Source organism: Spermophilus citellus (assembly GCF_964194105.1).
Source record: "Spermophilus citellus genome assembly, chromosome: X".
NCBI lineage: Eukaryota > Metazoa > Chordata > Mammalia > Rodentia > Sciuridae > Spermophilus > Spermophilus citellus.
The window spans coordinates 146,207,482-146,279,570 of NC_138190.1; the positions used below are offsets into that span (position 1 = coordinate 146,207,482).

The 72,089-nt window shown below is 41.0% G+C and overlaps 1 protein-coding gene and 1 pseudogene across 2 annotated transcripts; one reads left to right on the forward strand and one right to left on the reverse strand.

The window, feature by feature from the left end:
• Window positions 1–6,770: 6,770 nt before the first annotated feature.
• Window positions 6,771–9,848, reverse strand: LOC308639566 (oxidoreductase HTATIP2-like; annotated as a pseudogene). Its single transcript has 2 exons — window positions 9,770–9,848; window positions 6,771–7,514 (listed from the first exon to the last, which is right to left on the reverse strand). The product of its transcript is annotated as an oxidoreductase HTATIP2-like (transcript).
• Window positions 9,849–18,894: 9,046 nt separating this feature from the next.
• On the forward strand, window positions 18,895–20,967 carry LOC308639246 (paraneoplastic antigen Ma6E-like; the record flags this gene model as incomplete). Its single annotated transcript, XM_081277456.1, has 1 exon — window positions 18,895–20,967. The coding sequence occupies one exon, from the start codon at window positions 18,895–18,897 to the stop codon at window positions 20,965–20,967; it is 2,073 nt and encodes a 690-aa protein (XP_081133582.1).
• Window positions 20,968–72,089: the final 51,122 nt, after the last annotated feature.

The window sequence follows — 72,089 nt, forward strand, 5'->3', positions numbered from 1 at the left end:
CGTCACCGCAATTGGAGTGGGGGCAGAGTAGAGCAGCCACCCGTGCCCGCAGGGCGGGCAGACCTACGACCAACCAGTGTAGTGGATAGATCACCCTGATTAGAGGAGGATCACAGCCACTACCCGCCCTACAAGAGAGATATCCCAAATATACAAGAGCAACATAAATAAACAGGGGGAAAAATTTCAAAAACACAACAGTTTCACGAAGCAGAAAGAAACGCAAGCAACATGAAAAGACAAGGAAAGAAAGGACCACAAGCAATGCAGGTCAATCAACTCTAGAAGAGGTAATAGCTGCAACAGATGGAATGTCAGATAAAGAGTTCAGGATATACATGCTTCAGATGATCTGGACTCTCAAGGAAGACATGAGACAGCAAAATCAGACAATGAAAGATCACATTGACAAGGAACTACAGAAACAAATCCAGGAAGTAAAAGATCAATTTCACAGGGAGTTAGAAGTAATAAAAAACAAACAAATAGAAATCCTAGAAATGCAGGAAGCAATAAACCAACTTAAAACCTCAATTGACAATACTACCAGCAGAGTAGATCACTTAGAAGATAGAACATCAGACAATGAAGACAAAGTATTTCAACTTGAGAAGAACATAGACAGTTCAGCAAGACTGCTAAGAAACCATGAGCAGAACATCCAAGAGATATGGGATAACATTAAAAGACCAAACTTAAGAGTCATTGGGATACAGGAGGGCACAGAGCTCCAAACCAGAGGAATGAACAATCTATTCAATGAAATAATACGAGAAAACTTCCCAGACTTGAAGAATGAAACAGAATCCCATATCCTAGAAGCCTACAGGACGCCAAAAGTGCAAAATCATAAGAGATCCACACCTAGACACATTATAATGAAGATGCCCAACATACAGAACAAGGAGAGAATTTTGAAAGCTACAAGAGAAAGAAAGCAGATTACATTTAGGGGCAAACCAATCAGGATAACAGCTGATCTCTCAACACAGACTCTGAAAGCTAGAAGATCCTGGAATAACATTTTTCAAACACTGAAAGAAAATGGGTTCCAACCAAGAATCATGTATCCGGCAAAATTAAGCTTCAGGATGGAAGATGAAATTAAAACCTTTCACGATAAACAAAAGTTAAAAGAATTCGCAGCTAGAAAACCATCTCTTCAAAAAATCCTTGGCAAAACATTACAGGAAGAGGAAACTGAAAATAACATTGAAAACCATCAGTGGGAGGTAGGACAGTAAAGGGGGGAAAGTAATCAAAGAGGAAAACTAATCAGGTTTAATAACATAAATAAACAAATATGACTGGAGGAACAAACCAAATCTCAATAATAACCCTAAATGTTAATGGCTTAAACTCACCAATTAAGAGACACAGGCTAGTCGAATGGATCACAAAACAAGACCCAACAATATGCTGCCTACAGGAGACGCATTTGATAGGAAAAGATATACATAGACTGAAGGTGAAAGGCTGGGAAAAATCATTCCACTCATATGGACTGCGGAAACAAGCAGGAGTGTCCATACTCATATCAAACAAAATAGATTTCAAGCCAAAGTTAATCAAAAGGGATAAAGAGGGACACTACATACTGCTCAAGGGAACCATACACCAACAAGACATAACAATCATAAATATATATGCCCCAAACAATGTTGCAGCTACGTTCATCAAGCAAACTCTTCTCAAGTACAAGAGTCTAATAGACCACCATACAATAATCATGGGAGACTTCAACACACCTCTCTCACCACTGGACAGATCTTCCAAACAAAAGTTAAATAAGGAAACTATAGAACTCAACAACACAATTAACAACCTAGACTTAATTGACATATATAGAATATACCACCCAACATCAAGTAGTTACACATTTTTCTCAGCAGCACATGGATCCTTCACCAAAATAGATCATATATTATGTCACAGGACAACTCTTAGACAATATAAAGGAGTAGAAATAATACCATGCATCCTATCTGATCATAATGGAATGAAACTGAAAATCAACGATAAAAGAAGGAAGGAAAAATCATGCATCACGTGGAGAATGAACAATAGGTTACTGAATGATCAATGGGTCATAGAAGACATCAAGGAGGAAATTAAAAAATTCTTAGAGATAAATGAAAACACTGACACAACATATCGGAATCTATGGGACACATTGAAAGCAGTTTTAAGAGGAAAATTCATTGCTTGGAGCGCATTCCTTAAAAAAAGAAAAAACCAACAAATAAACGATCTCATATATCATCTCAAAATCCTAGAAAAAGAAGAGCAAAATAACAGCAAAAGAAGTAGAAGGCAAGAAATAATTAAAATCAGAGCTGACATTAATGAAATTGAAACAAAAGAAACAATTGAAAAAATTGACAAAACCAAAAGTTGGTTCTTTGAAAAAATAAATAAAATTGACAGACCCTTAGCCATGCTAACGAAGAGAAGAAGAGAGAGAACCCAAATTACTAGCATACGGGATGAAAAAGGCAATATCACAACAGACACTTCAGAAATACAGAAGATAATCAGAAATTACTTTGAATCCTTATACTCCAATAAAATAGAAGATAGTGAAGGCATCGATAAATTTCTTAAGTCATATGATCTACCCAGATTGAGTCAGGAAGATATAGACAACCTAAACAGACCAATAACAATAGAGGAAATAGAAGAAACCATCAAAAGACTACCAACTAAGAAAAGCCCAGGACCGGATGGGTATACAGCAGAGTTTTACAAAACCTTTAAAGAGGAACTAATACCAATACTTTTCAAGTTATTTCAGGAAATAGAAAAAGAGGGAGAACTTCCAAATACATTCTACGAGGCCAACATCACCCTGATTCCTAAACCAGACAAAGACACTTCAAAGAAAGAAAACTACAGACCAATATCTCTAATGAACCTAGATGCAAAAATCCTCAATAAAATTCTGGCGAATCGGATTCAAAAACATATCAAAAAAATTATACACCATGATCAAGTAGGATTCATCCCTGGGATGCAAGGCTGGTTCAATATACGGAAATCAATAAATGTTATTCACCACATCAATAGACTTAAAAATAAGAACCATATGATCATCTCGATAGATGCAGAAAAGGCATTCGACAAAGTACAGCATCCCTTTATGTTCAAAACTCTAGAAAAATTAGGGATAACAGGATCATAACTCAACATTGTTAAAGCAATCTATGATAAGCCACAGGCCAGCATCATTCTGAATGGAGAAAAATTGAAGGCATTCCCTCTAAGATCTGGTACAAGACAGGGATGCCCTCTCTTACCACTTCTGTTCAACATAGTCCTCGAAACACTGGCCAGAGCAATTAGACAGACGAAAGAAATTAAAGGCATAAAAATAGGAAAAGAAGAACTTAAATTATCACTATTTGCAGACGATATGATTCTATACCTAACAGACCCAAAAGGGTCTACAAAGAAACTATTAGAGTTAATAAATGAATTCAGCAAAGTGGCGGGATATAAAATCAACACGCATAAATCAAATGCATTCCTGTATATCAGCGACAAATCCTCTGAAACGGAAATGAGGACAACTACTCCATTCACAATATCCCCCCAAAAAATAAAATACCTGGGAATCAACCTAACAAAAGAGGTGAAAGACCTATACAATGAAAACTACAGAACCCTAAAAAGAGACATAGAAGAAGACCTCAGAAGATGGAAAAATATACCCTGCTCATGGATAGGCAGAACTAACATCATCAAAATGGCGATATTACCAAAAGTTCTCTATAAGTTCAATGCTATCCCAATCAAAATCCCAACAGCATTTCTTGTAGAAATAGATAAAACAATCAGGAAATTCATATGGAATAATAAAAGACCCAGAATAGCAAAAACAATGCTAAGCAGGAAGTGTGAATCAGGCGGTATAGTGATACCAGACTTCAAACTATACTACAGAGCAATAGTAACAAAAACAGCATGGTACTGGTACCAAAACAGGCGAGTGGACCAATGGTACAGAATAGAAGACACAGTAACCAATCCGCAAAACTACAACTATCTTATATTTGATAAAGGGGCTAAAAGCATGCAATGGAGGAAGGATAGCATCTTCAACAAATGGTGCTGGGAAAACTGGAAATCCATTTGCATCAAAATGAAACTGAATCCCTTTCTCTCGCCATGCACAAAAGTTAACTCAAAATGGATCAAGGAGCTCGATATTAAATCAGAGACACGGCGTCTGATAGAAGAAAAAGTCGGCTATGATCTACATACTGTGGGGTCAGGCCCCAAATTCCTCAATAGGACACCCATAGCGCAAGAGTTAACAACCAGAATCAACAAATGGGACTTACTCAAACTAAAAAGTTTTCTCTCAACAAAAGAAACAATAAGAGAGATAAACAGGGAGCCTACATCCTGGGAACAAATCTTTACCCCACACACTTCAGATAGAGCCCTAATATCCAGAGTATACAAAGAACTCAAAAAATTAGATAATAAGATAACAAATAACCCAATCAACAAATGGGCCAAGGACCTGAACAGACACTTCTCAGAGGAGGACATACAATCAATCAACAAGTACATGAAAAAATGCTCAACATCGCTAGCAGTCAGAGAAATGCAAATCAAAACCACCCTAAGATACCATCTCACTCCAGTAAGATTGGCAGCCATTAAGAAGTCCAACAACAACAAGTGCTGGCGAGGATGCGGGGAAATGGGTACACTTGTTCATTGTTGGTGGGACTGCAAAATGGTGCAGCCAATTTGGAAAGCAGTATGGAGATTTCTTGGAAAGCTGGGAATGGAACCACCATTTGACCCAGCTATTCCCCTTCTCGGTCTATTCCCTAAAGACCTAACAAGAGCATGCTACAGGGACACTGCTATATCGATGTTCATAGCAGCACAATTCACGATAGCAAGATTGTGGAACCAACCTAGAAGCCCTTCAATAGATGAATGGATTAAAAAATGTGGCATTTATACACAATGGAGTATTACTCTGCAATAAGAAATGACAAAATCATAGAATTTGGAGGGAAATGGATGGCATTAGAGCAGATTATGCTAAGTGAAGCTAGCCAATCCTTAAAAAACAAATGTCAAATGTCTTCTTTGATATAAGGGGAGTAACCAAGGACAGGGTAGAGACGAAGAGCTGGAGAAGAAGAATAACATTAAACAGGGATGATAGGCGGGAGGGAAAGTGAGAGTTAAGGGAAATTGCATGGAATTGGAAGGTGAGCCTCAGGGTTATACACAATTACATATAAGAGGAAAGGAGGAGTAGGAGAAAAATTATATAAGTGGAAGAAACGATTTATAGTAGAGGGGATGGAGAGAGAGTAGGGGAGGGGAGGGGAGGGGAGGGGTGAGGGGACAGTGGAGAATGGGATAGACCGCAGAATACATCAGTCACTAGAAAGGCAATTTGTAAATCAATGGAAGTGTAACTGATGTGATACAGCAATCTGTATACGGGGTAAAAATGGGAGTTCATAACCCACTTGAATCAATCTGTGAAATATGGTATATTAAGAACTATGTAATGTTTTGAACAACCAACAATAAAATAAAATAAAAATAAAAGACTCCCAACATTCTAGGGCTTCTCTAGCCTGCATCTCAAAACCTTTTTAAACTTCTCCCACAAACCATTTCCAAAGGCTTCTGAAGCTATGGTCAGAATCATTACAGCAATGATGCCACCTCTCTGTACCAATTTTCTTTTTGATTTTTAGCACTGTGACAAAATACCTAAGAAAATTAACTTAAAGGAGGAAAAATCTACTTTGGTTCAGAGTTTCAGAGGTTTTAGTCCATGGTTACTTGGTACCATTGCTTTGGGCCTTTGGCAAGGCAGAATATTATAGTGGGTAGGATATGGTGGAACACATATATAGTTTACCTCATGGTAACTAGAAGTGAGGATGGGAGCCAAGGACAAAGAAAACTTCTCAAGGGCACACCTTTGGGACCTATTTTGTCCAACTAGGCCTACTTTCTAATGTTTCCACCATTTCCTAACAGCTCGAATAGCTGGGGTCCAAACCTTCAGCACATGGCCTTCAGGGAAAATTTAACGTGTAAAACATAATAGAGGGGATGTAGAAAAAAGGGAACACTTACACAACATTTGTGGAAATGTAAATTATTGCAACCATCATGAAAAATACTATGGAGATTCCTAAAAAAGTAAAAATAGAATGACAAGATTAACAAATCACATTTGTGTGTGTGTATGTGTGTGTGTATGTGTGTGTGTGTGTGTGTGTGTGTGTGTGTGTATGTATATATATATGTAATAGTAAGGGCACAATGTTCATTTACATAGTTACATGCTGTTAATTAGAACAAGGATGTCAACAATTTTAGCACAGCACTTGTGTACATGGCACATAGGATTTATACTACTGTTGTGACTGCAGAGGAATGTTTCAAAGCTGTCTCCCAATCAGTGGCATCATAACCATCAGAGGAATTTTAAGCAAAACCAAACTGCAGATTCCTATGCCCACTCCCTCAAGTTCTGATACAGAAGGTTTGAAATAGGCTCTATAAATCTCTATTTCTCAAAAGTTCCCTGAGTTATGTATATGTACAACCAGGCCCTGAGCCACCAGTGCAAAGGACAGTCATACGCTGATTGGATCTATGTGGCTGAGAATAATCAAACAACCAAGGTAAAGCACACAAATTCTTTTGAAGCCCTGAAATTACAGATTTAGTGATAGATGCTGAAGTCTGTGGTCAAAAGCATTTATGCAGTGTGGTTATGGCTTGAGAACACCATGAGATTTTCCCAGGTTGTGGGTGGCCTTGTTGTCCAGAAATTCCATCTGCTTGTCACTTGATCTCACCATGTTGTTCATCTTTGCCCTGCCACAGTCACCACAGGCACAGAGTGCGCACTGGCCCAAGAGTCTGGTAAGGAGTCAAAGAATTTCCTAACCAACCATTCACCTGGGTGAGATTCTTGCCTATAACAGAACTCCAGGCCTAAGTACTGAGTAGCAATCAAATTTTAATTCTCCAACCCTGGCTTCTACTTTTCCCTTCTAATTATAAAAATTTACTTGACCTGTCAGCTCCTTTAGAGGACAACAAGTTGAAATATTTGTACCCTCCAGCTTTTGCCAGCTCTGCAGACTTCAGCACATAATCTCAGTCAACATGAACAAATTCCTCTGGCCCAGCTTTGTTTCTGGTGGTACCCTGGTAACTGAATTCAACATCATGACCTTGAAAGGCAGAAGCATAGTCTTCCAATTTTTTAAAGTCCACCAGTTCTTGATTCACATTTTTATAAGCTTCTTTCTCAAAGGGGAGCTTCCTCCAGCCAGTCAGAGTGACTCTGGAAAACAGGTTCTGTTCCAGGATTTCTTTTAAGATTGTTTTGCTGGTTTCCCTGCTGGTGCCTAGTATAAAGACGGATTTATTCTGCATCTTTAAGTCTTCTGGAAGCTTTGGCAGTGCCTCTATCTCTGCCTTGTCAGCTTGGTCTTCTGGGTGACTTTCTAAGGTAAATCTTTAGTAAAGAATAATAGTTAAATTTTTTTTCATTTAATAAAAGCAGCTATTTTTCTGAGTCAACATTTTTTTAAAGAGAGAGAGAGAGAGAGAGACTTTTTTTTAAAGAGAGAGTGAGAGAGGAGAGAGAGAGAGAGAGAGAGAGAGAGAGAGAGAATTTTTAATATTTATTTTTTAGTTCTCGGCGGACACAACATCTTTGTTGGTATGTGGTGCTGAGGATCGAACCCGGGCGGCACGCATGCCAGGCGAGCGCGCTACCGCTTGAGCCACATCCCCAGCCCAGAGAGAGAATTTTTTAATATTTATTTTTTAGTTTTTGGTGGACACAACATCTTTATTTTATTTGTATGTGGTGCTGAGGATGGAACCCAGTGCCCCACGCATGCCAGGTGAGTGCTCTACCGCTTGAGCCACATCCCCAGCCCAAGTCATCATTATTAATTATGACACAAGTGCACATATTAATTTTTCCTCTCATGTTCATCCAGACTCACTATTCAAATAACCTAACATTATATCTATTAGATATTTATGTTTACAAAAAAATAATAAACTTGAGTTTAATCAAATTGACTTATTCCAACAATCTTCATTTCCATAATAATTATGTTTCATAATATGCTTACAACATTTTTCCAATTTTTATGGTCAACTAAACTGTAGGCTATACTAGGTTAAGTAATGAATATTAATTAAATATATCAGTTATTTGTAAGTGAATTTAAATTTCTAAGTGAAAAACACCAAGCAAAAATTTAGGTTATATACTTTCTTCTTCTTCTTTTTGTATAATACAGGGAAAGTCTCTTACAGATTTGAGTCTTGTTATAGTTTGGGTCTAGAACATCCCCCCAAATGCTCATGCTTTAAAGGGCCTGTTCCCAATGCAGCAATGTTCAGAGGAGGGGCCCTTGAGACTTGGTTGGATCATGAAGGCTGTGACCTCATGAGTAAATCAATGTACTCATGAGTTGACAGTTTCATGGTATTATTGGGAGGTGGTTGGAGTGGTAGTAGGTGAGGACTAGTTGGGGGAAGTTAGTCACAGGGGACATTTCCTGTAAGGATGTATCTTGTCCCTAGCCTCTTTGTCCCTCTTTTTTTCTTTCAGGCTATCATGTGGTAAACAGCTTTGCTCTGCCACCATGATGTTTCTATGTTGGTGTTAGTGGACTTTGGACTGAAATTTATGAAAATGTGAGCCAAAATAAATCTTTCCTCCTTTAAGTTGTTTATGTTATGTATTTAGGTGATAGTGATGAAAATTGACTAACACAGGTATTATGGTTTGGAAGTGAGGTGTCTCCCAAAAGCTCAGGTGTGAGACAGTGCAAGAAGGTTCAGAGGAGAAATGGTTGGGTTGTGAGAACCTTAACCCAACCAGTGAATTAATCCCCTGATCGGGATTAACTGAGTGGTAACTGAAGTGGTAGGGTGAGGCTGGAGGAGGCGAGAATTGAGGCATAGCTGTGGGGTATATATTTGTATTTGGCTATTGGAGTCAGTCTGTGGTGCTATTTCTCTGTCTCTCTCCCTATCCCACCCCCTCTAGGTTTTCTGGTAGCCATGTTCTGAGCCTTCTTCCTTCAGCACACTCTTCCACTGTGATATTCTGTTTCACCTTGAGTCCCCAGCAATTGAGCCAGCTTCTATAGATTGACGTCTCTGAAACTATGAGCCCCCAATAAACTTTTCCTCCTCTAATTGTTCTTATCAGGAGTTTTGATCACAGTAGCAAAGAAGCTGACTAAAACAAAAAGTTTGTTAAAATAAAGTTGTTCTTTTTTGGGTGCACTTAGAAATCATATTGTCAATAAATCTTTGTCTATAAACAATTGTGAGGTGTATTCCATAATCCTTGCTAGTCTGCCATAAAATATAACTAATACTTTGAAATTATTTATTCCACAATTTTCTCTGTAAAACAAAAGTTACTAATGGTTAAAAATCTTAATCAGTGTATGTAAATAAAACTGCTATGAGCAATAAGGGCAAAAAGAAAGAACTTTGTTAAGGAATTGAGTAATGATTGTTCAAAATGAGATGAGGGGCATTGGGAGCTGTGACAGTGGCTGTGGCGGAGCCAACAGCAGCGCGTGCTCATGGGTCAAATGGAAGCAGAGGCGGTGAGACCATGGCTGGAGGTAAAGCTGGAAAGGATAGTGGGAAGCCAAGGCCAAGGCAGTCTGTCATTCACGAAGAGCTAAACTACAGTTTCCTGTAGGCCGCATCCACAGACGCTTGAATACTCGCACCACAAACCACAGGATCTCAAAGTAAAGTGTATTGCTCCATGTCACTTGCAGCCTGCAATCCATGGTGATGAAGGATCGGGTTCTCTTACCAAGACTACGGGGCTGTGATTCTCTTACTGTAGCTGGGGGCAGTTGTGAACCCTCATATTCACAAATCTCTGACTGGAAAGAAGGGACAGCAAAAAACTGCTTAGAAGGTTGTTTGAACCAACCCTCTTCCTCCCCAGCATTGTACTGTACCTGGGACAGAAGATAACAATGAGGATATCTGAAAATTTTAAAAACAGTTATAAGGAAAGGCATAGACAGTTAACTTTGAATGTGCTAACAGAAACATTTGTTAGCACATTCTTAGACTCCAAGTTTGATAAAGTACCTTTTCATGTGGTGATAGTTGTATATTGATTGGCTAGGTTTCTCCAATATGTTTTACACAAAAAATGGAATTGATTTTTTACAAAATTGATCATCTCAAACTGTTCTATTCATGATGTATTGGAAATACTTTGCTCAGCTTTAGAAATTGTTTTAAATAAAAGTAATTATTCAAAATGATCTTTCTTTAATATTTATTTTTTAGTACTAATTGGATACAATGCCTTGATTTTTTTTATTTTTATGTGGTGCTGAAGATTGAACCCAGGCCCTTGCATGTGCTACGCAAGTGCTCTACTGCTGAGCCATAACCCCAGCCCTAAAAATAATCTTAAAATAGAAATTGGGAATATAACTTTATCATGATTGATATGCTATGTTATATTGAATATTAGATGCTATGAATTTGTAGTACTACTCCATTATTTTATTGTATACCACTAAGGAAGGAAAACTCCTTGAATTAATGGCATCAATTACAGGATACATCTCAATTTCACAGATGATTGAATATGGAAAAATGTGAATTTAAGACTAAAATGGGGTAGTAGATTTACTGCAATCCTTTACTGAGCACTTATCATATGCCAGGCCTTGTTTTCTAATCAGGAAATTTTTGGGGATGGGGATGTGGCTCAGTGGTAGAACACTTGCCTAGCATATGTGAGGCCCTGGGCTTGAGGCTGAGCTCCACATAAATAAATAAAACAAAGATGTTGTGCCCATCTACAACTAAAAATATGTATTTTTTAAAAAAGAAATCTTATTATCCTTGCTTTATAAATATTGAGCCTAAGGTTCACAGAAATTAAATGATCTTCCAAAAAACATTGGGAACTAACAGAAAAGAGCACATCTAGGATGCACACTTACATCTTACTGGCTACAGAGCCCACAGCCTTATCTAAAATTAATGTTAGATTTATTAAACCTTTCTGATTTGGGCTTAAAATTCCAACTTGTGGTGGTCTTTTGTTAATATAGTAACATAGTAATTCTTTTTCACTGTCAGTGTCTATGTAACTGTTAGAAGATTTAAGTTAATGTACTAATTAATGGTCCATCAGAAAATTCTATTTTTCTGCCTGAAAATCTTCATTAAAGAAGGAAATTTTGACAGGCTGTAGTTGTGGCTCAATAGTAGAGTGCTTGCCTCACATGTGTGAGGCACTAGGTTCAATTCTCAACACCATATATAAATAAATGATTAAAATAAAGGTCCATCAACAACTAAAAATTCTTTTAAAAAGAAGGAAATTTTCTGATGTTTTATAGTATAACACTATCAAAATAAAACTCAATTTAAAACATATATTATGATGGAAATTCTCACAAATACACAAAAATAAACAGAGTAGTATGATTAAAAAATGAGATGATGAAAATGAAGTGAAAAAACCTGACTGGAAACAGAAAGTCATACAAATTTTATAAAAAATAAATTTTGTTATTCATGTTCAAAGCTGGGTAAAATCTTAACAGTTTGTATTCATTTTATTTTTTTTAAAGAAAAACAGTTTAATATCAAATGAAAACTAGAATTTGGGGGTTTTCTCTGTTAAAATAATCATGGGTTATTGGTATGCCCTTAATAGTAGGTTGTAAAAGTTTTTTTTTTAATTGAGTAATCTACTTTGGAAAACAGATTTTTATTGGGATAATTTTCTGTTTATGGTGACTTTATTATTGTTTCAGTCAGTTCAGGCTTGTATAAAAAATACCATGCACTGGGTATCCTAAACAAAAATTTATTTGTAACAGTTCTAAAATCTGGTAGATTTAAGATCAAGGAACTGGCCCACCTACGTAGTGTTTTCTGAGGGCTGTCTTCATGATCTGAAGATGGCAACTTTCTTGTATCCTCACATTGCTGGGAGAGCAACTACTAGTGTCTCTCTTTTTATAACAATACTAACTCCATCATGCCGGCCACATTCTTATGATTTCATCTAAATCTAATTGCTTCCCCCAAACCCTACCTCTTAATACTAGCCCATTGAGGGTCAGACTTTCAAAATATGAATTTTATGGGAACATAAATATGCAGTACAGAACAATTATGTCCTTAATTACTTAAGGGAAGCAAGTTTCTTGCTATTAAAGACCTAAGTGGGGGCTGGGGGTGTACCTCAGTGGTAAAATGCTTGCCTCTTACATGTGAGACACTGCATTCAATCCTCAGCACCACATAAAAATAAATTAAGATACTGTGTGTTCATCTACAACTAAAAAAAATTTTTAAAAAGAACTGTTTTTTTCTATGATCATGTTATCTCCTATATTCTTTTAGAATATCTTTTTATTGTCACCTCAGTTGAATAGGTGGTCAAGGGGTGTTTTTCAATGTGCATGATACTATATAACCAAGTATTCAAACCTCTGACAACTTTTGACATTTTTCCTCTAAAATTAAATTTTAAATGATGTCTTCTTTGATAAAAAATCATCTTTGAGACTTTTCAGAGAGTCCCTGGAAAATCACAAAGAGTTTGTTCTTTTCTCTTGGAAAAAGGGATGATAGAATAATTAGGGTTTGCATTATATGAGTTGTGTGGAAGTGCTAGATTTTAAATAATGCTTAGCTTTCTTTAGATGAGTTTTTATTAAGGAAGTGTTATTAATATTAATATTTCACATGGTCAATATGTTTCCTCTGTAACATTACAAAGGTTCTTTCATGGCCAAAGTATTGACAATCATATATACTTTCCACCATGCAAATACATACCATGGGAGGCAAGAGTACATATTACTTGTCTTGTTATTTGCATATACTAGACCTAGATGGTCATAGGTATGATTTTACCTGATACACCAGGAACTATAAACAATAACCTAATATTTCCTCTTCCTAACTAGATAAGACAACATCTTCATCAAAAGGGATCATATGAACTCCAAGATGAACATTCCCAAGACAATGATGTCCATGAGTCCTGGATAGCACCTAATGACTTCTATTCTATTTGTGATAACTGTACCTAATGGTGTATGTCTGCTAATCAGATGGGATCCTGTTATCTTTCCTTACTAGCCCCTATTGAATATTTAAAAAAAATTGTAGTTGTAGATGGACAGAATGCCTTTATTTTATTTGTTAATTTTTTATGTAGTGCCGAGGATCCAACGCAGTGCCTCACACATGCTAGGCAAGCACTTTGCCACTGAGCTACAGCCCCAGTCCTCCCTATTGAATCCTTAGACTGCCTACTTTTCTCACCCTTGCTACTCTATTATATTTGATTTAATTTCTTCAAGCAGTAGAATATTCAAAAGAAATATGTCACAGTTATAAGGTTTGGTGTACATCCCATCCCTAGAAGTCCGTGATCTCCTTTTCTCACCCGATTTTCAAGACATCATTGAACAAAAGTCTAAGAGATTGGGAATAAATTTTAAAGACTTGACTACTGTGGTAAATCATGCGTGGAGCTCCTGCTACAGGCCACTCAGGAAGTTCACCACGACTATATTTTACAGACTTTGCTTTTGGAAATATCTGTGACTCTGAACCTTCTTACTGAACCCACTTCAGTAAGAAGTCCAGGACATAGTCATGTAAAATCATCTGGCATTGGACACAATTCTTGCTTCTCCAAGGAGCTGCTGTGATTTGGATGTAGTTTGTCCCTGCCAAAATTCATGTGGAAATTTGGTTGCAAAGGTGGCAGTGTTGGGAAGTGGATATTTTAAGAGGGATTAGTATCTTTCTCATGAAACTGGATTTGTATTCATGGGAATAAATTAATTTGTGTGAGAGTAGGTTGTTATAAACTGGATTAACTCTTTGTCCCCCTCTTCTGCTCTTGATTGCTTTCTCTTCCAATTTTCCACAATATATAAAGCAGCATGTGGTCCTCACCAGAAGCTGAGCAGGTGCTAGCACCATGCTTTGGGACTTCCAGGACCATGAGCCAAAATAAGCCTCTTTATAAATTTATAAATTACAGAAATCTCCAGTGCTCTGTTATAGCAATAAAAAAAGGACTATGACAGAGATATGTGCAGTCATCAAAACTGACTACTGTCTATGGGTTATCCAAAACCTCTTATGTCTATACTATCACCAAAATATTCAGACTGCAGATGGGGAAACTTGTCAGTTGCCAGTGTCATTCTCACTCCACCATCTGAAGATGCTTCAGATCCAACAACTAGAAATCTTGACTGGCTTGCCCTAGAACTTAACATCTTCCTCTACCCCCAAGAAAACCATGGTGCATTTCTTAATAGAGGCTGGTGTGCTAAAAGTCTAGTTCTCAGGGGTTTATGTTTTATGCACCCTGTGTAGTGAGCATACATATCACTGTACTGAGTTCCAACCATCTACTCACTTCTGTTATCATATCACTATTCACTGAGTCTCCTATTTCTGTCAGATGCTTCTGCTACTTTTCCCTACATGCCACCACACAAGCTGTGATATATGCTTCCCTAAATGATCCTAGGATAGGAGAAAATTGTAACCATAAATATGTTCAGTGCTGCCAGTCTGTATCATTATCATATAGTATATTTAGGAAACACTAAATTTATATATACAGATGTGTGAGTGTGTGTGTGTGTGTGTGTGTGTGTAACAATTTGGACAATAAAAATGAATATAAACTTTGTTCATATCTTAGGAGGAAAGAGTTATTTGTTATTCAGCACTTAATTGCACCTCAACCAGGGAGCCAACATCAGTTCCCAAGTCTGGCTGTGCAATGTTCCATTATTTCAGCACTCTACATAAAAACTCAAGAAGATTGTTAATAAAGTAGATGGGATAGGGTGAAGGAAGGGGAACTTCTAACAATCAGATGATAATCCAACATGAATCTCAGAAAAATATTCAGTGAACCAGGTCTATACATGTTCCCATTGACGAATCTGGTGCATAATTGTGTCTACTGACAATTTTCCTACCCAGGGAGCAAAAGCAAGCTAGCATTATCAATTTCCCTAGTTCTTTAGAAATATACATTAAGGAAATTATAAATCCATTGGATAACTTTCCCTCTGCTGCCAAAATATCACATACACAGGATACTCTGTGTGTGTGTGTGTGTGTGTGTTTTGTTTGTTTTGGTACTGGGGATTGAACTCAGGAGCACTCAATCACTAAGCCACATCCCCAGCCCTATTTTGTATTTTATTCAGAGACAGAGTCTCACTGAATTGCTTAGCACCTCGCTTTTTGCTGAGGCTGACTTTGAACTCATGATTCTCCTGCCTCAGCCTCTCAAGCTCCTGAGATTACAGGCGTGTGCCACTACATCCAGCTCCTGCTATGTTATATTGTTCTAGTGTTTAAAGAGATACCATTGGGATGAAGTTTTATCTCAGTATCTCAGTGATACAGCATGTGCTTAGTATGTGTGACACCTTGGGTTCAACCCCCAAAACCGAGAAGAAAAGGGAGTGTGATCATTTAAAATGTCTCAAGAGCAAGAAGTTCCTTTGTGGATCTGGAGAAGGCTTTTTTTGACTTCTGGTTAGAAGGTAGGTCCTGAAAATCCACTGATTGCACTGTAACAAACTGCAAAAATATCAGATGATAAAAATGTCATTTTTATACATTTTTTAGTTGTAAGTGGATACAATACCTTTATTTTATTTTTATGTGGTGCTGAGGATTGAACCCAGTACCTCATGCATGCTAGGTGAGTACTCTACTTCTGAGTGACAACCCCAGCCCCAATGTCATATATTTTTGAAGGACATCTGAGAGTTGTATATTTAATGAATTCTAAAGTAACTACATTCCAGAGAGAGAGAAAGAAAGAGACAAGCACATACCAATGGTCATTTTCCTCCCTGGCAACATGGGCTTGGAAAACAGAAGCTTGGCCCAGCCATTGGTGGAAAAATTGCTGGGATAAGGACTGTTAATGATTGTGTGGCCTGAGTAGACAGATTAGAATCTGTAGGAATTCCAAATGCATAGTTAATTCTCCCCATCTATGTATCCTCCTAATGGGTTTATTTTATGAGTGCAAAAGGACAGAGAATATGGCTGAGACTGAGGGAAGTGAGAGGAAAGGGAGGGAGGTGAGACAGAAATTGATTCACTGTGGTGTTTAGATCCCAAAGTCCTGCTTGACTTTAGCACCTAAAGGCAGCAACTTATGATATACATAGGACAGATTCCAACTTCAAGGCACTTGGAGCCTGATGCTAAATGATCTAAATTCAAGTCATGCTGCAGCTCAAATCCTGATTGTATTGAATTTATATATCTCAGGTAAATGAGTGCTTGACCATGGAAAGGATGTACCCTCATGGGGTGTGTGTGTGTGTGTGTGTGTGTGTGTGTGTGTGTGTGTGTATATATTATATATATATATATATTATATATATATATATTTTTTTTTTCCTCAGTGTAGTTCTTTTAAACACAATGCCTGGCATACAGTACAAATCCAAAAACATGTGACGTAATGGAACAATGTTACCCATGATGATAGTAATAAGAATTCATTGCACCTGAAATTATATTTTCCAAAGCATTCCCTAAAGCATTCTAGATTCCTGAGATGGGGAAATAGACTCCATCCTGTAATGGAAATAGTTTTGAAGTCATAATATAAAGGGTGTTGATACGGGGAAAGTGGAGAATCAGAGACATTAAAAAATCAATCTAACACAGGAATTCATGTGCAAGTTCTTCACCTCCACTGTGCCTGGAACATCAGATATATTTTGCCTCTGCCACAGCTACTCCACTGTTCATGTTTGTGGTCATGAAAGGTCGGTACTCATGGTTGTAGTGGGGCCCAGTCTTGGGGAACTTTCAAGGCTGCTACCAGATGGACAGCCAGTCCCAGACATGACAGAGATTGGCTGAATTTTCCCAAAGGCCATTCTTGACGGACATCTGCAGAAAAAGACCCACAATGTCTCACCTCAGCCAATCCTTTGTTTTTTTGGGGGGAAAGCAGTTCCAGTGTTTCCCGTCACATCACTTTTTTCTTCAGAGCTCAGACTTAGAACCACTGGTTTCCTGCTCACTTTGATTCTGCAGTTGTTGTGATTGCCCCAGGGAAAAGCTGCCTTCAAAAGTGGCTGCAACAACCAACTTTCAATATCCTCACCATTGTTGGCCTCATCACCCCTTTCTTTTTCTGGGCCCTTATGGTCATTTACTATGCCCACTGGAAGGTAAAGTTCCATGACAACCATGCAGGAAGGGTGTTCTTATTGCATATTTATAGAGGAGGGGCAGAGATCTTCAGTGATTTGTGTAAAACCACTATTTAGCTACAAAGTGAACACAGCTTTCAGGGCTGGGGGTGCAGTTCAGTGATAAAGTGCTTAGACCCTAGGTTTGATCCCTAGCACTGTCAAAAAGAAAAAGAAAAAAGTAAAGTGAAGCCATGACATGAAACTCATCATTTCTTCAGTGCAATGGCTTCCTAGGTGATGAAGGCTGGCTTTGTAGCATAAGGAGCTGCGATGAGGCTCTTGAGTCAGGGAGAATTAGCCTCTGCCTGTTGTAGAGGGCCTTAGAATAATGTGGTGGACTTGTAAATACAGAGTGACACTGGGGACCCAGTCTGGAGTCCCAACACTTAGCTGTCCACTACCTCTAAGCTTCCAGCCCCAGCCCCCCACCATGAGCTTTCTGTTTTCCAGCTACCCCTCCCCCCTTCTCCCTGCACTTCCACTAGGCCATCTTGTTGGTGGAGGGCCAATGGATGTGCCTGTTGATCCTGGAGGCTCCAGGCCTTGCCACGTCAAGCTCTTACCACTGCAGATCCTGTCACCACTGGCAATACTGACATCTCAGTCTGTCCAGCCATTTGCCCTACACAGGGGCACTGAGATCTTTCTCTCTCATCTACCTGGAGCTTCTGGGAGAAGTGAGAATCTCACTAGGGTCTGGGAGACCACCTCATCCCTCTCCTCCTGCCAGCGGACTGCGCAGCCCCAGGAGGTCGACTGAGGTGTTCTTGGACCTCCTGCTGCAGGACTTTGAGGCGACCGCCAGAAACAGCTCTGCAACCTGAAGGCGGCATTTCCCTGGGGGCATCCACAACATCAGCAGAATTGAAGTGAGCAGGCAGCCAGGGGCTTTGCTCGGAAGGGACCCCACAGTGACTGCGAATACCCTGGGAAGAGGCTAGATTGCCCCGGTAGGGAGACGCAGGAAGGGGACATAATAGGACGAATGCAGAGACCGGAGGTGGTGCAGCCTCCCGGCTGCAGGAGTCTGATAAGGGAGAGCTCCTGGCTGAAGCTTTGGGGCCAGCTCTGGCTGCAGAGATGGAGGTGACAGTGGGAGAGGAAGAGGCTCCGGCTGTGTGTGGGGAGGGGTCTCTTGGCTCGGGATAAGGGAGTCGCGAGAGGATGTTGCCAGGTAGCAGGGATCAAGGATCCAAGATCGGAAACTCTAGATCCCGCGCTGGGAAAGAGGAGCGGAGACCTCCTAGCTGCAGGGTTGCAGATGGTAATGGGAGGGGCTTCTGCTGTTAAGGTCGGATCAGCGGATGTCAGCCAAGGTGAAAGGGGTTCTCACTACAGACATGAGACGTATAGTCAGGGACTCAGTCGCTGCATTGCAGGACCAGAATGGGGAATTCTGGCTGCGACACGGGGAAGGAAAGATGCTTTAGGCTATTGCTGGGGAGGGCGGTGGCAGGTCTCCAGTTGTCCCTGGGGTAGGGCTGTCTGGCACCCACATCCCTTTCTCCCCTTTGTCCTCACAGGCTGCAGCAGAGACTGCCACCCTCAGCTCACACCCTGTCGGATCATGCTCCCTCCCACCAGGTCCCCTGCTATGGCGCTGGCGATGCTGCAGGACTGGTGTCAGTGGATGGGTGTGAATGCACAATGCTCACTGCTCATCCTGGGCATCCCTGATGACTGCGAGGAAGATGAATTCCAGGAGGCCGTGCAGGCTGCCCTCTGGCCCCTGGGCAGGTACCGAGTGCTGGGCAAGGTCTTGAGGAAGGAGCTTGGGTCCAGGGTAGCCTTGATTGAATTCCGTGACACTTTAAACAGAAGTTTGATCCCCCGACAAATGCCAGGCAAGGGAGGACCCTGGACTGTGGTCTTCCTGCCCCCAGATTCTGATGCTGAATTACAAGAGAGACCCAATTTCACTGCACAGTCTCAGGGGCAAGAAGTGGCAGCAGCTGCAGGTGAGGTAGGAGCTTCAGGTGACAGAGTTGCTGCAAGTGAGGGAGGAGCTGTAGTTGAGGCAGAAGTACGTGAAATAGGAGTTGCAGATGAGGCAAGAGCATCAGATGAGGAGGGAGCTGCCGGTGACATGGGAGTTGCAGGCGTTCTAGGAGCTTTGGGTCTGGTAGGAGCTGCAGGTGAGGCAGGAGCTGCAGGTGACGGAGGAGTTGCAGGTGAGGCAGGAGATGCAGGTGAGGCAGCAGCTGCACGTAGGGCAGCAGCTGAGGCAGAAGCAGCAGGTGAAGTAAGAGCTGCGCATGAGGCAAGAGTGTCAGATGAAGAGGGAGCTGCAGGGGACATGGGAGTTGCAGGAATTATAGGAGCTGTGGGTATGGCAGGAGCTGTAGGTGAGGGAGGAGCTGCAGGTGATGGAGGAGCTGCAGGTGAGGCAGGAGCTGCAGGTGAGGGAGGAGCCGAAGGTGAGAGAAGAGCTGCAGGTGAAGCAGAGGAAGCAGGTGAAATAGGAGCTGCAGATGAAGCAAGAGAGTCAGATGAGGAGGGAGCTGCAGGTGATATGGGAGTTGCAGGTGTGATAGGAGCTGTAGGTATAGCAGGAGCTGCAGGTGAGGCAGGAGCTGCAGGCGAGGCAGGAGCTGCAGGTGAGGAACGAGTCTTGGATATGGCAGGAGGGACAGATGACGCGGGAGCCCGGACCCAGCAGTGGAGCCAGGCCCTGCAGCCTGTCCTGGAAAACATGGCCTATGAGGAGCTGAGAAGCTTTTCTGGGATTGAAGAGCCAGCCTGTGGGGAAGACTCCTTCGAGAGCTGGCTGGATCATGCCAACGACATGCTGTACCTGTGGCGCCACATATCCGAGAGGGAGAGGAGGAGGAGGCTGGTGGAGAGCTTGGGTGGGCCTGCCCTGGATCTCATGTGCGGGCTCCTGGAAGAACACCCAGACACTCCTGCACAGGACTGCCTGGCCGCGCTGGTGCAGGTGTTTGGGAACAAGGACACCCAGATGACTGCACGCCTGAAGTTCCTGACTTGCTCTCAGCGGCCTCAGGAGACTCTCTTTGCCTACATGATGCGCCTGGAAGGCCTGCTGCAGGTAGCCTTGGAGAAGGGGGCCATCCATCCGGCTATTGCTGACCAGCTGCGAGCCCGGCAGGTGCTGATGAGGGCCCGACCAAACCAGATGCTCCAGAACAACCTGAGGAGGATGCGTCTGGAGAGGAGGCCACCCAGCTTCCTGGGGCTTCTCCGGCTCATTAGGGAGACTGAGGCATGGGAGGCTGCCCTAGCTAGGAATGAGCAGGTGGAAGGTGAAGAGGGAGCTGAAGTACAAAGTGGAGACCCAGCTGCCTCCCAGGATGTGCAGGCCCATGGAGAGGCTGCTGAGTCTGGCCCTGCCACCCATGACCCCTCCCACCCCTACCCAGGTAATGAAGATGCCAGTGCAGTTGCTCCTGAGCCTGAGAACCCTGCAGAAGATAATTCGGATTCTGATGATGCTATAGCATCCCCTGCCATTCACAGAAGAGAAAATGCTCAGGTCCCTGCATTCCTAGACCAGGCAGAACCCAATGAGGCACCGGGGGCCCCCACCCCAGGCCGGATGGGCAGGGTTTCTGATGCCAGTCCAGGAGGGCCTGGCTGGATGCCAGAGAGTCTGGCCCAGGAGGAAGAGCGAGAGGCCTAGGAGCCCTTGCTGGAGGCATCAGGAAACGAGGATGGGGCTGGACAGATTGGCAACCCTGAGTTTTCCCAGGCAAATAGGTTCAGAAGACCTCTCCTTTCAGGCAACAGAGCCTTGGAGGGAGGGGCAGGCCAGGCCAGGGCCTACCCTCACCCCACATCAGGAGCAGGGCCCAGGGAAGGGCTCACCCAGCCCAAACCAAGCCCCTGGATCCCCCCAGCTCCCCAAAGGGGCCCTGGCCACCACCGCCACCAGGCTTTTCCATTGACCCCAAAGACCATATTTTCCACCAGATGGAGCGAGGAGAGGTGCCCCTCCTCATGGAAGCCCCAAACCCAAACCCTGCCAGTCTAGGGCTGCAGGCCTGGAAATGGGGAGAGGGGCTGAGGTCACCTGCCACCTGCACTGGACTGGGAGACGTCGGGGAAAGAGAGTCCATCTCAAGGGTGCCAGCTGCCTGGCTCTCCCAACAGGCAAAACCCCAACCCGATTCACCATCCCCGGGGCAGGGTGCTCCTGTCCCTGTCCCTGGAGGTCCACCTTATCTGTAAGCCCCATAGTGACCCACCTCAAGCAAACGCCCACCCCCACGCTAGCCATCGTTCCTGTGCAAAGCCGTGAGGTGTGTGTCAACCCCGGGCAGAGGACCGTGCCCTCGCGGCCGGCCACCTCCAGGCCCGGGCACGTGCCGTGAGCTTGCGGGCGAGCCAAGGCTCTGCTCGCTCCTGTCCAGTGTCGTGAACTCAACCTCTGCTTTCTCGGTGTAGATCTAGGCCAGCTGCCTGCCGCTTGTTCTCGTGGAGATGTGTGTGTGTTCTTATCTGAGCAGCTCCCCCCAGGAGGCCCTGAGCCCAGTCCCCAGGAGTCGGAGACGGGAGCCGGCGGGAAGGATGGACGGCTAGGGCGTGGTGGACGCTCACCCCCTCGGTGATCAAGACCGCGGCCTCACCTCGGGCAGGAAGCACTGGACCTTAGATGGAGGGGGAGGGCCAGGGTCTGTGCTTTGACGTTCCACCCCCGTTGTTCCTTGTGACTCAGTTTCCTTGGTTTGGGGGGGGGGCTTCCCTGTTATGCTTTCCACTGTCCTGTGACCGTTCTGTGCCAGCCATAGGGCAAGGGCCACCCCACAGCAAGTCAGCCCTTCAGGGGGCTCCCGGAATGGAAGTGAGTGTTCATTGCCAGAGGCCATTGTCCTGGCAAGAGGCAGATCTGGGGTCCTCAGAAAGGGAGACTGTGGTGGGAGGGCCCCAGCGTGGAGACAGAGGAGGCTCCTCGTCTGCAGCCCCAGGAGGGGGAGGCCCGGGACCTGTGGCCTCGAGTGGTCGTGAAGAGTCCCTTTAGGTGTTGTCATCCCTTCTCTTCGATGGTTTCTGTAAATGTTTCTCTTCAATAAATCTCATGGATGTTCCAGAGGACTCTCATGCTAAGGGCAACTGGGGTCAGGGAGTGTCCCTTTTCATTATGGTGGTAAAGACACTGGACTGGTGCTCTAACTGGAGAGTGGTTTGGGGGTATGGTTCTGATATGATCTGCTAGGGCTGTGGGGTACCCTAACTATCAAAATGTGGTGACCAAGGGTGAGTGGCTTATAAGTCCACACAAAGATACCTAGATGATCTGGCTAGATTGTTAGTATTCAGCATGTTGGTGGGTGAGTGTAGTGGTTGCCGGGATCACCTGCCTTATCCCATGGCTTTACAACAGTTTTAATAGTTTTTTAAGAACTATTTTTAGTTGTTGATGGAACTTTATCATTTATTTTCTTATATATGGCGCTGAGAATTGGATCCAGTGTTTCACACATGCTTGGTAATTTGTTTACCACACATCCACAACCCGAGCCCCCTCATGCCTTTATAAAATAAGTCAGTAAGACAGTGAATCTAGCATAGGGGACACATGGCAGGACTGCAGGTATATATTACAGATTGAATATATATATGTATGTGTGTGTGACTTGGTGAAGAAGCATTCTTCTGGCAGGGCCGGGGGCCTAGTGGTTCAGAAGGAGGGGCATCCCCAGACCTTCCGACTGACTCCTGTTTGGCTGCCATGACTGAGGCTGGGTGGTACTAGGTACTGGGTTCTAAAGGGCACAGACCAGGTGCGTTGCTAAACATCCTACAGGGCACACTACAGCGCCCAAGCCCGCAACGCACAGAGCAGAATTATCCGGCCCAAACGTTAATACCGCTGAGCTTGACGACGCTGCTCGCGTGCGTGATGGCGTCTTTGGGAACAGAACTTTAGGAGGAGTACAGAGCCCCGCTCAGGCTACCGACTCCCACACCAGATCAGCGGACGCTGAAGCGGGGCCCGTGGAGCGTGAAGCCGCAATAAGAGTGTGCCCGCGCATGCGCGCGCCGGGGCACTTCGGCGCTCGCGGTCGGGCAGCATTGGACCATGGCGAGTGCGCCTGCGCACGCCGCCATTTCCTGCAGCCGCCGGCCGGGAGCCGAGGTGGCCGCCGGGAAGCGCGCCCCTCGGCCGGGCGAAATGGCCGCCAGGGCGAGGCGGGCCTCAGCGGGACTGGTCCCGAGGCCGCGCCCTTGCTGGCCGCGAGGTGGCGCTCGAGGATCGCGGATGGGCCTGGTCGTCCGGCTGGGGCTGTGTCCGCCCTTCCCCCACCCCAAGGCACCGCGGGTAGAGGTGGCCTCAGCAGGCTGGTCTTGGGGTGGCCGCGTGTGCACGGCTGCGGGGCGCGGGGGACCGTCGCCTCCGGACATTGGACTGTGAGCTGCGGAGGGCAGGGGGCGGCAGGGCGGGGCGTCCGTCCAGCCACCAGAGCCCTGGGGCTGGGGCACCAGCTTGGGTGCGCTGTGCCTTTCAGTGGTTAGCGTTGCCTGCGGGAGATTCAAACCAAGCAAGCCCCTGCCCCTCTGAGAACTCTCACCCTAGTCTTTCTATTAACCTAGTAAGTTCCACAAAGCAATTTTGTAACCGCCTGAGAGGTTTGTTCTACTCCCCTAAACACCTCAATTACGTAAACAATGAAATATTTCTTGCCTTATTGGTGTGTGTATGTGTGTTGTTATCAGTGTCACCATCCAAATCAGCTTTTGCATTGGGGTCTATTTGTCCTTGCAGGTGACTCCAACATTTAGGAACCTGCACCATCCCACACACATATATCCAGGAGAATAAGTTGAACCTTATAACAGGAGGCATAGCAGAGATTAGAACCACTCCTAAAGATATGGAAGATATAGGTATGGTGGTAATCATCTTCATTCAATTTACTACTCTCTGAGTTGCAGTAATCGGATGGATTTGGAAGAATGTACACTACCCACACTTCCCTAGGTACTAATCCCAGGTGGAGATGCTGTTAGACATGGTACAATTTTTCTAGCACATTAATAAGGTCTTATGTACATTGCATATGGCCATTGTATTGATGAAAATGTTCCTTTCCATTTCAACCAATCAAGCAAAGAAGATAGACATTTCAAAATCATGTGGACAAAAATATTTATTTGCACTTTGTCCCAGGTACATGTCAACTCTGCTGTCTTCTGTCATAGTTCAAAAAGATATTGATTATATAGATAACCCATACATCATCACCCAGATCCATTACACTGTTGCTGTGGTTGCCAGGATAGATAAGAGGCAGCCAGCTCACTGGAGATCCTCATAAGGTATACTGGCTCCAGAAGGTGTGAGAAAAAAACTTAAGAATATCCGGGGACCTGCCACTTCAGTGAGGTTCTTAAGGGATCAGTAGTCAGAGGCATGACACCATCTGCATAAAAAAAAAGTATATGACTTTCTAGATATAGCTTATGGTATGCTTCTGGGTCCTGGTAGAAATAACCATGACCATGGAATACCAAGTGACTGTGTGTATAGAACTTCTCATTATGAGCTAAGTCCTCTCAGCCCTATCAAATCACAGTCAGGAACCATTAGCAATCTATTACAGGAATGAGCTGGTGCATCTGAAATACAAACTGGGTGGGGACAAAGATATGAGTAAGCTGTGTAGGCACTAGCTCAGACCCCCATGTTACTCATCACAGTTCCTTCAGTGCTCCTTCCTCAGGTCACAGCTTTGGCCATGTGATCTTATATAGCTACTTGAAGGAAGAGGAAAAGTCCTGAGTTTGGCTTATGGTTGAATTGTCTTGGTATCTGAGTATGATTTAAAATGGATAGCGGCTTCATTTCATTCATACCCACCCTAGGATGCCCCCAAAAGACAGAAAAGGAAGATCTTTCCAGTGGAGCTTTGAGTGGTATGCCTTTTATTACTTCACGTGAAAAGAGAAGTGGTACAAGATAGGCATATACACAGATTCCTGCACATTGTCCAATGGCTCAGTGAAAGGCCTAGAAAGAAAAGGATAGGATAATTGGAGATAAGGAGGTGTGAGGTAGAGGCAATATGGATGAACATATGAGAGTATATTAATGACCAGCAGAAAGCATAAAAAATTGAAGATGAACTGAACAGTGAAGCAGAAAATAATGACTCAACAAAGTTGACATTAGCTACTTTTCATTCATCATCCAGTGGAAATGGACACATGAACAGGGTGGCTATACTATGAGAAATGGAGACTGATGGTGGGCTCAACAACATGGAATCCTCCTCAGAGAGGCTTTTGATGCTGCCACTGGCTCTGAATGTCCAATGTGCAACACAGATCAATGCTGAGACCCCCAATATGACATCATTTCTCCAGCTTGAGTCTCTTTTCTCTTTCAGGAGGGCCATTCTTCTTTCTTACAAGAATGGAAATATATTCTGAGTATGAGTTTTCCTTTCCTTCTGGCAGAGCTTCAGTTAGCTTCACTATTCAGGGGCTGCTAGAGTATATAGTCTGTAAACATGAAATCTCACAAAAGTTAGTATCCTATTAGTGGACACACTTTGCAGTGAAGGAGGTATGTAAGTGGGTCCATGAGCATAACATTATCTGGTGTCACACACCACATCATCCAGAAGCTGCTAGTTTACTAGAGTATGTGAGTGCACTGCTGAAGGTGCAGTGGAAGCATAACCTTAGAGGCAATATTCTGAAGGATGGGGTGTCATTATCCAGAATGCAACATATGCACTGAATCAGAGACCTCCAGGTGGCACTGGGTTCCTAGTGGGAAGAATATGTCTGGAAACCAAAGGATTGAGGTCACAGTGGCCTCACTTTCCATTATTCCCAGTGACTTACTCGGGGGGCAACTTTATGCTTACCAATTCATCAGCTTTGGGCTTTGCAGAGGTTCTGGTCTCTAAAGAGAATTCCCTTTCACCAGGAGATACAGCTAGGGTTCCATTGTACCTATAGCTGTGACTGCTGAATAGGCATTTCTGAAGTTCCTTGTGTATAGAGATCAGTAAGCAGAAAGTATCACTATTTTGGTAGGAGTAATAGACTCTTATCAAGGAAAAGAAAGAACTACTGTTGCAGTACAAATGGGAAAGAATATGTGGGAGGCCCAGATGATCTCCTTGGGTGACTCTTGATATTCTCTTGCCTGACTGTGGCTATGCATGTGTTATGTAGTAGTTAGTAAGGAGTTGTGAATACAAACCAGTAACAGAGCAGGGTCACATCACAGGGTTTCTTTAAATTGCTTGTAATGAATAATTGAGTAATTTACAGGAAACCAACAGGTATGCTAACCCTGAGAATAAACAGGTAGAAACAAAGGGAGCCAATTAAGAAATACCTCAAAAAGGAAACATCAATGAGGATAACTTTTTAGGATCTACTGGGATAACTGTAAAGTGAGGATTTATGGCCATAGGTTTCTCAATGTATATCAGAAGGGAAATTTCTTTACAAGGGGACTGTAGAACTACACATAGAGATTCAGACCTTGGGACTCTTCCTATAACAGAGGAATCCAAAGAGAACATGAAGGGAAAGCTTTTTATTTCCACTGTGAGTGGATTGAGAGCTAGGCAAAAGGAGGGTAATGGTGGGTAGAGGTGATGGGATCCTTGACATTTTAGGGAGCACTCTAGAGAGACTGCTCAATCACAGGTCAATGGTTCCGGGAACCATATGAACAATCACTCATTTAATGGCATTCTAGTTGTTGAAATGCATCAGTTATCATAGTGGTACACAGGAAATCCAGGATGATGGGATGATTATGCATGGAAGGATGTTGGCTACACAGGGGCAGAGACTGGCTGAAGATCAAGATGCTCTAAATGGCTTTGGAGGCTATCTGTGTCTATGTGCATAACCCAGCAAAATGGAGCAAGGTAGGCATAAATTACAGACACTCCTTAATGTGGTTATGTCCTAAAAACTTACAATGAATAGAAAATATCCAAAGTAACACTTAACCTATAGAATCCTAGCTTAGCAACATAATACACTATAAAGTATTTCCTCCCCCTGCACATATTGTAGGGCTGACTGGTAGCTGTACCTTGCTGCTGCTGCTGTGCAGCTTTAAGAGGGAGGTATGTACTACACATTGCTAGCCCAAGAAAAGAGCCAAATTCAAAGTTCAAACTATGGGTTCTACTAAATGCCTATAACTATTCCACCATGGTAAATTTGAAAAATCACAAGTTGAACCATCCTTAACGTGGGAACAAGTTTTATTCAATGTTATTTATAGATTGTTTAATACCCTCTTTATCCATTTTATGAATTTGAAAGCAGCTAATTACTTATTATTATTATTAGTAGTAGTAATAATAATAATGATGATAATGATGATGCTCAAGATTCCCTTCCTACTTATGGATTTGGCAAAGTAACTTTCCCCAAACCTTTACATGACCATAACAGTAGCCAAACACTTACAAACATTTTTATTAGTGCATTATACTTATACATGATATTGTGGTTCATTTTGACATAATTCTACAAGCTTTAGATATAATTGGCTATGATTCAGTTCCAAGTACTTCCCATTTTCCTCCCACCTCTCTTGCCTTATTCCCTTTCCTTTATTCTACTGATCTTCTATTTATTTGCAGCTTTTAATTAGTGCTTTCTAGAGATACATAAAGGTAAAATTCATTGTAGAATATTTATATATACACAGAGAGAGTTTCATCAGATTCATTTCACCATTCTTGTTTCCTGTCCCTCCTCTCCCCGACTCAATCTACTTCCTATACTCCAATAATTTCTCTTCTATTTTTTATTTTACTTTTAAAAAAATGATTAATTTGTTCTAATCAGTTATACATGACAGCAGAGTACTCTTTGATTCATTGTACACAAATAGAGCACAATTTTTCACTTCTCTGGTTGTACACAAAGTAGGTTCACACCATTCATGCAATCATACATGTACCTAGGGTAATGATGTCCATCTCATTCCACCATATTTCATATCCCATGCCCTCTCCCCTTCCCTCCCTCCCCTTTGCCCAATCAAAAGTTTCTCCACTCATCCCATGCACCCCTTCCATTATAGATTAGCATCCACTTACCAGAGAAAATTCAGCCTTCGGTTTTTTAGGATTGGCTAACTTCACTTAGCATGATATTCTCCAACTTCAACCATTTACCTGAAATGCCATAATTTTATTCTGTTTTATTTCTGAGTAATATCCCATTGTGTATATACACCAGTTTCTTTTTCCATTCATCTATTGAAGGACATCTAGGTTGGTTCCACAGTTTAGCTATTGTGACTTGTGCTGCTATAAACATTGATGTGGCTGTGTCCCTGTAGTATGCTGATTTTAAGTCCTTTGGGTATAGACCAAGGAGCAGGATAACTGGGTCAAATGGTGGTTCCATTCCCAGTTTTCCAAGGAATCTCCATACTGCTTTCCATGTTGGTTACACCAATTTGCAGTCCCACCAGCAATGTATGAGTGTGCCTTTTTCCCCACATCCTCGCCAACACTTACTGTTGTTTGTATTCTTGATAACTGTCATGTTAACTGAAGTGAGATAAAATCTTAGAGTAGTTTTGATATGCATTTCTCTAATTACTAGAGATGTTGAACATTTTTTTCATATATTTATTGATCAATTGTATATCATCTTCTGAGAAGTGTCTGTTCAGTTCGTTAGTCCATTTATTGATTGGGTTGTTTGTTTTTCTGGTGTTAAGGTTTTTTTGTTTTGTTTTGTTTTGTTTTGTTTTTTTAGTTCTTTATATATCCTGGAGATTAGTGCTCTATCTGACATGTGTGTGGCAAAAATTCACTCCCAAAATGTAGGCTCTCCCTTGACCTCATGGATTGTTTCTTTTGCTGAGAAGACGCTTTTTAGTTTGAGTCCATCCCACTTATTAATTCTCGATTTTATTTCTTATGCTTTAGGAGTCTTGTTAAGGAAGTCAGGGCCTAATCTGACGTGATGAAGATTTTGGCCTGCTTTTTCCTCTATTAGGTGCAGGGTCTCTGGTCTAATTCCTAGGTCCTTGATCCACTTTGAGTTGAGTTTTTTTTTAAATATTTTTTAGTTATAGATGGATGCAATATCTTTATTTTGTTTATTTTTATGTGGTTTTCAGGATCGAACCCAGTGCCTCACATGTGCAAGGCAAGTGCTCTGCCACTGAGCCGCAACCCCAGGCCTTCAGTTGAGTTTTGTCCATGGTGTGAGATAGGGGTTTAGTTTCATTTTGCTGCGTATGGATTTCCAGTTCTCCTAGCACCATTTGTTGAAGAGGTTATCTTTTCTCCAATGTATGTTTTTGGCTCCTTTGTCTAGTATGAGATAACTGTATTTACATGGGTTTTTCTCTGTACCATTAGTCTACATATCTATTTTGGTGCCAATACCATGCCATTTTTGTTACTATATTTTGTAGTATATTTTGAGTTCTGGTACTATGATGCCTCCTGCATCACTTTTCTTGCTAGGGATTGCTTTGGCTATTCTTGGTCTCTTATTTTTCCAAATGAATTTCATGATTGCTTTTTCCATTTCTCTAAGGAATGACATTAGGACTTTAATTGGAATCGCATTGAATCTTCTATTTTTATGGGATTCTCCGAACCCCACCCCCTTTCTCCTTATTTTGCTCTAGATTCCACTTATGAGAGAAAACATTTGAATCTTGACTTTCTGCATCTGACTTAATTCATTTAGCAGGATGTGCTCCATTTTCATGTATTTACGAGCAAATGTCATAATTTTATTCTTCTTTAAGGCCAAGTAAATCTCCAATGAGTATATATACACCACATTTTCTTTATCCATTCATGACTTGACAGGCACCTGTGCTGATTCCAAAACTTGGCTATTATGAATTGTGCTGCTATAAACATTGATGTGGCTGTATCACTATAGTATGCTGAGTTTAGTTCTTTTGGATAAATACCAGGGAGTGGGATGGTTTTTTGGGCACCCTCCACAGTGCTTTCCAAAGCAGCTGTATTAATTTTCAGTCCCACTGACAATATATGAGTGAGCCTTTCCCCCCACATTCTCATCAGTATTTATTATTATTTGTATTCTTGTATTCTTGATAATTGCCATTCCGATTGTAGTGAATGAAGTCTCAATGTAGATTTGATTTGCATTTCCCTGATTGCTAGAGATGTTGACCATTTTTTTCACATTTACTGGCCATTTGTATTCCCTTTAAGAAGTGTCTATTCAGTTCTTTTGCCCATTTATTAATTCAGTTTTTTTGTTAAGTTTTATGAGTTTTTATATATTCTGAATATTAATACCCTGTCTGAGTAGTGGCTGATAAAGATCTTCTCCCATTCTGTAGGCTCTTTCTTCATGTTCTTGTTAACTTTTCTGTGCAGAAGTTTTTGATTTGATGGTCTCCAACTATTGATTCTTGGTTTTATTTCTTGAACTTTAGAAGTATTGTTGAGGAAGTCAATATATGTGCCAATATGTTGGAGTGTTTAGCTTACATTTTCCTCTAGCAGTTGCAGAGTGTCTGGCCTAATTTCTAGGACTTTGGTCCACTTGAGTTAACTTATTTGCATGGTGACAAAGCAAGATTTAGTTTCTTTCACACACACACACACACACACACACACACACATATATTTATATATATATTTACACACACACACACTCATGTGTGTGTGTGTGTGTGTGTGTATATATATATATATATATATATATATATATATATATATACATACAAAGTTTTTCCAGCACCAAATGGTTATACACCACAACATGTGGTGTTTAAAAGGTTATCTTTTCTCCAACATATGGTTTTGGAAGTATCAGATACTTTGTCAAGTAGCAGATGACTCTATCTTTGTGCATTTGTCTCTATGTTTTCAAGTCTATTCCTTTGGTCTTCATGTCTGTTTTGATGCCAATACCGTACTGTTTTTGTTACTATAGCTCTGTAGTATAATTTGAAATCTGAAATTGTGTTGCCTCCAGTATTACTCTTCTTGTTCAGCATTGCTTTGGCTATTCTGTGTGGGTGTATTTTTCTTCCAAATGAATTTTAGGACTGTTTTTTAAATAACACTTTTAGTTTGTTTTTAAAATATTTTAAAATGCAGTACTGAGAATCAAACCCAGTGCCTCACACATGCTAGGCAATGGCTTTACCACTGAACCACAACTCCAGCCCTAGAACTGATTTTTACCTAGTTCTGTGAAGAATAACATTGATATTTTTTATGGGGAGTGCATTGAAGCTGTATAATGCTTTTGGTAGTATGGCCATTTTGACAGTATCAAGTCTGCCTATCCAAGAACATGGGAGGTCTTCCCAACTTCTCAGGTATTTTTCAATGTCTTTCTCTAGTGTCATGGTAGAGGTCTTTGCCTCCTTAGTTAGATTTATTCCCAAGTATTTATTTTATATTTATTTTATTTTATTGTGAATAGGGAATTTTTTCTGTTTTCTTCTTCAGCAAAATCACTGTTGGAGTATAGAAAAGATATTGATTTGTGTGAATGTTGATCTTTTATCATACTACTTTGCTGAACTTATTTGACGGCACTAGACTTTTTATTTTAGAGTTTTTGGGTATTCTAGCTATAGAATCATGTCATCAGAGATTTGTGACTTCTCCTTTTCCTATTTGTATTCCTTTACCTTCCTTCCCTTGCCTGATTGCACTGGTTAGAGTTTCACGACTGTATTGAGTAGGATGGTGAAAGTCTACATCCATATCTTGTTACCAATTTTAGAGAGAATGCTTTTAGTTTTTCTCCACCTCAATGAGATGTTGACTTTGAGTTTTTCATATATGGTTTTTATAATGATGATATAAATTCTTCAATCCCTAATTTCTCAAATGTTTTTTAAACATGAATGAGTACTGGATTTTATTAAAGCCCTTTCTGCATCTATTTAAAGGATATGATTCTTGTCCTTAATTCTGTTTGATGAATTACATTTATTGATTTGCATATGTTTAACCAATCTTGCATCCCTGGAATGAAACCCACTTGATCATGGTGTATTATCTTCTTGATGTTTTTATGAATGTGGTTTGTTAATATTTTATTAAGGATTTTTGCATCCATGTTCATCAGTGATATAAACTTTCCTCTTAGAACTGCCTTCATACTGTCCCAAAGATTTTGGTATGTTGTATCTCTATTCTCATTTGTTTCTAAGAAATTTTTTCTCCCCTGATTTATTCTATGTTCCATTTCTCATTCAAAAGTGCATTATTTAATCTGCATGTATCAAAATGTTTTCTGTTTTTTATCTTGCTGTTGATTTCTGATTTCATTCCATTATGATAGGACAAGATGTAAGGAATTATCTCTATCTTTTTGTATTTGATAAACATTTGCTTTGTGGCCTAAAATATTATCTATTTTAGATAATGTTCAATGTGCTGCTAGAAGAAAGTGAATTTAGTTGTCAATGGATGAAATATTCTATAGATGTCTGTTAGGTTGATTTGACTAATAGTATCTTTTTTTTTTGTTCTGAATAGTCTAATGGTGAGAAAGGTATATTATAATCACCCAATATTATTTTATTGTGATTTATTTAATTCTTAATATTGATAATCATTTGAGTTATGTACAAAGATGCAACATTGTTTGGGGCATAAATATTTACAATCATTTTATCTTGTTGTTGTATGATTCCCTCAACCAGTATGAAGTGAACTTCTTTGTCTCTTCTGATTAATTTTGGTTTGAAGTCTACTTTATCTGATATAAGAGTAGTTACCATCTTTAATTTTTGTTTCCATTGGCATGTTATTTTTTTTCACATCCTTTCACCTACAGTCTGTGGATGTCATTGCCTATACCATGAGTCTCTTGTAAAAAACATATGGTTGGATTTGGTTTTTAAATCCAATCTTCAAATCTATGTCTTTAGATTTAAGAGTTTAGACAATTTACATTCCATGCTATTATTTAGAGAGGTGATTTTAATTTCATGTCATTTTGATTTACTTCTAATTCTTATTTCACACCTGATTTTCCTTTCATTGACTATTTTACTGCAGCTCATCCCTATGCTGTTTTTCATGAAATATTTGTTGAAATATTTTATAGTGTAGGTTTCATGGTTATGAATTGTTTCTTATTATTGTGGAATGTTTTTATTATATGCTTAGTTCTGAAGGATAGTTTTGATGGATATAGTAATTTTGGTTGGCATCTATAATCTGTTGAGAGCCACAGCGAGTTGGGATGGCACCTGGCATTTTGCCAGAAGGAGTGGTTGAGAGGTGCTAGGGAACCATTAAGATGATGATAATTAAGTTAAGCTGTGTATAATTGCTGTGGCTGGATGATGCTAGATTGAAACAGGCTGTGTATTCAGTTGTATATAGACCCCTGCTGTCCGGCAATAGGGCGGCTCCTGCTGCCTCGGGTGCCCGCTACTTTTGAGTTCTCTCGGAGTTCCCGGAGTTCCCGTGGAGTTCCCATTGAGTTCTTCCGGAGTTCCCCGGAGTTCCCGTGGAGTTCCTGTTGAGTTCTTGTGGAGTTCCCTAGTTGAGTTCTCACGGAGCCCGGTAGAGGGCGGGGAGAGTTCCCGGGGAGTGCGCATGGAGTGCCGGTGGAGTTCAGGCAATAAAGTAGTTCCTGTTTGAACCTACAAGTGCCTCGTGGCAGCTCGGTTATTTTGTGCCCAGCCAGACTGCGGCATTTGATGGCCTGTGCGGGGACGACTGAAGCTTGGGGGTAAGTGAAATTGCTCACCCCTGAGGCACGGCGAGAGAATGGGTGACCATTTCAAAAAACAATGTGTTCTTGTTTTGATTTGTTACATTTCTGTTTCAAGCTGCCTGCCCCTAGATATAAATAGGATGCTAGAAAAGTTGTTCGGCCCTGAGGAAGAGATAAAGATAGACCACAAATATACATTTCAAAAAAATAGGAAAATTGATACAATGCATTTTTGTTCCGTTTTTGTTTCATTCTGTTTCAGTTTTGTTTTGTGTTATCTTGTTGGGTTGCATTATCTTTATAGTAGAAATATGGGATCAGAAATTAGTAAAAAACAAACTGAAAGAGTGTTAAGTAAATCGCTAGAGGAAGGAGGCACCCCCGTAAAACCAAGAACAGTTAGAGCATATGTTGATACAATACAAAAATGTAGCCCATGGCTTTTTAAGGAGGTGTTGTTGAATATATCACAATGGGACCATCATGGTGAAGATTTAAGGGAGAGGGAAAAGAAAAACGCAGGAACTCTGCCAGTTGGCACATTGCCATTGTGGATGATGATACGATTTTGTTTGCCTAGTCCAAAGCCTTCAGTTCAGACTATGGTAGAAGACATATTAGATCAAGTAAAAGAGAAGGTCTCTCGAGCTAGTTAGACAGAGGAAGAAATATTAAAGGAGGAAGGGCTATCAGGGGAGAAGTTACAACAGGAGGCTGCTACTAACACCTTTCTATCACCAGAGGGTGTAAGTGTCCAACCAACAGCTCCACCTATGGAGACAACATATGCTGGGTGGCCCCCAACCCCCGTAGTTGATAGATGGGATCCTGAGACAGGACCTCAAAGATTAGCATTCCCTGTATTTGAGATGACAGGAGGGCAGCAAATTCACCATGCTCTAGATTTCAAAACAGTGAAGAAGCTGAAAGAGGCTGTAACAACCTATGGTCCTCAAGCACCCTTCACTGTAAATATGGTCGAATCCATTACCAACTTGGACATGATGCCAGCAGATTGGGCTAGTATGTGCAAAGCTGTGCTAAATGGAGGACAATACCTGCTATGGAAGGTTGCCAATCAGGAATTTTGCACGGAGGCGGCTAGGCGAAATGCAGCAGCCTGTTTTCCTCAGAGAAATCTAGATATGTTGTTGGGAAAGGGACCATATGAGGGTCAGCAGCAACAAATTGGATATGATCCTGCCATATACTCACAAATTGCTGCAGATGCGGTTAGGGCATGGAAGACTTTACAAGGACATGGAGATTTACAAGGTCAATTATCTAAGGTAATACAAGGAGCTAATGAACCTTATGCTGAATTTGTAGATAGGCTTATTCAAACAGCTACCAGAGTTTTGGGGAATACAGAACAAGCAATGCCATTAATTAAACAGCTAGTCTATGAACAAGCAAATAGATGGTGCAAGGAGGCTATTAGACCATGGAAACATGAAGATTTAAACACATATATTAAATTATGTAGAGACATTTATGAACAAGGGCAAGTCTTGGCAGCTGCAGTACAACAGGCTTTAGGTGCCAGGCCAAAAACATGCTACAATTGTGGACAAACAGGACATTTTAGAAGGAGTTGCTCCATAGGAGGAGGGTTTAACAAAGCTGGATATGATCAAAGGGTTAGAATATAGGGTATTTGCCCACGATGCCATAGAGGGAGACATTGTGCTAATGAATGCCATTCTCAAACCACCATAGAGAGTACTCCATTATCAAAAAACGGACAAGGACCAGGTGTTTACTCATGATATCATGGAGAAAAGCATCGGGCTCCATTGCCAAAAAACGGACAGGGGGACCCCATGCTCCAGGGCCCACGACCACAAATATACAGGGCACTGGAGGAACCCAGCAACACCATCAGGGTAGTGCCCAGGACACATTATCCATTAGATCCCTCACTAGACAAACCAGAGGGAGCACAGGATTGGCCATCTGCGCCTCCGCCAGAGCAGTACTAACTCCAGAGATGGGAGTTCAATTCATTCCCACAGGGGTAAAAGGGCCTCTTCCCCAAGGAACAGTAGGCTTATTATTGGGATGCAGTTCTTCTACTCTAAAAGGACTTATGATAAGTCCTGGGGTAATTGATCTTGATTTTGAAGGTGAAATAAAAATTATAGCCAGTTCTCCAAGGGGTGTATCAGAATTTCACCAGGAGATAGAATAGCACAGTTATTAATAATACCCAGCCTACATGATAAATTTTCCAGTGGTACTGTAGAAAGAGGTTCCAGGGGATTAGGCTCCACAGGTGTAGATTGGGCTATGCTTTCTTTAAATTTAGATTCTCGCCCCATGCTAAAACTAAATATTCAAGGACATGAATTTAATAGGCTACTGGATACAGGTGAAGACCTTAGCATCATCTCTCGTCAAGAATGGCCAAAACATTGGCCATTACAACAAGCCACTCAAATGCTTTGAGGCCTAGGAGTGGTGACTAATCCCCATAGAAGTGCAATGGTATTAGATCGGAAGGATCCTGAAGGATGTGAAGGAACTATACAGCCATATGTATTGGATCATTTTCCTATAAATTTATGGTGACGAGATGTCCTAGATCAATTAGGTTTGATATTAACAAATAACATCAATCCAAATGCACCCACTATTATGGCTAGACAAGGTTTTAGGAAAGAAAAAAGATTAGAAAAACAAGAACAAGGTATAGCAGCACCAATACAAATAGATCAAGGAACAGACAGACATGGATTGGGTTTTCAGGAGGGGTCACTGAGACAATAAAAATTACATGGAAATCAGAAAGGCCAGCGTGGGTTCCTCAGTGGCCCCTGACTAAAGAAAAGATACAAGCAGCCCATGACCTGGTCAAACAACAATTAGCGGAGGGACATATACAACCTTCCATATCTCCCCATAATACTCCCATTTTTGTCATCAAAAAGAAATCTGGTAAGTGGAGATTATTGCAAGATTTAAGAGCTATTAATAACGAGATGGTTATTATGGGACCTGCTCAGTCGGGGATTCCTCAATTGTCTGCTTTGCCAAAAATCTGGTATGTTTTAGTTATAGATATTAAAGATTATTTTTTTTCAATTCCAATTCATCCTGAGGATAGTCCACATTTTGCATTTACTGTCCCTGCATTGAATCATGAAGGTCCTGATCAGAGATATGAATGGAAAGTACTCCCTCAAGGGATGACTAACAGCCAAACTCTGTGTCAAATTTATGTTAACAAAGCAATCCAGCCACTTAGAAATCAAAATCTTGAACTACAAATATTTCACTATATGGACGATGTATTATTAGCACACAAAGATAAAAACACATTGCTAGAATGTTATGCCATACTTACAAACTTATTAAAAAATTATAATCTAGAAATAGCAATAGATAAAATAAAATTAAATTTTCTAATTAATTATTTAGGAGTTCTATTATCCTCAACCGTGGTCCGTCCACCAAAAATTCAAATACGAGTAGATCAACTCAAATCACTTAACGACTTTCAAAAGTTATTGGGAGACATAAATTGGATAAGGCCTTATCTAGGCATACCAACAGGAGAGTTGGGACCTTTATTTGATATTCTAAAAGGTCCATCAGATCCAAATTCACCCCGAATGTTAACTCCTAAAGCTAGAAAGGCATTAAAAATTACTGAAACATATATGGAAAATATGCATTTGGATAGAATTGATATAAGTTTGCCTTTATTATTTATTGTACTACCAACAAAAAATATTCCTACAGGAGTATTTTGGCAAGAAGGTTCATTATTGTGGATACATTTATCTTATTCTCCTAACACTATTCTTACTAGGTATCCTGAGGCTGTAGGACAATTAATACTCAAAGGAATAAGAGCAGCAAAGGGAGTGTTTGGAATTTCTCCCAATAAAATTATTACTCCATATACTGTGGATCAAATTGATGAGTTAGCTAATGAGTTAAATACTTGGGCAATAATCATGTGTAAATCTAATGTTTCATTTGATAACCACTTACAATCTAATTCTTTGTTGTCTTTTTGGTCTTCGCATCCTGTAGTTTTTCCAAAAATGACAAGAAAAACACCTATCATGAATGCTCCAAATATATTCACTGATGGGCCAAATAATGGTACAGCAGCAGTAGTTACCCTGATCAAACTTTTACAATTTTAGTACCCAAACAATCAGCTCAAAAGGTAGAGCTTAATGCAGTATTATGAGCTTCTGTGATGTTTAAACATTCTGTATTTAATTTATTTTCTGATAGTCAGTATATAGTTAATGCTATAGTATCCCTTGAAGATGCTGGTAGGATTTCCCATTCCTCTACTGTTTTCTCTTTGCTTTCCACTATACAAAGTCTAATCTGGGACAGAAAAGATCCATTCTTTATAGGACATATCAGGGCACATACAGGATTGCCTAGAGCCCTTAGTTTGGGCAATGATTTAACAGATAAGACTACACATGACATACATATTTTTTCTATGCTAGAAGAAGCTACAAATTTTCATAAATCCTTCCAGGTCAATGTAAATGCTTTAAAAAAGTGTTTTAAAATAACTAAGGAACAAGCTAGACAAATAATAAAACAATGTCAAAATTGTGTGACCTTTTTACCACAAGTTAGTCTTGGAGTCAATCCTAGAGGACTGATACCTAACCATATTTGGCAGATGGACGTCACACACTTGCCAGAATTTGGAAAATTAAAATATTTGCATGTTACAATTTATACTTCTTCCAGATTTTTGATGGGCTCCCTTCATGCCGGAGAAAAAACTAAAGATATTATAGCTCATTGCTTACAAAATTTTGCCACTGTGTGTGTTCCAAAACAGTTAAAAATAGATAATGGCCTTGGCTATACTTCTACCTCTTTTAAACAACTTTGCTTATCATTTGGCATTACTCATATAACAGGAATCCCAAACAATCCACAGGGACAAGGCATAGTTTAAAGAGCTCATCAGACTATTAAAATGTACTTATTAAAGCAAAAAGAGGGAATTGGGAAGGGGTATACATCCCCCAAAGATAAACTTAAAATAACCCTTTTTACTCTAAACTTTTTAAATTTGGATTCATCAGGGCTTAGTGCTGCGGAAAGGCACATGTGTCCAAAAAATGTACATAAGCCCAAGGTACTTTGGAAGGATATTCTAACAGGACAATGGAAAGGTCCTGACCCAGTGATTGTCTGGAGTCGGGGGTCTGTTTGTGTGTTTCCACAGGGAGAACAGCAGCCGATTTGGATTCCAGAGAGACTAACTAAAGCAATTTCTACAGACCAAAAAGAAGATGACTTGGCTCAAATCCATAACAGCTGATATCCAGAACTTCAGTTTAGCTATCCTTACATCTGCGACAGTGGTTCTCCCACACCTGGAGGCTAATGAATAATGAACACCATTAACGCCTATTTCAAATGTAAAAAACCTTGGGGCTTGCTTGTGGGAATACCTTCAGACCCATATGCAAGTTATAGGAAGAAGGATGGGATATCAAAAGGAGAATCAAACCCAGGTGGTAACCAGGATGCTTTTTTCAATATCTATTTTATTATTGTCCTTTCCCACATCATGAAGTTCTATTTTATTTTTTGAGCTCATACACACCTAGGGTAAAGTTTTTCTGATTAGTTCTATTTTTTGACTGTGGAATTTTTAAACATTGCAATGGAGATTTCACCTTGAAAAGCTACAAGGCCTTTACTATTATGTTATGTGTTGTATGTATTGTATTATGTGTGCACACTTGTGTTATGTGTTGTATGTCTGTATGTGCTTGTGTCTATGTATCATATATGAGGAGCTCTCATGAAAAAATGGATCCAAATATTTTTTTTTATTCATGCGATTTAAACAGTTTAATTTAAATTGGGTATTGTTTTAAAAAGTGTACAAAAAAGGAGGTTAACAGATCTGTTTGTTTACTTTCACCTTTCCTTTTCATTATATTTAATAATTCTGTTCAGGATAATGTAAATTGTTCAGAAAATTGTTTTCTTAGTGCCTGCTGGAATGCTACATATTTTTTTTTAGCCATCATTGCCAGAATTCCTATCTTCATCCCAGTGCCAGTGAAGACAAAGATAAAACCAAACTACAGCTTCTGCAATAGCTATCACAACAAACTGTATAAAATGATGCATCAATGAATAATGTAACTCAACAAGTGATACTCAATCAAGAAGTTGATTTGCTTTGGGAGGAAATGGACATATTGATGGATTCCTCTGGTTTGAACTGCTTGCAGAACTTGCCTGGACTATGGATCACTTGTATGCATTGTGAACTATCTGTTGGTGCAGTGACTTGTGGTAGTGCCGGGGTATTTTTGCTGATGGTGTCATCGGTGGTACAATTTTTCCAAAAGGAGCCGTCAATTGGCTTGGTGTCATGGCATTTTGTATCCTCCTCCCTTCTGCTTGTGATGGTTGTTCAGCTCAAATTTGGGGGCCAACAGAGGTGAGGCAAAGAACCTCACCCTCCCACTGGTGCAAAGACCTATCCACAAGTGTGGCTAAATGCTGGGCCGGTAGTCAATGACAGGTAAGATCCAATTGCAATGGTACCAACCTAAGACAGGAGGCTGACGCCTTGAGTTCAGCTCATCCAATGATGGGTAAGGACCATATGTAGTATTGGGCAACCTAAGACAGGCACGGTCCCTAAGCCACATGCTTGTTGTTTAATTAAACAGAAGGGGGGAGATGTTGAGAGCCACAGTTGAGTCGGGATGGTGCCTGGCATTTTGCCAGAAGGAGTGGTTGAGAGGTGCTAGGGAACCATTAAGATGATGACAATTAAGTTAAGCTATGTATAATTGCTGTGACTGGATGATGCTGGATTGAAACAGGCTGTGTATTCAGTTGTATATAGACCCCTGCTGTCCAGCAATAGGGCGGCTCCTGCTGCCTCGGGCACCCGCTACTTTTGAGTTCTTGCGGAGTTCTCGCAGATTTCCCATTGAGATCTTGCAGAGCCCGGTAGAGGGCAGGAAGAGTTCCCGGGGAGTGCGCGTGGAGTGCCGGTGGAGTTCAGGCAATAAAGTAGTTCCTGTTTGAACCTACAAGTGCCTCGTGGTGGCTCAGTTATTTTGTGCCCAGCCAGAATGCGGCATTTTCAATTCAGTTCTTGGTATATATTATTCCAAACCATCCTGGATTTTAGGGGCTGCGTTGAGAAACAGTTGAAATCTGAATTGGTTTACCTCAAAGTGTGACCTGCCATTTTTTTTCTGGTGACTTTTAAAATGATATCTTTGGCATTTAAAAAAGTTTTTTATTTGTTCTTTTTAGATATACATGACAGTATTATTCTATTTAGGATCTCATTCTTGTGGTTGTGCATGATGTGGCATTTCACTGGTTGTGTATTCATATATGAACATAGGAAAGGTATGTCCAATTCATTCTTCTGTCTTTCCTATTTCCATTCCCCCTTCCTTATCTGCATTCTCCCTTGTCTAATCCAGTGAACTTCTGTTCTTCTCCCCCTCCCCTTGTTGTGTTTTAGCATCCACATATCAGAGAGAACATTTGGCCTTTGGTTTTTGGGACTAGCTTATTTCACTTGTTATTTTTTTTTTTTCACATCCTTTCACCTGCAGTCTGTGGATGTCATTGCCTATATCATGAGTCTCCAGTTCCATCCATTTACCAGCAAATGTCATAACTCCATTCTTTTTATGGCTGAGTAATATTCCATTGTGTGTGTGTGTGTGTATATATATATATATATATATATATATATATATACCATTTTTCTTTATCCATTCATCTGTTGAAAGGCATCTAGGGTGGTTCGTAGTTTAGCTATTGTGAGTTGAGCTGCTATAAATATTGATGTGGCTGCATCACTGTAATATGCTGATTTTAAATCCTTTGGGTATATACCAAGGAGTGGGATAACTAGGTAAAATGGTGGTTCCATCCCAAGTTTTATGAGGAATCTCCATACTGCTTTCCATAGTGGTTGTACCAACTTGCAGTTCCTCCAGAAATGTATGAGTGTACCTTTCTCCTCAAATCCTTGCCAACATTTATTGTTACTTATATTCTTAACAATTGCCATTCTGACTAGAGTGAAATGGAATCTCAGTATAGTTTTTCTGTGAATTTTTTTAGTTGTTGATGAACTTTTATTTTATTCATTTATATTTATATGGTGATGAGAATCAAACCCAGTGTCTCACACATGTGAGGCAAGCACTCTACCATTGAGCCACAATCCCAGACCCCTCAGTGTAGTTTTAATTGGCATTTCTCCAATTGCTAGAGATGTTGAGCATTTTTTCATATTGTTGTTGACCATTTTATTTCTTCTTCCGTGAAGTGCCTGTTCAGTTCCTTTGCCCATTTATTGATTGGGTTATTTGGGGTTTGGGGTGTTAATTTTTTTTTGAAGCGTACCTAGGTTGGTTCTATAGCTTAACTATTGTGAATTGAGCTGCTGTAATCATTGATGTGATTGCATCTCTGTAGTATCCTGATTTTAAAACATTTGGGTATGTACTGAGGAATGGGATAGCTGGGTCAAATGGTGGTTCCATTCCAAGTTTTCATAGGAATCTCCATATGGCTTTCCAGAGTGGTTGAAACAATTGGCATTTCCAAAAGCAATGTATCAGTGTACCTTTTCTCCACATCCTCACCAGAATTTATTAATACTTGTATTCCTTTTAAAATTTTTTAGTTGTTGATGGACCTTTATTTTATGCATTTATTTATATGTGGTGCTGAGAATCAAATCCAGTGCTTCACATATGCTAGGCAAGTGCTGTACCACAAAGCCACAACCCCAGCCCCAATACTTGTGTTCTTGATAATTGCCAGTCTGACTAGAGTGAGATGGAATATCAGTGTAATTAAAAAAATTTAAGATGGACACAATACTTTATGTATTTATTTTTTTATGTGGTGCTGAGGATTGAACCCAATGCCTCATTTGTGCAAGGCAAGCACTCTTCCACTGAGCTATAACCCCAGCCCCCTCAGTGTGCTTTTAATTTGCATTTCTCTAATTGCTAGAGATTTGAACATTTTTTCATATATCTGTTGACTATTCATATTTCTTCTCCAAGGTGCCTGTTCAGTTCCTTTGCCCACTTGTTGATTGGGTTATTTGATTTTTTAGGTGCTAATTTTTTTGAGTTCTTTGTATATCCTGGAGATTAATACTCTATCTGAGGGGCAGGTGGCAAAGATTTTCTCCCATTCTGTAGGCTCTTGGTTCACATTCTTGATTGTTTCCTTTTCTGTGAAGAAGCTTTTTAGTTTGATTCCATCCTATTTATTGACTTTTGATTTTACTTCTTATGCTTCAGGAGTCTGGTTGAGGAAGTCATTCCTAACCTGACATGATGGAGAGTTGGACCTACTTTTTCTTCTAGTAGGCACAGGGTCTCTGGTCTAATGCCTAAGTCCTTCATGCACCTTGAGTTGAGTTTTGTGTAGGGTGAGAAATAATGATTAATTTTCATTCTACTGCATATGGATTTCCAGTTTTCCCAGCACAATTTGTTGAAGAGCCTATCTTTTCTCCAATGTATGTTTTTGGCACCTTTGTCTAGTATTAGATAACTGTATTTATGAGGGTTTGTCTCTGTGTCTTATATTCTCTTCCACTGGTCTTAATTTCTATTTTGGTGCTAATACCATACAGTTTTTGTTACTATAACTCTGTCATATAGTTTAAGGTCTGGTATTGTGATGCTTCCTACTTCACTTTTTTCACTAAGGATTGCTTTAACTATTCTGGACCTCTTTATGTACCTAGATTTGCTAAGTAAATTTCATGACTGCTTTTCCTATTTCTATGAAGAATGTCATTAGAATTTTAATAGGAATTGCATTAAATCTGTATAGCACTTTTGGTAATGTGGCCATTTTGACAATATTAATTCTGCCTATCCCTATCTTCTAAGGGCTTCTTCAATTTCTTTCTTTGGTGTTCTATACTAGTTTTTATTGTAGAGGTCTTTCACCTCTTTTGTTAGATTGATTTCCGTGTGTGTGTGTGTGTGTGTGTGTGTGTGTGTGTGTCTATTGTGAATGGGATAGTTATCCTAATTTCTTTTCATCTGATTCATTATTGATTTATAGGAACATCATGATTTATGTGCATTAATTTTATATCCTACTACTTTGCTGAATTCATTTATGAGTTCTTAGAAGCTTTCTGGTGGAGTTTTTTTGGGTCTTCTGCACATAGAATCATGTTGTCAGAAAATAGGCATAGTATTGCAGTCTGGCTGGGCAAAGTAACCAGGGGGTGACAAGCAACTTGTGAAGGTTGATACAGTGAGAGCCACTTTATTTAAGGACAGCAGGGGTATATATACATAACTGAATACACAGCTTGTTTCAATTAACATCATCTAGATACATCAATCAGTCATCAAGGAATCCTCATTATCTTAATAATTACACACAGCTTAACTCAATCAAAACCATCTAGACACAGCAGTCATTCATTAAGGAATCCTCTCATCCTAATGGCTCGCTGGCGTTACTTCACAAACCACTCCCTCTGGCAAAGTGCCAGGTGCCATCTTGACTTGTCTGTGGCCCTAAACATAGTATGAGCTCTCCTTTTATTTACTATTCGTATTTATTTAATTTTTTTCTTTTTTCCATTTTCTCTGATTAGGTTTTTTAAGGACTATGTTGAATAGGAATGGTGACAGAGGGTATCCCTGTTTTGTTTCAGTTTTTAGAGGGAATGCTTTCAATTTTTCTCCATTTAGAATGATGTAGGCTTTGGGGTTAGCATAGATAGCTTTTACAATGTTGAGATATGTTCCTATTATCCATAGTTTTTTTAGTTTTGTGAGCATGAATGGATGCTAAATTTTATCAAATGTGTTCTCTACATCTATTGAGATAATCACGGGATTCCTTTTTTTAAGTCTATTGATATGATAAATTATATTCATTGACTTCTGTATGTCAAACCAACCTTGCATCCCTGGAATGAATATGTTTGTGTATGCTATCTTCCAGTGTTTTATTAATAAATTTTATGTCTATGTTCATCAGGAATATTGGTCTTTCTTTCCTTGGTGTGTCTTTGTATGGTTTTGGCATCAGGGTGATACTAGCTTCATAGAATGAGTTTGGAAGGATTCCTTACTTATCTATTTTGTGGAATAATTTGAGGAGTGCTGGTGTAAGTTCTTCATTCAAGGTCTGATAGAACTTGACTGAGAATCCTTGTGGTCCTGGGCTTTTCTTTCTTTGTAGGCTTTTGATGGTGTCTGCCGAAGTCTGGCTGGGCACAATTCAGGAGCCACTTGTCAAAAGAAACGAACTTTATTTTTAGAACACACACCACACCACACAGCTCTTCAGGAAAACCTTCAGAGCCCAACTGCCACCACTGGCTTCCCACAAGCCTCTCCACCTCCCCCACTCCTCCTGCTCTTGGGGCCGATTGGCTGGGTCGTGTAGGCAGAACCAAAAAAGTCCCCCAATGAGCAGCTCTGTGGTCTGAAAGGGCAGGGAAACAGCCCAATGAGCATCACCGCAGAGGAGCCAATCAGTTGGCAGCTAGAAGTTGCTGGGGCCGCTGTGAGCCAATCATCAGCTGGCAGCTGGAAGTTTGCTGGCAGCTGGAAGTTTGCTGGGGCCCCTTCAGCTGTGGCTCTCAACAGGTATCTTCAATTTCATTGCTTGAATTTGATGTGTTTGTATTTTATATGTACTCCTGATTCAATTTGGGTAGATCATATGTCTCTAGAAATTTGTCCATGTGGTTATGATTTTCTATTTTATTAGAGTATACATTTTAAAAATAGTTTCTGATATTCTGTGGTAATATTTCCTTTTTCATCATGAGTTTTAGTAATTTGAGTTTTCTCTCTTTTTCATTAGCTTAGCTAAGGGTTTATGAATTTTATTTATTTTTTCAAAGAACCACCTTTTAGTTGAATTTTTGAATTTTTTTTTGTTTCAATTTCATTGATTTTGGCTCTCATTTTACTGATTTCTTGTATTCTATTGATTTTGGTGTTTCTTTGTTCTTCTTTGCTAGAGCTTTGAGATGTAATGTTAGGTTATTTTTGGTGACTTTCTATTCTTTTAATGAATGAGTTCAATGCAACAAACTTTCATATTAGCACTGCCTTCATAGTGTTCCAGAGGTTTGATATGTAGTGTCACTATTCTTATTTACCTCTAAGTATTTTTAAAATTTCATCCCTGATTTCTTCAGTTATCCATTGGTCATTCAATAGGATATTATTTAGTTTCCAGGGTTTTTAAATCCAACCTGCCAGTCTATGTCTTTTGATTGGTGAGTTTAGGCCATTATTGTTCAAGGTTATTTTTGAGGATATAATTTGTGTTAATGTATAATTCCCTTAAACAACATGAAATGGCCTTCTCTGTCCCTTCTCATTAACTTTATGTGACATGAGGATAGAAACCCCTGCTTATTTATCAGATCTGTGCATCTTGAATGATATGGTTTTCCCCCATCCTTTTACCTTCAGTCTGTGGATGTCTTCGCCTATGAGGTAAGTCTCTTGGAGACAGCATATTGTTGAGTCTTGGTTTTTAATCCAATCTGCCTGTGTATGTCTTTTGACATAGGCTATTTACATTTAATGTTATTATTAAGATATTGCTTTATTCCATATAATTTTGAATTATTTCTGCTTTTTAATTGAATTATTTCTCCTTTGATTGACTATTTTTCTAGTGTAGTTCCTCTCTTTGCTGGTTTTCACTTTTGTTTTTCATTTCTTCTTCATGAAATAGCTTATGGAGTTTGTTTTGTAATGCAGGCTTTCTAGATGTTAATTCTTTTAACCTTTCTTTAACTTTGAAGATTTTTATTTCATCTTCAATTCTGAAGCATAATTTTGCTGGGTGTAGTATTCTTGTTTGGTACTACTTTTCTTTCAGACCTTGGTATATATTATTCCAAGACCTCCTAGCTTTGGGGGTCTGAGTTGAGAAATCAGCTGAGATCCAGATTGGTTTTACTCTAGATGTGACCTGTCATTTTTTTCTCTAACAACCTTTAAAATTCTATCCTTATCCTGTATGTTAGGCATTTTCCCAATAATGTACCTTGGTGTTGGTCTGTTGTAATTTTGTATACTTGGGGTCCTAGATGCCTCCTGTACTTGATTTTCAATTTCATAATTAAGGTTTTGGGAATTTTCAGATATTATTTCATTGAAAAGATTTTTCATTGCTTTGGTTTCTATCTCTGAGCCTTCATCTATCCTGATAAATCTTATGTCTGGTCATTCTATATTATCCCATATTTCTTCAAAGTTCTTTTCATGGTCTTTTAGCATTTTTTTCTCCCTGGTCAACTTTGTTTTTAAGATTATATATTTTGTCTTCACTGTTGTGAGATTCTGTCTTCCAAGTAGTCTAGTCTGCTGGTGATGCTTACAATGAATTTTTAATTTGTTTATTGATTTATGCATTTTGAGGATTTCTGACTGATTCTTCTTCAGGATCTCTATCTCCTTATTGAAGTGATCTTTCACTTCTTGCATTTTCTGTCTGATTTAATTTCTTATGTTACCGTTTACCTCATAGATTAGTTTAACCGTGAACTTTTTGAATTCCATCTCTGACATTTCTTCCACTGTGGTATCAATGGAGTCTGTTGTTGAGGTATTATGTGTTGTTTGTGACAGTTTGTTCCTTTGATTTTTCATATTGTTTGTGTCTCCACCCATCTATCTGGATGGATATGAAGCTACAGAGTTTCGACTTAATGAGTTGATAGTGTTCCTTTATGTTACTAGTACCTCACAGATTGGGGAGAGCCCAATAATAATAACAATCTATGCAAATAATATTTAGCAGTATACTAGGTACTTAATTCCTATTTTGATATCTACAGTGTTAATTGGTCCAATATTCAGAAATAGTAGGACTAGCAATTTCCATCAGTAAAAACAGTAAATAATCATGAATTGTGTCCAGCAAAAAATCAAACAATACGTATTGTTTATGGCTTCCACCGTATTAGTTATTTCTGTGAAATTGGTGGTAGGGGCAGAAAAATATGGAACACTTCACAAATTTGTGTGTTATCCTTATGGAGTAGCCATGATAATCTTCTCTGTATTTTCCAAAGTTTAATATATGTGTTGCCAAAGGGAGCACTGTTAGGCATTTTATTTATGTCTTTGAGAGAATCTTTTTTTGATCTTGACTATTTGGTGTTCTATAGGCCTATTGTATCTGGATTTCCATCTATTTCTTAGGATTTGGAGATTTTTCTGATATTATTTCATTGAAAAACCGTGCATTCCTTTAGCTTGTATTTTGGAATCTTTTCCATGTGGTAATGATTCGTAGATTTGGTCTCTAAATGTTATCCCAGATTTCTTGAATATTCTGGTCATGGTCTTTTAACATCCTTTCTTTATTATTGACCTTATTTTTTTAAATTTATTTTTTAATTTTTTTTATTAGTTGCTCAAGACAATACAATGATCTTGACATCTCATACATTTGATTCAAATAGGGTATGAATTCTCATTTTTCCACGTGTACAGATTGCAGGATCACATTGGTTATACATCCATGTGTATACATACAGCAATCCTAGTGTCAGTTGACCTTATATTGAAGATTATGTACTTTGTCTTTAATGACAGAGAATCTGTCATCAATGTGGTCTAATCTATTGGCAAGGCTTTCCATTGAATTGTAAATTTGATTTATTGAGTCTTTCATTTCTAGGATTTCTGTTTGGTTCTTTTTTGAAATCTCTATCTCTTTATTTAAATGATATTTTATGTCTTGTATTTTCTTTCTAAGTTAATTTCATACATTTTCTTTTATCTTATTGAATATCTTCACTATGAACTTTCCAAATTCTTTCTTCAACATTTCCTCCATTGTGTTGTCAATGGGATCAATTGTTGAAATGTTGTGGTGCTGTTTGAGGTGGTTTGTTCCCTTGCTTTTTCATATTGCTTGTATGTCTACCCATATTCTGAGATAATTATTGTTTCTACTTTTATGCAAGGGATTATTTAGTGAGTTATTTTCTCTTAAGAGTCCTGGGCTAGGTATGTGGCGGTGGACACCTGTAATCCTAGCAGCTCAGGAGGCTGACCCAGGAGGATAACAAGTTTAAGGCCAGTCTCAGCAACTTATGAAGGCTCTAAGCAACTCAACATCTCCCTTTCTCAAAATAAAAATTAAAAATGTGCTGGGGATATGGCTCAGTGTAATGCACCCCTGGGTTCAATCCTTAGTACCAAAAAAAAAGAAAGAAAGAAAAATAAAGAAAAAAAGTTCTTGGCTGGGTGAATATCCAGGTATTGATACTTTCACTTGATGTGTATCTTCTGCTCTTCCCAATATTAGCACCACCTTGAAAGAAGACACTGAACCCTATTAAGTGTAATCATTTCAGAGCAAAGCCTTGTACTAATCAGTCTTAAGAAATATGAAAACTTGTTGATGTTGTTCTCCACATTTCCTCTAATCCAAGTATAAAATTGTAGTAATGTTCTGGAAGAGGATGAGAAATTAGTTATCAAAGTCAGTAAATTTACTATTGCATTATATAATTGTGCAAAGGAAGAAAAAGGGAAGTAAGAAAGTAAGAAGAAAGAAAGAAAAGAATAAGCAAAAAGAAAGAAAGAATAGAAGAGAATAATATAAATCAAGGTTAAAAAAAGAAAAGTATCGAGCAGGTTTGGTTGAGGGAGTAGCAGGTAATGTCAGAGAGAGAAGAGGGACTAAGGGAACAAGTGTAAATCTGAGCTATGAAAACAGGATGATTCCAATTAATACTTTTAAAATGTTAGAAAAATACAATCATGTGTTGGAGGCATGATAACAAATACTAGGGAAACAACTGTCAAATCAAAATGAAGAGTAACATATGTAGGATCAAAACTGATATTAGAGCTACTTATAGTAATCCATGACAAGGTGGAGAAAATTCTTATTGGGTATTCCTGGTTTGGCTTTCATCAGGATTTGGTACTTTTAGAAGGTACCTATCACTCTACAGCTTTGGATTCTCTTATAGGTGTGGGGTACAGGAGCTACAAGGTATTACAGATTTCTCATCAGCTAGTCCTTGTTTGTCATTCTGGGGTCTGAGGTCACATGTGCAGAGAATAATCTGTTTCATCTGCTGGCTATTTCTGTTGGGTACAGGAGCGTAGGATGCAGGGCTCAGGGCTGTCACTCTGATTTCTACGAGATGCTGTGCACTTACTCCTGTCCACAGGTTCTTTTTTAAAGTGGCATAGAGACATGTGGCTATCTCCAAAAATGAGACCTGTGATTGTGGGCTCTTGCTGGATGATCTGAGGTGCAAAAGTATCCCCCGTTACTGATGTAGATCACTGAGGTACTATCCCTATTAATGAGATATACAGTCAGTTGACTCACTTGCATCTGAGCTCCCACTATCCACAGTTATGAACCACTGGTTTCTGCTGTCGTCTGCTGGGTATCCCTTGGAGGGGTGCGACCTAAGTCTGCAACTATGGGGCCTTTGGGCACAGGCTGTCCATGGGCTTTGATGCAGAAGCCTCTGCTTAGGCTGATATAGATCATCAGGGTACCATCTCTGTGACTTTGAGTTGGTTGGCCTATGTCTGAGCTGTCACTGCTCATGGTGGTGAATCACAGGGGCCTGCTCCCCTTCACAGTAATCTCCCTGGGGCATGAACCTTGTGCCTGTCTAGAACCATGGAGCCTGAAGGTCAAGGCTTTCTGTGGGCCTTCTGTGGCACCAAAGCCTCCATCCTGGCTGGTATAGCTCAAAGGGGTCTTATTGGTCACCATGATGGGGATGGGATGTTACCTGGCTCATCTTTGCCTGAGCTACTGTGGATGCTGTATTGAGCACTGAGTTAAGGTTAGCACTCCTCAGGAGTGATTAACTCTGGGAGTTTCTCCACTCCATTCACCTTTTCTGTGATGATGGGTACAGGGTTTCAGTAATTTTTGGCTAGCATCGATCTCTCTGCAAGTTCCTTCTAGGTGGATTACTGAGACAACCTGTTTCAGAAACATTCTCTCTGGTTCTATTTATTGCTATCTAAAGGTGAGGAGAAGCTGAGTTGATTTATTTTCTTCCAAGGAAGCTAGTTAGCTGTAGACTCTACAAAATGGCTGCCATGGCTGACATGGCTATCAGTCCACAATTTGGGTTAAATGGCTTGATCTCCTTCACTGTCTTTTATGTTCCTGTCCAGTTTTAATTTGTTTTGCTTTTCTTTCCAGTTGTTGTTAAAGAAGTAAGCATATGTGCTTTTCATCTCCATCTTTCTGTTATCTCTCTTCTCTGACTCCACCCTGGTACAGGTTAAGGATCAAGGAAATATTCCCCCATTTTTTACACCAATAACCAAACTTCAAGTCCCTACAAGTCTCAAACTCTTCAATATTGAGTTGAACACCCCTCTGGTCAGCTGTTCATTCACCATTTTCTGGGATGTGGAGGGGTCAGGGATTGCTGCCTAGATCCACTCCACCATCTTCCTAACTCTTTTTTTTTCCAATTTCAGTATTTAATGGAAATACTTGCCTAGCACATAAGACTTTTCTTTATTTTTTTAAAAACAACTTCATAGGCAGGACTAGATGGCATCTCTGAGTTGCAGCATTCACTTCATAGGTGGTAGCAGGAGGAAGTTTTAACTTGAAGCTCATGGTGGCCTGGGGCTAGACTCTAGGACATGTGTTGTACTAGGATGTCTCACTATCAGGAATCAACTCTCAGACTGGTAGATGGGGTAGTAAGTAAGGAGAGCTCAGAGGTATTGGGGATGGGCCTTTTGAGGCTCATCACCAACCTGGACAACTAGGGAAGTGCTCTTCCCACAGGATTGTGGAAACAGAAGAGAATTCTCACAGATTCATGTGAAGATTATGTGTGCATGGTTCATATACTGTCTGACTGTGGGCAAACCACAGTCCTTCCAAATTTCCCAACCAGAGTTAAAGTGGATTTAGCCAAGTTACAATGCTCTGTAATAGCCTTTTACCTGCTGGAGAACACAGAAGGGAGACAAAGTGGAAGAGAAGTGTAAGCCCCCAGGAAAGAGAGTTCTCTGCATTTCAATAGGAAGAAGATGACTTTATTTTTCCTGTTTTCTCTTTTGAGAAATCAAATGGTTGTTTGTTGTGATGGCTAAACTTACAGGATGTGTTTCCATCTCCAGATCGCTTGGTTGCCAGTAGCCACTGTTGACATTAGAAGTAATAGAAAAATTTAGAAATGTTATTAAGACAGTGAAAGGAGTGTTTGGACTGAAAACCACACTGGTCTGTGAATTCAGCACCTCTTGCAAAATGACATCTAAAAAATGAGAAACTTAAGGTCTTCTCCAGTGTCTTGGCTCATTTCTCTTGCTATAACAGGATATCACAGTAATTTATAAACAGTAAAGATTTCTTCAGCTCACAATTCTGAAGGCCGGGCAGTCCAAGGGCATTGTTCCAGTATCTGGTGAGGGTCTTCTGGCTGAGTCAACCCATTGTGGAAAGGCAGAAGGGCAAATGAGTACCTGTGAAAAGGAAAGTTTGAGGACTGGATTCATTTTTTTAACCCACTGTTGTAATAACTAACCCATTCCATGATGACAGCACTAATCAGGGACAGATTAATGCTGTAAACCTGGAGAACACTAGAGTCTGACTTGAAAAATAAGTAATCAGAATTCTTGAAAATTTTAAACTATGTTGCCCCCAAATAAGAACAAAACTTAACAGAAAGACTGATGACTGTTGACTAAATTAAACACCTTGAAGTTAGCATTGAGGAACTGTCTCAGAAAGTGCAAAAGATAAAGTTGAAACCATGAGGCAAAGAGCAGTAACAGGACTTCTCAACAGGAAAATAAAAACACAAGAAGAAGAAAGACAACTTTTTCTTCCTCAGATGTGGTCAGCTGCCTCTTCTGGGGATCTTTCCTCATGACCCAATCAGCTCTCATTAGGGTTTACTTACCAATAACACTATATTGGGATCAAACTTCCAAAACTTGAATTTGGGGAACATATCCAGACCACAGAACCCGATGACTAACAAGAAATCCAGTATTTCTAGTTTATGTGGTGCACTACACAAGAGAACCAGAAATGAAAAGTCAGACACCAAGCTTATACCAACCCTGTACCTCCTATATCTTCCCCAGAAGTGTCAAGGTCAACTTCATTCATAGGAACCCTCCAATTATTCTGTGCTTTAGAATGGCCATCATGGTGATCCCAACTGGCTAGACTGAAATAAGGAGAAAATCCATCTACTTTCAGGACAAATACCAAAGGCCCCTGAAGTCCAAAGCTCTTCACATAACCCTGCAAATTGTATGAAATATAATGGCACATGGTTATTATACAAAATCTTTTGTTCTTGTTTTTCATGAAGGTGCAAGTATTTGAGTGAACCTGTATTCTATTCCTCCATGTTTCTCTTCCATGAAACCATTGCCCATTTTTTCCTACTTTGAAACAGTTCAATAGCTAATTTTTATTTTCTGCTTATTTCTCTTCATGATACATCTAAATATTTTTTCAATAGTACCTCCATTCTAAGCACTATTCTGGACTCCAGAGTACTGAAATATAACAGTTATACGCTCCTCCCCATTCTGCAGGAAAATGATTGAAACCACAAAAATAACCTCTCAAATTTAGGAAGATTCAATATTGTCATGATTTTATTTATTCCCTACTTGACATATTGATTCAATACTATTCCAATCAAAGTCCTATAAATTATTTTGTGGGTATCAGAAAAATGATTCTAAAGTTTATATGGAGAAGCAAAAGACCCAAAATAAATAGCCATCATAATATGAAAAGAGAAGAATAAAGTCAGAAGACTGACACTATCTGACTTCAAGGTTTATATCCTTCATGATAACCAACTGAAATGGATTATGGACCTAAATATAAGATGCAAAACTATAAAACTTATAGAATATAACATATAAGAAAAACTTAGGTATGGCCATGACTCTTTAGATACAACACCAAAAGCAGACTTTATGTAAGAAACAATTGATAAGCTGGACTTCATTGAAATTAAAACTTTGTGCTCTGTGCTCTGTGAAAGAAAATATAAATAGAATGAAAAGATAAGCCATAGACTGGGGAAAATATTTGTAAAAAATACATCTGATAAAAGACTGTTATACAACAAATACAAAGAATTCTTAAAAGTCAACAATAAGAAAATGAACAAGTCAATTAAAAAATAGACACAAAATGAACAAGTACCTCACCAAAGATGATATACAGATGGTAAGTAAGCACATGAAAGGATGTTCATCATCATACATGATTAGGGACATGAAAGTTACAACAAAGATGAGATTTATTACACAACTCTTTGGCCCAAATCCAGAACACTGACAACACCAAATGCCAGCAAGGATATAGAGTATCAGGAACGCAATCATTGCTGCTAAGAATATGAAATGCTGCAGCTACTTTGGAAGAGATTTTGGCAGTTTCTTACCATCTGATCTGGTAGTAATACTCCTTGATTTTTACCAAAATGAATTGAAAACTTTTGTCCACACAAAAGCATGCATGTGGATATTTATAGCAGCTTTATTCATGACTGCCAAAACTTGAAAGCAACCAAGATATCTTTCACCAATGTGGTGATTGGAATAGCATTAATCTATATGTCAATTATTATAGATTAATAAACTATGGTGCATCCTTACAATGTAACATTATTCAGCACTAAAATGAAACATGATTAAGCCAGGAAAAATACGGAAGAAACTTAAATGCATATTACTGTGAAAGAAACCATTCTGAAAAGGGTACAGACTGTATGATCCCCATTATATGATATTCTGGAAAAGGGAAATCTATGGAGAGTGTGAAAAGATCAGTGATTTCCAGGACTGGGAGAAAGGATAAATAGGCAGAACACAGAGGATTTTTAGGGCACTGAAAGGATTCTATATTATATTACAGTGGAGGATGCATGTTATTATATATATAAACCAAATCTCACAGAATATACAGCATCAACAGTGAACCCTTATGAACTTTGACTTCATGACAATGTGTCAATGTAGGTTCATTATTAGCAACAAATGTACCACTGTGGTACAGGGTGTCAGTAGTGGAGGAGGTTGTATGTGTGGGCATACGGAGGTATGGCGACACCTTCTTCTTTCTGTTCAGTTTTACTTCGAACCTAAAACTGTTAAAAAATAAAGTATATTGATTTAAAATGAGAACTATGCTCTTTTACATTGGGAGAGAGAAATTGCAAATTCTGGAGTTACTTGACTGTTACCAGAAATATAACGTTGATTTACTAAAGATTAACTGGAGCCCAGATGTTTTACAATCCTGTTAGGTAAATAGGGTATCATTTTTCCTTGAATAGGAGAAAATATAACAACAAAGTTCCATTGTCTTATTGTCTCATGTTGGGCATAAGTCAGTTTTGAATCTGACTTAGCAATTGATCCCCTCATTCCTTTCCCCACAAACATGAATTCTTCACATCTTTTTTGAACCAGCTTTTTATTCTTTCCCTCCCTTTGACACATAATGAATGAATGTCTGCCTGCATGGGAATTTTATGATTTTAACAACTTCATGATTGTGATTCTATACCATCCTAAGGTCCAGAATGGCCTTTTTCTCATGGGCCTCTGGATTTCTGTTGGTCAGGAACAGAGAGCACAATAAGGCAAATAAATAGGCAATCAGATAGTACCAATCATGACTTCCATCTAATGTGCAAAAGATTCTTCTTTTATCACATTAATATTCTTTTGCTGTATACTAGCTCTTATGTATCTTTATTATTAGATACTTATACCATCTATTACTCATTCTAGTTCATTAAACTTTCAGCATTTTACCCTTAGACAACGTGGGGCTTAACTTACTGTTTCCTAAGGTGGCTATACCAAAGTGCCACTGTAGGTGGCTAAAACAACAGAAATATTTTGTCTGGAGGCCAGAAGTCCAAACTAAAGATATTGGCAGGGTTGATCCTTCTGAGGGTGGTGAGGGATCATCCCTTTCAGGTCTCTTTCCTGGCGTCTGTATTTTTAAGGGCAATCTTTGGTGTTATTTCCTTCATCTTCACGTGGTGCTTATTTGTGTGCATACCTCTGTGTTCAAATTTCTCCTTTTTATAAGGACACCATATATATTGGATTGTGGGCCTGCCCCATACCTGTATGACCTCTTGTTAATTTATCTAATTACATAAATAATAACCCTATTTCTAAATAAGTTCACATCCTGAGCTACTGGGGGTAAGGACTTCACCTTATGAATATTGGGGGGAGATACAATTTGGTCCATAACAGTTTTAAATTAAGAGGGACACTTTCTGTCCATCTATGTACCCTCCCACAGAAATTTCTTCAAGTCCAAACAAAAATCTCCACTGATTCAGAAGGAGCTATTGTAATCTGAACATCTGTAAAAAATAAGATGCTCTTAACTGTGAGTACCAAAAATATGACTCAATGCCATCCATGGGAATGAACCATCTTGGGTGTCCATCCCAGTTGAGCATTAGACTGTTAATTCACATTTACTGCATCCACATAAGAGATCCCAAAAAATAACTACCCAGCTAAACTTTCCCCTGATTATGACTCATGAACTTGTGAGAGTGGATATTTTGAGAAATTGGTCACACAACAATAGGAACTTAATGGAAAGAAATATCCAGACCAAATGAAGAATTCCTATGAAATAAGAAGGAATCTTATTGAGAAATGTGGGAAAGAAACTACTAAGAATTTCAAACAGAAACGTCCCCCTAACCAAGGTATTAAACTACATTCATAACCAAGGAATTCTAAATAAAAGCACAAAGAGATCACATTTGAAACCCCTCAGTTAGGAGTAATATGAAATAGTGGTGATGATATGGAGCTTGATGGAGGAATAAATTGGTAAGACAACCCAGAAACCAATTTGGCAATACCTTTTAAAACTGAAGATAGTCTGATCCATCAATGCTAGTGCTATGTATAAAACCTAGTGAAATTCTCCAAGTATATTTTTAAATTTTTGTTGTGATAGCTAAAAAAGGGAAACAACTTAAAAATCTGTCAATGGGGAAATTGGTAAATAAATTTGTGTACACAGCACAAATAAAATACTAAACATTAAAAATTGATGAACTGGATTTTCATGTATCACAATGGTAATTTTTATAGACATAATGATTAATAAAATGGATGCACAATGAGAATATACTGCCATTTATGTAAAGTTTTAAGCAGGTAAACACAAACCTGCCAATTGTTCAAGGATATATTCTTTTGCAGTAAAATTTAGCACAAGGAAATGCAAATGTAGGATCATGTTTCCCTCTATGGAGGAGAGAGTGGGAGACAACTGGGAAGGCAATATAAAAGGGGCATACCTCAGCAGCAGTTTTAGATCTTAATCCAGGCAATATGTATAAAGCATTGGTTGCACTTTTCATTTTACTTTTTTGTGTTAAATACTTGGAATGTATTTTTTTATTTAATTATCAGAAGCTCTTATAAAAAATTACCAGGACTATCTCAGACTCAGCAGATTAGACTTCTCAGAGGTGGAACCCATGAACCTGTCTTCTGAGTGACCCTGTTATACTGGTCTAAGCCAGGATAAGGCTATTCCAGTGGAGTTTGGCTCCCCCACAGTCTATCATACTTTTCACTCTACAAGTTGACCAAATGTTAGCTACGATACAAGGTGATGAGGACATAAATGCAAATAAGACAGTTCCACTGGCTTTAAGAGTAACTTCAGTTATAAAAATGTTCAAAAACTTCTCAAACCAAACATTCTTATCTATTGCCTAAATCCTAGTGTTCCCAAATCCTCTTTTCCTGGTGTGCAGAAGATCCACTGATCACTGTACCTGACTGGGATTTCCACACGCTCCTTTCTGGAGAAATTCCTGGCATGGTCCTCTGCCTTGACACTAGTGGAATCTACTACTTGACTATTTGACACTACTTGACATCTCAAACTTTGCCATTTATTCACTGTTTGGCCTTGGATCAGTAGTGTCATTTCTCTGAGACTCTACTTCTGACCCAAAAGCTGAGTAGATGAAAATTTAGTTTGGGACTAGTTGAATGCATGGAATGGCAAAGCTATGGCCAGAGTTTGAGGCTTTTAGACAGCTATTCTTTTTTGTGACATTTTTTTTTTTAAAGAAAGAGTGAGAGAGAGGGAGAGAGTGGGAGAGAGAGAGAGAATTTTAATATTTATTTTTTAGTATTTGGCGGACACAACATCTTTGTTTGTATGTGGTACTGAGGATCGAACCCGGGCCGCAAGCACACCAGGCGAGCGCGCTACCGCTTGAGCCACATCCCCAGCCCTTTTGTGACATTTTTTATTTTTATAGTTACACATGGCAGTAGAATACATTTTGACATAATTATAAAAACATGGAATATATCTTGTTCTAATTCAGACTCCATTACCTCTCCTGCCCCTTCCCTCTCCCCACTCCCTGTTCACTTCCATTTGTCAATCTTTCTACCACTTACCCATAGTTATTTTTTAAATTAATTTCTTGTAGATATACATGAAGGTGAAATTCACTGTGGTATATTCATATATGCACATAGGAAATTATATCAACTTCATTCTACTATCTTTCCTTTTCCCATCCCTTCTCCCTTCTCTCTTCTCTTCATTACCCTTTGTCTAATTTGCTGAACTTCTACCCCCCTTATTGTGGGTTAGCTTACACATATCAGAGTAAACATTTGAATTTTTTGGGGGGGATTGGCTTAGCATGATAGTCTTCAGATCCATCCATTTACTGGCAGATGTCATAGAGTCATTCTTCTTTATCACTCAGTAATACTCCACCGTGTGTACGTATCACATTTTCATTATCCATTCATCTGCCAAAGGGCACTAGGCTGATTCCATAGATTAGCTATTGTGAATTGAACTGTTATACCTATTGATGTGGTTGCATCACTGTAGTATGCTGATTAAAACCCTTTGGGTATATAACCTGCAGAGTGGGGAAACTGGGTCAAATGATGCTTCTATACCTAGTTTTTTGAGGAAACTCCATACTGCTTTCCATAATGGTTATTCAAATTTACAGTCCCACCAATGTATGAGTGTACCATTTCCCCCATATCCTTTCTATCAGACATCTATTCTATTTCATTGCCTAATGCCGCAGTCTCGGCTGGGCACAGAATCACGAGCCACCACACAGCTTTGTAGATTCAAACAGCAATTCTTTATTCCCGAACTCACACCGGCCTCCACACACGTTCTGGGGCAATCCCAGTTCTCCTGCCACCCAATTCACCTCCTCCACGAGGCTTTCTTCCCAAAATGCTCTCTGAATCTCACGAGAACTCAATGGGAGCTCAGGCAGCAGGAACGCCCTAATTCCAGCAGCAATAATCCTCAACATCGAACTTCCCTAAAATCCAAGGTCTTAAACTGGGAACGCCCTTAACCCAAGGACCGGGATACTTCCTCAAACCTGATCAGCTCTAAACCCAGATCCGCCTTGGTCTTTGAGCAAGGTCACCTTACATGCAATGTCAACAGCGAAATCATTAACATGGGGTACGCTAGCAAGGAAATTTTGATGCGTCATTTCTACTTGGTAATGGCCCTCAGCATCTCCCCCCTTCTGATTAATTAAACAACAAGCAATGTGGCTTAAGGCCCGTGCCTGGTAGGTTGTCCAATTCAACATATGGTTCTTACCCGTCATGGGAAAACTGACCTTTAGGCGTCAGCCTCCTGTCTTAGGTTGAATCCACTGCAATCAGATCAACCCGTCACTGACTACCGGTCCAGCATTCAGCCATGCTTGTGGATAGGCCTATGCACCAGTGGGGGGGTGAGGTTCTTGCCTCACCTCTGTTGGCCCCCAAATTTTAGACCATCACTAGTAGAAGGGAGGAGGATACAGAAATGCCACGACACCAAGCCAATTGACGGCTCCTTTGGAAAAATTGCGTCACTGGTGACACCATCAGCAAAGATATGCCAGCACTACCACAATTAACATGGGGTGCGCTGGCAAGGAAATTGCATCACAGGTGACACCATCAGCAAAGATATGCCAGCAGTACCACAATTCGCTGCACCAGACGATATTTCACAATGTATGTAACTGATATATAGTCCAGGCAAGTTCTGCAGGCAGTTCAAATCGGAGGAGTCTATCAATATGTCCATTTCCTCCCAAAGTAAATCAAGTCCTTGATTGAGCATAACTTGTTGAGTTATATTCATTGATGCATCAGTTTATACAGTTTACTGTGATAGCTATCATAGAAGCTGTAGTTTGGTTTTATCTTAGTCTTCACCGGCACTGGGATGGAGATGGGAATTCTGGCAATGACGCTTAAGAGACATTATCCTGAACAGAATTATTAAATATAATGAAAAGGAAAGGTGAAAGTAAACAAACAGATCTGTTAACCTCCTAAAAAACAATCCTTAACAGCTGTTTACCTAATTTAAATTAGTAAGCAAACAGATCTGTTAACCACCTTTAAAAACAATCATTAACAGCTGTTTACCTAATTTAAATTAAACCATTTAAATCACGTGAATAAAAAAAAATTCGGATCCATTTTTTCATGAGCGCTCCTCATATATGAAATATGGACATACACACATACAGACATACAACACAAAACAGTGCACACATAACATACAACACATAAGACAATAAAGGCCTTGTAGTTTTACCTAGGTGGAATCTCCATTGCAATGTTTAAAAACTCTAGTCAAAAAATTAAACACAGTCAAAAAATAAAACTGATCAGAAAAACATTAACCTAGGTTTGTATGAGCTCAAAAAATAAAATAGAACTTTACGATGTGGGAAAAATGCAATAATAAAATAGATATTGAAAAAAGCACCGTGGTTAATCACTGTCGCAGATGTAAGAATAGCCAAGCTGGAGCTCTGGATATCAGCTGTTATGGATTTGAGTCAAATCATCTTCTTTTTCTGTAGAAATTGCTTTAGTTAATCTCTCTGGAATCCAAATCGGCTGCTGTTCTCCCTGTGGAAACACACAAACGGAACCCCGATTCCAGACAATAACTGGATCAGGACCTTTCCATTGTCCTGTTAGAATATCTTTCCAAAGTACCTTAGGCTTATGTACATTTTTCGGGTACATATGTCTTTCCGCAGCACTAAGTCCTGATGAATCCAAATTTAAAAAGTTTAGAGTAAAAAGGGTTATTTTAAGTTTATCTTTGGGGGATATATACCCCTTTCCAATTCCCTCTTTTTGCTTTAATAGGTACGTTTTAATAGTTTGATGAGCTCTTTCAACTATGCCTTGTCCCTGTGGATTGTATGGGATTCCTGTTATATGAGTAATACCAAATGATGAGCAAAATTGTTTAAAAGAGGCAGAAGTATAACCAGGACCGTTATCAGTTTTTAACTGTTTAGGAACACCCACAGTGGCAAAATTTTGTAAGCAATGAGCTATAACATCTTTAGTTTTTTCTCCGGCATGAAGGGAGCCCATCAAAAATCCAGAAGAAGTATCAACTGTAACATGTAAATATTTTAATTTTCCAAATTCTGGCAAGTGTGTGACGTCCATCTGCCAAATATGGTTAGGTATCAGTCCTCTAGGGTTGACTCCAAGATTAACTTGTGGTAAAAAGGTCACACAATTTTGACATTGTTTTATCATATGCCTGGCTTGTTCCTTAGTTATTTTAAAACGCTTTTGTAAAGTATTAGCATTGACATGAAACCTTTTATGAAAATTTATAGCTTCTTCTAATGTAGAGAAAATATGTACGTCATGTGTAGTTTTATCTGCTAAATCATTGCCCAAACTAAGGGCTCCAGGCAATCCTGTATGTGCCCTAATATGTCCTATAAAGAATGGATCTTTTCTGTCCCAGATTAGACTTTGTATAGTGGAAAACAAAGAAAAAACAGTAGAAGAAGGGGAAATCCTACCAGCATCTTCAAGGGAATTAATAGCATTAACTATATATTGACTATCAGAAAATAAATTAAATACAGAACCTTTGAACATCACAAAAGCTTGTAAAACTGCATTAAGCTCTACCTTTTGAGCTGATTGTTTGGGTACTAAAAATGTAAAAGTTTGATCAGGGGTAACTACAGCTGCTGTACCATTATTAGACCCATCAGTGAATATATTTGGAGCATTCATGATAGGTGTTTTCCTTGTCATTTTAGGAAAAACTACAGGATGCTTAGACCAAAAAGACAACAAAGGATTCGATGGCAAATGATTATCAAATGAAACATTAGATTTACACATGATTATTGCCCAAGTATTTATCTCATTAACTAACTCATCAATTTGATCCATAGTATATGGAGTAATAATTTTATTGGGAGAAATTCCAAACACTCCCTTTGCTGCTCTTATTCCTTTGAATATTAATTGTCCTACAGCCTCAGGATACCTAGTAAGAATAGTGTTAGGAGAATAAGATAAATGTATCCACAATAATGGACCTTCTGGCCAAAATACTCCTGTAGGAATATTTTTTGTTGGTAGTACAATAAATAATAAAGGCAAACTTATATCAATTCTATCTAGATGCATATTTTCCATATATGTTTCAATAATTTTTAATGCCTTTCTAGCTTTAGGAGTTAACATTCGGGGTGAATTTGGATCTGATGGACCTTTTAGAATATCAAATAAAGGTCCCAACTCTCCTGTTGGTATGCCTAGATAAGGCCTTATCCAATTTATGTCTCCCAATAACTTTTGAAAATCGTTGAGTGATTTGAGTTGATATACTCGTATTTGAATTTTCGGCGGACGGACCATGGTTGAGGATAATAGAACTCCTAAATGATTAATTGGAAAATTTAATTGTACTTTATCTATTCCTATCTCTAGATTATAATTTTTTAATAAGTTCGTAAGTGTGGCATAACATTCCAGCAATATGTTTTTATCTTTATGTGCTAATAATACATCATCCATATAGTGAAATATTTTTAGTTCAGGATTTTGATTTCTAAGTGGCTGGATTGCTTTATTTACATAGATTTGACACAAAGTTGGACTGTTAGCCATACCTTGAGGGAGTACTTTCCTCTCATATCTCTCATCAGGACCTTCATGATTTAATGTAGGGATAGTAAATGCAAAACGTGGACTATCCTCGGGATGAATTGGAATCGAAAAAAAACGATCTTTAATATCTATGGCTAAAACATGCCACGTTTTTGGTAAAGCAGACAATTGAGGAATCCCTGATTGAGCAGGTCCCATAATAACCATGTCATTATTAATGGCTCTTAAATCTTGCAATAATCTCCATTTACCCGATTTCTTTGTGATGACAAAAATGGGAGTATTATGGGGAGATACGGAAGGTTGTAAATGTCCTTCCGCTAATTGTTGTTTGACCAGATCGTGGGCTACTTGTATCTTTTCTTTAGTCAGGGGCCACTGAGGAACCCACACTGGTCTTTCTGATTTCCAAGTAATTTTGATTGTCTCAGTGGCCCTTTGTGAAAGTCCGACCCATGTCTGTCTGTTCCTAGATCTAATTGGACTGGTGCTGCTAAACCTTGTTCTTGTTTTCCTAATCTTTTTTCTTTCTTAACACCTTGTCTAGCCCTAGTAGTGGGAGCATTAGAATTGATGTTATTTGTTAACATCAAACCTAGTTGATCCAGGACATCTCGTCCCCATATATTAATAGGAAGGTGATCCAAAACATATGGTTGTATAGTTCCTTCACATCCTTCAGGATCCTTCCAATCTAATACCATAGAACTTCTATGGGGATTCGTCGCCACTCCTAGGCCTTGAAGCGTTTGCGTGGCTTGTTGTAATGGCCAATGTTTTGGCCATTCTCGACGAGATATGATGCTAAGGTCAGCACCTGTGTCCAGTAGCCCATTAAACTCGTGACCTTGAATATTTAGTTTTAGCATCGGGCGAGAATCTAAATTTAAAGACAACATAGCCCAATCTACACCTGTGGAGCCTAATCCCTTAGAACCTCTTTCTACATTACTACTAGAGAACTTGTTATGTAGGCTGGGTATTATTAACAACTGTGCTATTCTATCTCCAGGTGAAATTACTGATATACCTCCTGGAGAACTAGCTATAATTTTTATTTCACCTACATAATTGGGATCAATTACCCCAGGACTTATCATAAGTCCTTTTAATGTAGATGAACTACGTCCCAATAATAAGCCTACTGTTCCTTGGGGAAGAGGTCCTTTTACTCATGTAGGAATGATTTGAACTCCCATCTCTGGAGTTAATACTGCTCTGGCAGAGGCGCAGATGTCCAACCCTGCGCTCCCTTGGGTTTGTCTGATGAGGGATTTAATGGACAATGTGTCCTGGGCACCACCCTGATGGTGTTGCTGGGTTCCTCCACTGCCCCGTATATTTGTGGTTGTGGGCCCCGGAGCATTGGGCCCCTCACTCCGTTTTTTGGCAATGAAGCCTGATGCCTTTCTCCACGATATCGTGGGTAAATACCTGATCCTTGTCCGTTTTTTGATAACGGAGTACCTTCTATGTTGGTTTGAGAATGGCATTCATTAGCCCAATGTCTCCCTCTACGGCATTGTGGGCAAATACCCGGTATTCTATTCCTTTGATTTCTAGTTTTGTTAAAACCTCCTCTTACAGGGCAACTCCTTTTAAAATGTCCTGTTCGTTCGCAATTATAGCATGTTTCTGGCCTGGCATCTAAAGCCTGTTGTACTGCAGCTGCCAAGACTTGCCCTTGTTCATTAATATCTCTACATAGTTTAATATATGTATTTAAGTCTTCATGTCTCCATGGTCTAATAACCTCTCTGCAGCAACGATTCGCTTGGTCATAAGCAAGTTGTTTTATTAATGGCATTGCTTGATCTGTATCCCCAAAAATTGTGGCGGCTGTTTGAATAAGCCTATCTACAAAGTCAGCGTAAGGTTCATTAGGTCTCTGTAATACCTTAGATAGCTGACCTTGTGAATCTCCATGTCCTTGTAAAGTCTTCCATGCCCTAACTGCGTCTGCAGCAATTTGTGCATATATAGCAGGATCATATTCAATTTGTTGCCGTTGACCCTCATAAGGTCCTTTTCCTAAAAGCATATCTAGATTTCTTTGAGGGTAACCGGCTGCTGCATTTCGCCTAGCTGTCTCCGTGCAAAATTCCTCATTGGCAACTTTCCATAACAAATATTGTCCTCCATTTAGCACAGATTTACACATGCTAGCCCAATCTGCTGGCGTCATGTCCAAGTTAGTAATGGATTCGACCATGCTTACCGTGAAGGGAGCTTGGGGACCGTAGGTTGTTACAGCCTCCTTTAACTGCTTCACTGTTTTAAAATCTAAAGCATGGTGAATTCGCTGCCCTCCTACCTGTTCAAGTACGGGGCATGCTAATCTTTGAGGTCCTGTCTCAGGATCCCACTTATCAACTACGGGGTTTGAGGGCCACTCAGCTGTTTCCATCGGTGGGGCTGTTGGTTGAATTACACCCTCTGGTAATAAAACGGAGTTAGTAACAGCCTCTTGTTGTGGCCTTTTTCCTAATAACCCCTTTTCCTTTAAATTTTCTTCCTCTGTCTGACTAGCTCGAGAGACCTTCTCTTTTGCTTGATCTAAAATGTCTTTCTCCATGGTCTGAATCTCTAACACTTTGCTTAACACCTTTTCGGTTTCTTTTTTACTAATTTCTAATCTTCTATAAAAATAACGCAACCCAATAAGATAACACAAAACAAAACCGCAACTGAATGAAACAAAAACTGAATAAAAATTCGTTGTATCAATTTTCTCTTTCTCTGGGCTGACAAACTTCAAACCTTGAGCCATCCATTTTTCCCAGTTTGCCTGAGAAATTTCTAGGGACAGGCAGCTTGAAACAAAAACGAAATAAATCAAAACAAGAACACATTGTTTTTTAAAATAGTCACCCATTCTCTCGCCTTCCCTCAGGGGTGAGGAATTTCACTTACCTCCAAGTTTCAGACGCTCCCCGTACGGGCCACCAAATGCCGCAGTCTTGGCTGGGCACAGAATCACGAGCCACCACACAGCTTTGTAGATTCAAACAGCAATTCTTTATTCCCGAACTCACACCGGCCTCCACACACGTTCTGGGGCAATCCCAGTTCTCCTGCCACCCAATTCACCTCCTCCACGAGGCTTTCTTCCCAAAATGCTCTCTGAATCTCACGAGAACTCAATGGGAGCTCAGGCAGCAGGAACGCCCTAATTCCAGCAGCAATAATCCTCAACATCGAACTTCCCTAAAATCCAAGGTCTTAAACTGGGAACGCCCTTAACCCAAGGACCGGGATACTTCCTCAAACCTGATCAGCTCTAAACCCGGATCTGCCTTGGTCTTTGAGCAAGGTCACCTTACATGCAATGTCAACAGCGAAATCATTAACATGGGGTACGCTAGCAAGGAAATTTTGATGCATCATTTCTACTTGGTAATGGCCCTCAGCATTTCGTAGGAGCAACAAATATTGATTTGGAAATTTGTATATCAGTGTTGTTTTCTTTTAATTTTTTTTAGTTGACCTTTATTTTATTTATGTATTTATATATGGTGCTGACAATTGAACCCAGTGCCTGAAACATGCTGGGCAAGTATGCTACCGCTGAGCCCCAGCCCCAGCCCCAGCCCCTGTATGAGTGTTTTGTAAGAAAGATAGATTCTGATGACCTCTTAGATGTTTCTAAGGAATTATATACACATACTTGACCTTCAAAGCACTTCTGAGAAGGTCCTATTCAGTGTCAATTCTACTTGCAATAAGGTGTGTAAACTTGAATATATCTCTTCAGCCCTTTGAGGCTCATGAGTTAAAAAAGGATAATATCAACATACACCTCACATTGTTTTGGTAAGGAATAAATGAAATCATTGTTACACAGACACTTTAAGAATCTAGTGTAGCCAGGTGTGGTGGCATATGCCTGTAGTCTCAGCTACTCAGAAAGCTGAGGAAGATCCCAAGTTCAAGGCCAGCCTGGGCAACATAGGGAGATCCTGTCCCAAAATAAAATTTAAGTAAATGAATGGAACTGGAAAACATCATTCTAAGTGAAGTAAGCCAGACTTAGAGAGTCAAGGGTCAATTTTTTTTCCTCACATGTGGAAGCTAGAGAGAAAAAATAAATTTAAAAAGAGATGAATAGAGGAGAGGAAAAGAATCAAGGAGGAAGGAGAAAGGGAGGGAAAGCAGAAGAACCTGGGAACAAAACCGACCAAATTGTGCTACATACACGTATGAATACATTATGATAAATTCAATTTTTTATGTATGATTATGGCACATCAACAACATATACATGTAAATAAATAAAAGGAAGATCAAAACAGTAGAGAAAGTAGGGAGGGAAAGGAGAACCACTGGGGAATTAATTGGAGTAAAATTATCTTTTGTGCATATATGAATGTCACAATGCACCACATTATTCTGTATAATTATAATGCACTAATAAAAACACAAGAAATAAAACTTTTAAAAGGGCTGAAGATGTAGCTCAGTGATACAGCACATGTTCAGCGTGTGCAAGACCCTGTGTTCCATTCCCAGTACAGCTGAAAGAAAGCAAAAAAGGAAGGAAGGAAGGACGAAGGAAGGAAGGAAGGAAGGGAGGGAGGGAGGGAGGGAGGGAGGGAGGAAATGAGAAAATCTAGTCTGACCAGGGAAGTCACAACTGGCAGGCCAACAAGTGGACCACTGACAACTACAATGTGAGACTTAAGTAATGTGGGCAGTTCTCTGCCACATCCCTATATAAGTTGGGTTCCCAGACCCGGCTGGATAAGTGGGCCCCAACTGAAGGCTGGAGAGGGGCTGGAGGCCTGCTCATAGGAGGCCAGGATGGAGATGGCAGAGCAGGCAGGAGCACAAAGAACATGGGGTTGGTATGAGGGCTCTTAATGAAGGACAGTCGGTCCCTTCCTCATTTAATTGCTGCCCTGGAACACAACTAATATAGATGTAGCCTGCTAAGAGCCAGGAAGACAAGGCAGTCCCAAAGGGTGGGGCTTCAAGTCCAGCAAACAGCCTCCCAAGACCGTGAATGTGCAGTGTGCAGACCATGAAAGGCCGTGGCAGATCTTCCTATGGGCTGGTCACTGACACTCAGGGCAGTGAAGCACATAGACCCATTGTGTACCCTCCATGGCCCCAGCCCTGTGGTCTCTTCCAGTGGGATGGGCATTGCCCAATGCTTTGGTGGGGTGGGGTGATGAGCACACATTAACACACGTGAGCACAGGTTTGTGCACGTGAGCGCATGCATACTTAATGGAATCACACCTGCCCTGGCCTGGCCCAGAGACCAGAACAATCCTATCCTGGGTGGGGATGGAAAAAGGACTGCAGGCAAAGAAGCCCCAGAGGGCCTGCTCCCCACCCCTGGCCAGAACACAGAGCTGGTGGGCCCACCCCAGGCCGCTTCCTAGTGGACACCTTGGGCGCAGACCCCTCGCTGTGCTGGCGCCCCGAGGGCACATCCAGGAGGAGCAGGGGGCAGGGCTGGACCCAGACGGACGCGGGACCGGGTGGGGAGAGCCAAAGGCGTGGGGTCTCCAGACACCGACACCCAGACACCCCCTCCCCGGGGGGTGGGGGGCTCCACCTGTGCCAGGGCGGGGGCGGGGGAGGGAGGAGGAGCAGGTGACGTCACCCGCGGTCCCTGGGTGCCCGCGGCGGCGGCGACAGCCCGGCCGCGTGACCCGTGCGCGCCAATGGCCCGGCGGTCTCCGGGGCGACGCGGAGGGTCCGCGCTCCACCGCCACCGCGCCCCCGCCCCGCGTCCGCACTGCAGAGAGCGGTGGCGAGCAGGCGCCGGCGCACTGGCCCACGTGCCGCGCCGGGAGAGCGAGAGCTGGACGCAGAGCCAGCGACAGGGCGAGGGAACGAGGGGCGACCGACCCCGCCGCCGCCGCCGCCGCCGCTCTGCTCAGCCCGGAGGAGCCCGCGCCGCCGGGGCCCGGACCAGGGAGGACCCCGCCCCAGCAGGAGGTACCGTACCCCCGGGAGGGGCCGCTCGGGCCAGGGAGACCCCGCGGCCCTCCGCCCGTGCTGGCCCGGCCACAGCAGCCCGCGGGGCGGGGGGCGGCGTGGGAGGGTGCTGTGGCCCGCGGGGACCCTCGCGGGGTGGGGCGGGGGTCCGGGCACGAGGGGCGGCTGGGGTGGGAGTGGGGGGTTGGGCATTAACCTCGCTGTCGCCCCGTTCGCATTCACAGGTTGTGGAGACCTGGGTGGGCTGCAGTCGTCCTGGGAGTTGCCTGATATATTTATGTGCACGCGTCCTGATCACCCACCCCCAAATTAGAATCTGCTGAAGTTCGGGAACATGCCATTGACCCTGTTGCAGGACTGGTGTAGGGGGGAGCATTTGGACACCCAGAGGTCCATGTTGATCCTGGGAATTCCTGAGGACTGTAGTGAGGATGAATTTGAAGAGACTCTCCAGGAGGCTCTCAGGCATCTGGGCAGATATAGGGTTATTGGCAGAATGTTTAGGAGGGAGGAGAATGCCCAAGCCTTTCTACTGGAGCTTGCACAAGATTTTGACTATGCTTTGGTCCCCAGGGAAATACTAGGAAAGGGGGGACCCTGGGAAGTGATTGTAAAACCCCGAAATACTGATGGAGAATTTCTCAATAGACTGAACCGCTTCTTAGAGGAGGAGAGGCGGTCCGTTGCAGACATGAACAGAGTCCTTGGGTCCTGCACTAATTGTTCAGCTCCCAGATTGGCTATATCACCAGATTTCTGGACCTGGGCCCAGACCCTAGGGGCAGCAGTGCAACCTCTGCTAGAACAAATGCTATACCGAGAACTAAGAGTGTTTTCTGGGAACACCATATCTATCCCAGGGGCATTGGCCTTTGATGCCTGGCTTGAGCACACCACTGAGATGCTACAGATGTGGCAGGTGCCCGAGGGGGAAAAGAGGAGGAGGCTGATGGAATGCTTGCGGGGCCCTGCTCTCCAGGTGGTCAGTGTGCTGCGTGCCAACAATGCTGCCATCACAGTGGAGGAGTGCCTAGCAGCCCTGCAGCAGGTGTTTGGACCTGTGGAGAGCAGAAAAATTGCCCAGGTGAAATTTTGTAAGGCCTATCAGGAGCCAGGAGAGAAAGTCTCTAGCTTTGTGGTACGGTTGGAACCCCTGCTTCAAAAAGCTGTAGAGAAAAATGCAGTATCCCGGAGGAATGTGAATCAGACACGCCTGAAACGCATCTTAGGTGGGGCCACCCTTCCTGACAAACTTCGAGAGAAGCTTAAGCTGATGAAACAGCGCAGGAAGCCGCCTGGTTTCCTGGCCCTGGTAAAGCTCCTACGTGAGGAGGAGGAGTGGGAGGCCACCATAGGTCCGGAGAGGGAGATTCTGGAAGGGTTGGAAATAGGCCAAAGGCCATCTGCCAGAGTCGGTGGGGTCAGGGCAGCGCTTGTTCCTGCCCTTGGCAATACTCTTGAGGCAAGGCCTTCCCAGGGTTCCCGACACTGGAGGGGCAGAGGCCAACACAGGAGAGGAGGCGTGATGAGGGCTGGCTCTAGAGGATCAAGAAAACGGAAACACCACACATTCTGCTATGGCTGTGGGGAAGATGGCCACATCAGGGCGCAGTGTTTCAACCCCCCCAATCTGCCCTTGGTGAAGCAGAAGAGACAGGCTGCAATTGATTTGGGAAACGGGAGCCGGGCTTGGGACAAGAGCCATCCCAAGTCCAAGGCCAAGTAGGCTCTGGAAAACAGGGCAACAATTCTTATCACAGGCCTAGGAAACAAACAACAAATTTGAAGAATGGGCAGAGGCAGCTCAGACAAAGAGCAGAGGGTTTCAGTAGGGAAAAAGGACAGAGCAATCAGGTCCAGACTGAACCCTGTCACCCTCTACCAGTGGGAAGGGACTCCAAGAACCAAAATCAGACTTCGTGCAACTCAGTGAGGGCCCATCACAGGATCATCAAGGGGTGCCAGAGTACCAAGCAGGGAGCTGCCACACCCTGCACATGGGAATCTCAAGCCTCACACAGAGACCCCAGCGATACAGAGTATGAAGACGGTGAGACGGTGGGCTCTGACATGCGTGTCTGCAATGTCATCTGGCCACCTCCAAGTTCCTACACTACAGACTCAGAGCTAACGATGTCAAGCAGACACCAGGATACATGGAGCATGGAGGAGCCTGCCCTGGGGCCATCTGTGTCAGAAGGAGCCAATTCCTCTGAGGAAGAGCTCGAAGAGAGAGAAGTAATGCTCCACAGGGGAGGTCGCAGGGTCCAACCTGTCTTCAGGATCATCTACACTGCTCTAGGGGAGCCCCAGGAAGGCAGTACCCTTGAGCCCTTCCGCCCATAAAGGCCGGGTCTCCAGACCCCAAAGCCCTGGGAGCCCAGCACCATCCCAGAGGCAGTTTCCTTTCCTGCAGCCTGACAGGGCTGTATGGGCAAGGACACCAAAGACTAAGAAGACCCCCAGGTGGGGGCATTGGCACCCACTAGGTCAGTGCCCCCGGAGCTGGCTTAGGCGTGAGTGGATATAGAAGGCAGCTTTTGCTCCAAACAGGAGGAGGTAGGAAAGGAGTGGGAGGAGTATGAGGGAGGACTTGGAGGGGGGGCAGTTTGTTCTGTTTTGTCTGTGCAGGACCACTGGAGAAGTGGAGAGAGCAAGCAGGGAGAACTGGGGCCTGGCTTGGCAACTCACAATTCAAGAGCTGCCAACCCAGGGTCAGCCCCAAGCCCTGCCAGCCTAGGGTGGCCAGCCTTGAAGCACTACTGAGCGGCCATCCATAGCCTGGATGAGGGCACCTGAGTACACCTGCCACCGGCACTAGACTGAGAGACGTCAGGGAAGAGTCCATCTCAAGGGTGCCAGCTGCCTGGCTCTCCCAACAGGCAAAACCCCAACCCGATTCACCATCCCCGGGGCAGGGTGCTCCTGTCCCTGTCCCTGGAGGTCCACCTTATCTGTAAGCCCCATAGTGACCCACCTCAAGCAAACGCCCACCCCCACGCTAGCCATCGTTCCTGTGCAAAGCCGTGAGGTGTGTGTCAACCCCGGGCAGAGGACCGTGCCCTCGCGGCCGGCCACCTCCAGGCCCGGGCACGTGCCGTGAGCTTGCGGGCGAGCC